At 52.0% G+C, this 69,017-nt stretch overlaps 2 protein-coding genes across 6 annotated transcripts in view; both read left to right on the plus strand.

Moving 5' to 3' along the window:
• The first annotated feature begins 4,913 nt into the window (after positions 1-4,913).
• On the plus strand, positions 4,914-37,531 carry CSNK1A1 (casein kinase 1 alpha 1). Of its 5 annotated transcripts, none has more exons than XM_041397400.1 (11): positions 4,914-5,419; positions 6,231-6,337; positions 17,033-17,159; positions 18,951-19,049; positions 21,436-21,519; positions 24,224-24,363; positions 27,445-27,523; positions 28,512-28,586; positions 29,919-30,025; positions 30,879-31,027; positions 36,018-37,531. In XM_041397400.1, the coding sequence occupies exons 1-11, from the start codon at positions 5,297-5,299 to the stop codon at positions 36,023-36,025; spliced, it is 1,098 nt and encodes a 365-aa protein (XP_041253334.1). In that variant the 5' UTR covers positions 4,914-5,296; the 3' UTR covers positions 36,026-37,531. The 5 variants fall into 5 exon arrangements, with proteins under 5 accessions (XP_041253334.1, XP_041253337.1, XP_041253336.1 ...); XM_041397403.1 differs by having other exon boundaries at positions 30,879-30,991; XM_041397402.1 differs by lacking the exon at positions 36,018-37,531 and having other exon boundaries at positions 30,879-31,032.
• Positions 37,532-68,490: 30,959 nt separating this feature from the next.
• The window catches only part of IL17B (interleukin 17B), a 3,073-nt gene continuing 2,546 nt past the window's right edge, over positions 68,491-69,017 (plus strand). Inside the window, exon 1 of the mRNA XM_041397840.1 lies at positions 68,491-68,511. Within this exon, the coding sequence (XP_041253774.1) occupies positions 68,491-68,511 (21 nt within the window). The remainder of the gene's footprint in view (positions 68,512-69,017) is intronic.

Below are 69,017 nucleotides of genomic sequence, written 5' to 3' on the forward strand. Positions count from 1 at the left end.
AGCGCTGGGGATGAAATCCCATCATTTGATGGCTGCTCACATCCCTGCTGAGGCAAAAAAGGCATCTCCTGTGCTGGCTGTAACTACAGGGGCTGACAACTTTCTGAGAGTTGCATGCAAACACTTAAAGCAGGCGCCCTTGCCAAAAATAATGGTGCCTCTTGCCTCGTGCCAGCACTGGCATTGAAGCTTTGCACTGAGATCCAGCCTGGCAAAGGCTGCCAGTGTCAGACTGTTCCGGAAAAACGGAGTTATTTTCAACCTGGAGCAGCTCCCTGGGCTGGCTCCCCACAGCCCTGTGCCAGTGCAGGGGAGGGAGCCACAGGAGGGCAGGGACAAGTGGCTCTGGCAGGGGTGGCCAGCAGCACCTCTCTGGGTGCCCTTGGCGTGGGTGGGTGTCAGGCAGGACACTGCCCGTGGAATGTGGAGGGACAGGATCCCTCCTGCCAGGCTGTAATGTCCTGGGGAGCCCCACGTCACCCTGCTCTGCAAGAGCCACCTGAGGGCTGGGAGGGGTTGGCAAAGCCAGCTGTCCTTGGGCAGGAGCGTCCGAAGGTGAGCTGCCTCACACCGGGGCCCAGAGCAAGGCTGGTTTGGTTCCTGCTGGCACAAGCTGCTCCTCTCCAGCCCTTTTCCCAAACACCATAAGCTCTGCTAAAAATAGCTGGGTGGAGGATGAGCTGAGGTCAGCTCCAAGCTGGAGGCAGGGGCTCAGGAGGGAGGGCAGAGGTCCCTGTGTGAGGGACACGCTGCTGGTGTGAGGTGTGGGCAGATGCCAGGCAAAGAGGGTGTCCAGAGCAGGACCTGCTGGGACTGCACACCTGGGACCAGATCTGACTGACACACAGCCCTCAGTCGTGCTGGAAGCTCACGTGCTCTCCTGGCAAAGAGCAAAGGAATTCTGAGGTGATTTTGGCAGCCCAGGACTTGGTGACACCCATTGGTGGTGTCTTGGTTTTGTTCCCACTTGGGTTTTGCTGACTTACAGGGAAAATGGGGTAAAATTGTCTTGGGTTTTCCATCTCTGTGAGACAATAAACACTTCAGAGAGCAGATCAGAGCTCGGGCTGAAGATGAGGGCTGTTCATCCTGGAGGCTTGGTTATGCAGAAGGACTTCTGGCCTGCCTTTTGGAAAGCAAAGAGAGAGGATTTATTCCTTTCACTCTCCCAAGTGATACAGATACAAAGATGTTTTCATTGTCTCAGTGGCCCTGAAAGATGTGAGGAAAAAAATGGACAGGAGGTTGGGAATTCATGGATTCTCCTGCTCTCTCCTGGTGTCTGCAGAGCTCCTTTCCAGGCAGTGGGAGATGTTCCTTCAGTTTTCCAGCTGACATCTCCTGTCTGTTGTTCTGCCATGTCACTGCCAAGCTGGGACAACCCTTGAACTATCCCCCTGGAGCTCCATCAGGGTCACCAGCCTGGCAGAACATTAACCCAGAGAAAGCACTGGAAGAAACCATTTGGAAAATTTTCTGTAGGTTTGAAGAGCTGAGCTGACCGTGGGGGCTCTGCTGACCTGCCAGAGCTGGGCACTGAGAGGATGAGTAGGAGGGAAAGAAGATGAAGAAGAGAGACCACCCTGTGTATGAGCAGCAGTGAAACCTGGGGTCAGCTCAGCCTGAAATTCTCCTTCTAATTGACATTTTCAGGGCTATTTAATTGGAATTTTAAATCCATTCTCTGGACATGGAGATATTCCCTGGACAAGGAGATATTCCCTGGACAAGGAGATGTCCCCTGGACAAGAAATTATCACCAGACACAGAGCTGTCCCCTGGACAAGGAGCTATCACCACACACAGAGCTGTCCCCAGGACACAGAGCTGTCCCCTGGACAAGGAGCTATCACCATCACACACAGAGCTGTCCCCAGGACACAGAGCTGTCCCCGGCAGGCAGGAGGTGGCAGCATTGCCTAGCCCAGCAGATCCTGCTCTCCTGCATACCCAGGCATGGGGTTCTCTCCTGGCCCAGGATCTCCAGACCTGTTTTTCCAGCTCCTCCAGGGATACGTGACTCAAGCCAAACGCCTCCCAGCTGCCCAGATCCCACTCAGAGCAACCATTAAACACAACCCCAAAGGGCGACAGAGGCACATCAGCCCCGAGCTGTCTGCAAATCACAGGGGGCACCTGAGGACACGGGGCTCTGCTTTCAGGAATGGCTGTGATGTTCAAAGATACCTCATTTGCCCTTGAAGCTCCAGCCCCCTGAAGGAGTGTGTGATGCATCCCAGATCCCCCACACGAGATCCACAATCCCTGTGAGTGACAAGAGTGTGGATATTCTTGCCTGCACAAATGCTCCCTGACAGAGCCGAGGTGGGAATGAGTTGGAGGCCAGCTCGTTCTCGGAGCATCGTTTTCCTTCTGGTGCATCTGGCTGATTTTGAGTCATTTGCATTTCAATTTTTTTCATCAGAGACGCAGAGAGAGCTGTAGTAAAACCTTGGATTTAAGCTCCCTGAAACACAAGGGGAACTTGGAGATGATATTTGCCATGCAGGGCACTGCTGAGTGCCAATCCTCCCTCTCCAATCCTCTCGGTCTCTCACTGTGGAGTCATCTGGAGCTCACTGAGTCCACCACAGGAAGAAACTCAGGAAAATCACAGATTTCCCTTCCTGCCTCACAGCCAGATGGACACAATCCAGGGCTCTTTTGCACTTGTGCAGGCAGAAAGTGTTTTTACCAAGCTAGAAAGCAACATGGTGAGTTCAAGAGCTTTTTCCATCGTATGGATGCTGTTCTTTGAGAGAACACCTCCACTTTCATATCCTACTGATATGTCCTAACCTGGACTTCTCAATCTCACTTTTCTCCAAAGCAGTCAGCTATTAAAAAAAAAAATCCATGCATAGACAGGTCTTAAAATCCATATTTTTATTATTTCCATGGCTTTGGGTGCACCAGGCAAGCTGGGAAGCCGTTTCTGCCTGCCTGCCTTCAAAGCAGACACCCTGAGTAGGCTTTCCTTCTACTTCCATGAGCTACATTACTGGAGGAGCTTTCTCTCTCCTGCAGACTGAATCATTTCCCAAATGTAGCCCTGCACGGCAGAAGACGCCGCTGTGACAGGGAGTGATGATGAGTCACCGGGAATTCACAGTTTGGTGTTCCTGCAGAGGGAAAACTCAGAGAGAGAGAGCGAGGGGGCAACGCAGGAGATGTCACTTGTGACAGACAGCAAGGAACAGCCCCTGGAGCACGAGCTGCTGGGTCACAGTGACCCTGGCCAGGAGAAAGCTGGCTGTAGGGGCCACGTGAAGGTGGAGACTGCAGGGACAAGGGATGTGGCTGTGATGGGGGTTCTGCTGGCAGTGTCCTTGTCAGGGTGTCACGGGCTGCTCCTGGCTCCTCACCTGGAGTGATCAGCCAGGAGCTGCACTGCCGTGCACGGCACAGGCCCAGGGTGAGGGCTGGGGGTGAGCTGAGGAGCAGGGAAGGGTGATGGAGAATGGTGTGAGGGGCTGAGGAGCATGGAAGGGTGATGGAGCACGGCGTGAGGGGCTGAGGGAGAGTTATGGAGCAGGGAAGGGTGATGGAGCATGGTGTGAGGGGCTGAGGGGCATGGAAGTGTGATGGGGTATGGTGTGAGGGGCTGAGGGAGAGTTATGGAGCAGGGAAGGGAGATGGAGTATGGTGTGAGGGGCTGAGGGGCATGGAAGGGTGATGGAGCATGGTGTGAGGGGCTGAGGGTGAGCTGAGGAGCAGGGAAGGGTGATGGAGCACGGCGTGAGGGGCTGAGGGGCAGGGAAGGGTGATGGAGCACGGTGTGAGGGGCTGAGGGGGAGTTATGGAGAAGGAAGGGTGATGGAGCATGGTGTGAGGGGCTGAGACTGCAGGAAAGGGAGATGGAGCATGGTGTGAGGGGCTGAGGGGGAGTTATGGAGCAAGGAAGGGTGATGGGGGACGGTGTGAGGGGCTGAGGCTGCAGGAAAGGGAGATGGAGCATGGTGTGAGGGGCTGAGGGGCATGGAAGGGTGATGGAGCACGGTGTGAGGGGCTGAGGGGGAGTTATGGAGCAGGGAAGGGTGATGGAGCACAGCGTGAGGGGCTGAGGGGCAGGGAAGGGTGATGGAGCACGGTGTGCATGCACAGGAACAGCTCAGCCCCAGGATTCCCCCACAGATACTGGGAAAAGAAGGTTGTGGATTTCAGAGAATCACAGATTTATTTGGGTTGGAAGGGACCTCTGGAGCTGGTCCCGGAACAGGGGGCACAGGGATGTATCCAGGTGGGTTTGGGATGTCTCCAGAGTGAGAGGCTCCACAGCAGCCCTGGGCATCAGTGCCAGGGCTTTGCCACAGTCATGGAAAGAATCTCAACATGCCAGAATGGTTCGGGCTCAAAAAGATCTCGCCCATCACCGAGTCCCACCTGTGACCAATCCCCACCTTGCAACCCAGACCAAAGCACTGAGTGCCCCATCCAGCCTTTCCTTAAACACCTCCATGGAACGAAGTTGTTGTGTATTTATTTATCCACGAACCAGCCCATTATCGTACACACAGGCTGGGGCCTGGGCTTTGAGAAGAGCCTGGCAACAGCACCACACGTGGGGTGGCATCTCAGTGCTGGCTGACCCAGCTCCAGCCCCTGTCCCTGTCGCGGACCCCCGGTGCCTCAGGGCTGTGTGGGACCGCGAACACCGCAAAGAAACCCCCAAACACCCCCCCCACCCGCTGCGGGCGCCTGCCCCTTTAAGAGCGAGTGAGGGCACGTCCGCTTTCCCCGCCCTCTTCCGCCCGGACTGCCGGAGTGGCTCTGTACGCATGCGTACTCCGGCAGAGCACCCAATCACCGCCCCCGGCTGGCGGGCGGGGCGCCGGTTGAAGACAGTGATTGGCGCAGTGTGGCGAAGGGGCGTGACTATCGCGGCAGCGCCCCGCCCCGCTCCCAGCGCGCCCCGCGCGGTGAAGAAGCGGCGGCCGCGCGCCGGGGGCATTTTGTGTCGGCGGCGGCGGCTCAGGCACAAGATGGCGGCGGCGGCCGAGTGAGCGGCCGGCGGCCGCCGCGACCCCGCGAGTCCCCCCCCTTTCCCCTCCCTGCTCTCACAAGCACCTCGGGGGCCGCTTCTCCTGTTTCTGGAGCGCGCCGAGAGCCGGGGAGCGGCGCAGAGCCGCGCAGGGGGGGGCGCCCGCCCGAGGGCCCCGGCTGGAGCTGAGCGCGGGGACCGTCCTTGGTTGCGCCGCTCTCGCCCCTCCAGCCCCTTTCCCCTCCTCGGGGGCGGCCGTAGAGCCCTCGTTATCCCGCCGAGCCGGCCGGGAGGGCCCGAGAGCCGCCCCTCGCCATGGCGAGCAGCAGCGGCTCCAAGGCCGAGTTCATTGTCGGAGGCAAATACAAGCTGGTGCGGAAGATCGGCTCGGGCTCCTTCGGGGACATCTATTTGGCCATCAACATCACCAACGGGGAGGTAAGGGCCGCTCGCAGTCCCCCCTCAGCTCCCCGGGGGCAGCCGGGCACCAGCCACCGCCGCTCCGAGCCCCACCTGCGCCCGGCTGTGCTCTCCGTGTCCCCGGGGTGGGCTTTTCCTTCCCCCGAGGGTCTTCCTTTCTTCCTCTTTCCCTTCTACGAGGGGCTTCGTTCTCCCTCTTTTCCCCGAGGGTTTTCATCCCCCTCTCCCCAGCGAGGGTCTTCCTCGGTGCCCCTTGCCACAGCAGAGCCTTGCGATCGCGGGTTCCCCCACCCAGCACTCGGGAGAGGAGAAAAGAGGCGAAAACCATTGTGGGAAAAGACATTTACACGTATTTGTGTTTTGTGAGTGGCCAAAGTCGTCCCTCGCCCGCCATTCATCTCCTCCTCTGCCTCGGCTGGGGAACACTTTGTATCTCGTTTCATCAACACTAATAGAAACAAAGAAGATCCCCCTGTTTTTCCAGCTTTTCCTTTGGGTTTTTTTTTTTTTTTTTTTCTTTTCTTCCTCCCCCTCACGGCTCTGAGCTGTAAAGAAGAAACACCCACGTATGTTCTTCCTCACTTAAGTGGTTCTGAAGACTCCACATCTCTAGCTCAAATGCATGACCCGGGATGGATATTGATGTACAAATCACCGCGATGTGGATTTTATCGGAAGACGCCACAAAATGCAGCACGTCGAGCTGGGAAATAAATAAATATATACCCGAAAGCGTTGGCATCGGGGGTGTGTGGGGGATGTGGAAGTGCTGTGCCCCTTAAAGCTCGGTGGACGCTCTGCCCTGACTCCTTGTTCCCTCTCACTGCAGGAAGTTGCTGTGAAGTTGGAGTCTCAGAAGGCTCGGCACCCCCAGCTGCTCTATGAAAGCAAACTGTACAAGATCCTGCAGGGAGGAGTTGGCATCCCACATATACGGTAGGACTCAGCCGTGTGTGCCAGGGGCCTTTCTGTGTGGCTGGCATGGCTTTTTTTGTCATGCTTATTACCGTATATTGGCAGTTGGTTTAGACTTCGTAGCGTGAGGCAGGGCGCTGCCATGGAAAGAAATGTATCCGTGCAGGATTGGGGGTGTTAAAGGGGGAAATGCTCCATTCCAAGCTCTCCAACTCGCTGGGTTCCTCTGGCAGGCCTGCTGGCTGTATGGAGAGCGAGACACCCAGCGAGAAATCCTCGTGGCCATTAGAACAAAGTGTGAGGAGGCTGTTTCTCCGAGAGCCAGAGAGTTGGGAGCCGGCCCTGGAAATGGCTGCTTTCTTTTGTTGCCTCTCTCTCTCTTTTTTTTTTTTTTTTTTTTTTTTTTTTTTCAACATGTCTTCCTGCTCCGCTCAGAAAATGGCGGCTGGACGTGATTAACCCTCCCCCTTCTCCTGGTGGGACAAGGGACGTGCTCGGGCTTGTGCCTTTTTCCTTTCATAGTTATGAGCCGCCAGCCTTGAGACTGCGGAGAACCTGGAGCAGGAATGAAATGGCAGCGGCTCCTTTCTGCTGCCCGCAACAGATGCGTCACCAGCCTTTCCGTGGGGATTAATCCCTCCCAGTTCCTCATTATGCGGCTCCTCGCTTCGTATTCCAACCGAAACTTTCGGCAGGGTTTCAGAATTTCCTGATCTGGCAGAAAATCGCTGGTGCAGGACCCCTGGGGGGGTTTTTCCTCCTGAGGTTATCGAGGTGTTACCCTGGGGTAGTACTAGCCCAGCTCCGGAATCTGGGAGTCAAAGAGTTACATGAAAGTTCACTTTTCTCCGGGGAGACTTTTTACAAGTTGTTCCTTTTTTTGAAACTTTGTTAATAATTGTTTTTCAAGTTAGTAATTTTTTTTTTTCCTTGACACAATGGCCTAGAGGATTTTTGTTCTTTAAGCTGCACAATCTATTTCAGTTTAAGTTCTGTGTCAAACCGTGGATTCCATTTAATTTAACCCTTCCAGACTTTGTACACGATGAATAGTGACATTTAGGGTCTGTTTTAAAGTTCTCACGATGATGTAGCCCAGATTCTGTATTAATTTGGACAAAGCCTAGTAGAAATCTGCATTTCTGAGGTTAATAGCTCCCTCCTCCTTCCCCCCAAACACAACTGGCTCTGATCCTGAATGTGAGCTGGAGGAGACAGTGTTGTCCTGGCCATCTGTCCTCATTCACTCCAGCCTTTTGCAGGGACACAATCAACATACCTGAATTAAATACTTGCAGCTTCAACAGAGTTGCTGGTGTGAAAACAGATGCAGTCTTTCTTTGAGAATACAGTTTCTTTCTTTTCTCAAATGTGGCTGCCTTTATTTCACAACTGAAAGAATAGGAATTGCATTTTGGAAAGCTTTCACGGTGTAGTTGCATGCTAAAACAGGGATAACTGGGAAAACAGCCAGAGCAAGCAGATATCAGGTGTTTCATCACAGAACTGGAAAAGCAGGCATTCTTGAACTACTTTTTTGAAAAGTAAATGGGTGAGTGGTGCTATAATGAGGCCAAGTTGCAAATTTTTGGCTTTTCCACTGAGATACTGTTTCATTTCTTGTATTTGGTTAAAATGCCCTGGGAAATACTGATACCTTGTATGCTGAGAAACTTGCCTCTAGCTTCAGCTACAGCTGTCCTCTGTATTTCCTATTCTTGTACCCCCTAAAAATAATACAAGGTCCAAAAAAATTGAGAATGGATAAATGGGGCAACGCTCACCAAAGTGATTCATAGACTCGTTGTGCTAAAGGCTGTCAGTCACTCCTTTCAGGTTCTCACAACGTTGATCTTTGTAGTGTTTTTCTAGAAAAGTGTCTTTTTGGAAATACTATTTTTCTTTTCAGAAGCAGCATTAATTGTAAATCTATTTTTATGTGCCAGATGCTCCTTGAGAGGTTTCTCTGGGCTGCTGGTGTTGGTTTGGTGATGCTTGAGAAAATCACTAAACCAGCATTCTTAGGTTTATTTTCTTTGAAGAGGAAGCTGAGTAGGGGAGCAGCACGGTTCTTGTGACAAATATTAAAATGTTCTGTGTTTAGCAGAAGTAGAATCCGTGGTGCTCTGACTCCAAGTCAATACTTAGGTCACTTTGCATGTGTCACTGATAATCCATTGCCACCATTGTGTTATAATAATATGCTGTCACATGGGAATAAGCTGTTCCTGGCTCAGTGTATTCACAAGTTGAAGGAAAGTCAATACATTTGGTAAAATTTCTGTAATGTGACACCTTTAAACAGCAGCAGCACAAGAATTTGATAGGAAAGGAAGGAATCGTGCCAAAATTTCCCCATTGCCATGCTTTATAAAACTCAGTCCACATCTTGGACACATCAGCATGAGAATTTGTGTTCCTCGTTTGGGAGTGATGGACTTTTCCTCTGTTTTTCACCTACTTAAGTGATGCACTGGCCAAGATCAACTTCCTGGCAGTTGCATGATGTGACTCTACCTCACTCAAGTGGTCTCTGCCGTGGTTCTGTGACTCACAGAGCTGAGATAATAAATGAGCTCTGGGTTGCTCCTGTTTCTAAAGCTGAGTTCTGCCTTTAGATGTGATTGCACCTTAGAATTGCCAGAACATGTGTCTGGAGTGTCACTGAAGTTGCCTAGAACCAAACAATTCTTTTTGCACCCTTTAAGGTTGATTTGAAGGACTTTGTCTCGTTGTAAGAAACTCATGAGCAAAATTCTGAGTTCTTGGGTTAAAAGTTTAATATTTCTGTGGGGTCAACAGTGAGCCTTCACCTGTCAAGTTTAACAAAGGGCATGATGCTTAATTCCACTGTAATAGAACATGTTTGTACAGAAAATAGAAAAAAAATGAGATTGGTGTGAATGAATTGGAAATTTTATTCTCTGAATGTTCTAAACCACTTTAGCTCTTTAAATTTGCTGCTTATTGTTTCCCAAAGAGCAGCAAAGTTTCTGAAATTAACCCTTAAATTTCACAAAACCTTCATTAATACTCAAAAAAGATATGTTTTATTCTTGATGTTCAAATTTTGCTTAATTATTAGTTTAATTTTTCCCAAAAACCAAGCTTAACTTTGTGACAGTCTGCTGTGCCCTTAGGACACCATGGCCAGGCCCCAGCATTCTGCTGGGCTTATTCTCATTGTTCTCCCTCATCAGCTGCCCTTTGCTTTTTTTCCTCTCTTTTTCAGTGACAAAGCATTTTGAGCTGTAATCTTGTTAACTGGGCACTGATCCTATTAGTTGGGGCTATCCACCTTTATTCCCCAATTCCTGGTGCTGCCTTGGAGGAATGCAGCACGGTGTGTTTGATTTTTGGGTGTTTGTCCACAGCACAACTCTGCTAAAGCTTTATTCACAAAACCAATGATTCAAATTACCTGGGACAGCAGCTCTTGATTTTTTTTGCCATTTATGGTGCTCATCAGCTATTGGTTGTATCCTTGATGAAGATCAGCTATTTGTAAATTAAAAACAAAAAGTTACTGACTTAGTGGTTTGTAAGTGGTTTTTTGTGGTTTTTTTTTTTTATTTGCAAAGTTCCCTTGCAAACTGAATAAGTCAGTCTCCACATTTCTGAGATTTTCAGTGCAGCACTTGTAAATATTTTGATGTTGAGAAATTCTCAATTGAGTTGAGTTTTCTGGAAAAAAATTATCTACAATATTTGTGCTTCTGGTTGATTGCTGCCATGTTGCTGACTAATTATTAACAACAGAATGTGGCCTTATACATCTTCATTAAATACTACTTGTGATGGAAAATTGTGGTCAAGGTTATCCAAGAGTTATCACAACCAAGTTTGCCTTAAGTTGAGTTTTCTGGAAAAAAAATTATCTACAATATTTGTGCTTCTGGTTGATTGCTGCCATGTTGCTGACTAATTATTAACAACAGAATGTGCCCTTACACATCTTCATTAAATACTACCTGTGATGGAAAAATGTGGTTAAGTTTATCCAAGAGTTATCACAACCAAGTTTGCCTTAAGCACTCAAAATGTTGATTTTTAGCAGTGCTTAAAAAGCTGTAAACACACCTCTCAAACACCTGCATTTTTAACTGTTTTTCAGTAACTTCCTGCAGCATAAAATCCCCAACCAACCACCAAAAAACCCAAACCACCATGAGGAAAATGTCCACTAACCCCAGTCCAGGAAAAACAAAAAGGTTCTATCAATATGTCCTACTATTAATTAACTTTGTTATTAGTTAGTCTGCATATTGAAGGGTAGAACCATCTGATGGGTAACTGGAAGCCTCTTTTTGTGCCTCTAAATAAAATGGAAGATACTATTTTAAATGTATACCTATGCTTCTTTTATTAAGAAAATAAATACATGTAAATAAAATTTATTTCCTGTTTTCCACCCATCTAAACTCTTGTATCAGTTGGTCTTTGTGGATTTTGTCAAGGCATCCAAGAGAGACCAAAGTTAGAATTTTCTTCTCTTTGCATTAACTCAGTTTTTGTAGTTTGAGGTCAGTGTTACTCCTGATTGAAACAAATGATCAGCAGACTGGAATAATACTAGAATATTCTCTTTCTCAGTGGTGTTTGCTGTCCCTGCTGTGGATTAATGGTTCACCTTCTCACTGAGCTGCAACTCCTGACTTTTGCAGGGGAAACTCAACTCCTGCCTTCCTCTCAGGTGTTACTGGAGCCCATGGCCCAGCTCAGCAGAACAGGGAGCTGCATGTTTGCAGGTCACACTGGGCAGATGAAGCCACCTCCTTGCTGGGGGGATGAGTTGTGCTGCCATCCTTCGTGGGTTGCTCTCAGAACTGTACAAAAAGTGATCCAGAATTTTATTTATAGAGTGGAGCCAGTTCCATAGCGTAGGGTGTTCATGGCTGTTTCTTTATTTAGTGCTTGGGTGGCCTAATTCATGCTCTCCATGGCAACTAACGTTAGGTGACATCTGCTAAATATTGCACTTCAGGATTTCAGTCATGCCATTTTATGTGAAGTTCATTTATATTACTCCTAGCTGGTTTGCAGTTAAGTGCTTTTCCAGTTTCAGGGGAGATAAAGCAGAAATATTAAATATGTGTCAATTTAGAAATGAATCTCTGATGGATTACCTTTCTCTTGTGTGTTGTTTCAGTGTGTGTAAGACTCAGTGGATTTTTACAGGCATAATTCACTTTCCAGTCTGTCTGCACTGTCATTATTTGTCAGGAGATGTCTGTGCTGAGAACATGGGAGCAGAAATGTCTGAATCAGTCAGGTGCAACATCACAACTTTCTAGGCCAGCAGGGCAGTGCTCATGATTGTGTTGTTGGACACAGCAACTTCTGTGCCTGAAGATAATGCTTGGGCCCACAGGCAGTCAACCACCAGTTCTTTTTTCCCTGATTTTTGTTAAAAGCCTTTTCCCATCCTCCTGTATCTATGAGGAATAATTACATAACTCCATAACTGCCTTGCTGAGCTGTTTGAGTCAATGACTGCAGAGGTCACAGCCCTCCTATTTTTCCTGATTGTGCCCTTGTTGGGATTTGGGTTTCCTTTCCTGAGCTGGTGACAGGGCTTGCAGCAGTGATCCCAATTCCCAGGTTCTGTGTGCAGCAGCTGCCCTTTTCCTGGTAGGATAACCTGCTATTTTTCAGGGATATCAGAGCTGTGTAATTACAGGGAGGTCAGTGTTTTCTCTTTAGTCTCATCATCTGACTAATGCCCAGTTCAGAGACTTTTGTGTGAGTGACTTAGGGCTGGCAGGGTTGGAATACAGTTCCAGAGTGTTCACCACATCAGTGCCATTTGGATTTCTGTGGGATGTCTGAATCCTTTGTCTGCATGAGGCTTTCCAGACTTGCATATTCCCCCTCATGTGCCTGCTGACTTGTCAAACTTACTAATTAGGTGATCTCAGGTAATTCTGTTAGCAAGTTCTTTCTAGCTTGCTTTTTCACCTTACATTTTTGTTCCAACAGCTTTTTAATCCACCTTGGTTCTTCTGACAATCTCCATTTCTGTCACAAGAGCTCTTTCACTTGTTGCTTGAAAATACAAGTGCTGAGAAACTTAATTACATAGGATTACACACACTAATCATAGTGTCACACACCATAATTTATGAAAGTGGCAAAAGTTTATGTAATGTCAAAGAAGTCAGAATCACCCTTTTTGTCATGGGGTACAAACGTTTCTGGAAGTGTAAAGGTTTGTGTTCAAATATTCAGTGTTGGAAGAATTGTCCTTCCCTGCAGTGAAGCACCAGGAAATGTTTTTTGTCTCACAAAATTACAGCCTCCTGGAGCTCTGTGTGTAATTCCAGGTTGCCAGAGCCCCTGTGGGAAGTCAGTGATGGAACTGACAGGAGCCTTTAGTGGAGGATGGGTTACCTGGCAAAGCAGGTGTTGATTGAGGAGAGCTTTTATTAAGTTGGAACAAAATGGTCTTGTTGTGGTTTGTCTGGTGGTGGGAACAGTTTTTTGTGACACTGAGCTTGTGTTCTGGTTTTTTGTATAAGCTGTAGGCAAAGTGAAGTGCCTTTATTGCCTCCATGTCTTCAGAATTCTGGGATTTGGGGTTTCTTTGCCAGTGCCTTGCAGCTGTCATTTACTAATTCAGTAATTTCCCCTTCATCTTGATCTGAACTTGTTTTTTTTGGTTTGTTTTTTTTTTTTATGTGAATCTTCTGAATCCTTTTATTTATTTCTCATACATTTTGGGTACTTGTGCTGGGTTTGTTACCTCGTTATAATTACTGTAATTGCCAGTGTAGTGAATGAAACTGCTGGTTATTGACTGGAGTTGTGTGAGTGACACAGTGCTGTGAAACTGGGCTGGAGTTTCCTGGCCTCTGTTAGCCCTTCACCCCTTCCTCTGCTATTTGCCTCGTTCTGTTTGACCCTTTCAAAGAAAGATGTGAAAAAATACTATTAATAACCAAATGAAATGTTTTCTCAGGTAAAACAAATAAAAAAATGCAAACAAAACCAACCAAGCTTTTAAAACACACTTCCTCAAACATTTCTTCTGTCCTTGACGTTATTTACAAATTACGCAGTTGCTGAAATAGAAATCATTGATTTTTTTTGAAAGGTGCAGCTCTGAAAAGGCAAAAGGATTTTAAGTTTGGGTAGAGCTGACTACAGTGTTTGCCACCAAGTACTAGATATGCATCAAGTCTTCATTTCCTTGTCTCAAGGTTAGTCAAGAGAATTTAAAACCCACCCATGTCAGTTCAAGTAAACATCCACCTGACATCATACCTGCTTTATTGTGTGTTATTTAGAAACTAAACACTTTCAAACTGCTGTGTGCTGTGACTTGGATGTTCCCACAGAGCTCAGATACTGAAATCCAAGATGTTAGAAAATTTCAGCTTTGTGTTTATGCTGGGGTTGTAGAGGAGGCTCTCAAACCACGTGATTTGGGAACCTGGTGACGTGTCCACTCTTGGTCTTTCACACAGACAAGTTTGTTTATGCTGGGGTTATAGAGGAGGCTCTCAAACCACATGATTTGGGAACGTGTCGTGTCCACTCTTGGTCTTTCACACAGACAAGTCACTGAAGTCAAATTCAGGTCACTGTGCTCAGCCTTTAACCATGCTCTGATAGAAAGCTTCATAAAAGAGGTTTACTGTATTCTGACTAATTTGAATAGTTTGATTATATAGCTTTAAACAGAGGGAAGGGAGAGTGATGAAGCATTTTCCTGCCTGGGAGCTTGAGCACACCTTGGAAGCTCAAGTAGGTTTGTGACATCTGTATCAGATGTTGTGTGACACTGCCTGTTCAAGGGTGCACTCGACTGTTCCTCATGGTTCTGTCCTGTTAATGTTTTGTGTAAGGATGTAAAGCACACTAGGAGTCAATCAGGAGAGGTTTTTCTGGTAAATCACCTTCTCTTCTGGAAATAATACATTGTATGTAACTAAATCAGAGTAATTACCCACCCAAAATGGCTCTCAAGTAGTTCAGTCTCTTGCTGCCACTTTTTCCTCCCCTCCACACCTCTCCCTGACTTAAGATGTGTTGCTTCATGAGGGAAAGGACTTCAGGTGTGCTGACAGAAGTCCATGGATCTCTCAGACGTGTGGGCACACTTGTATTCTGAGATGCCAGTGCCACCCAGTAGCTGCCCAGGGCTTTGTATGAATCATTCCCTCATATTAGTGGATAATTCCAAGTTTCCCTGCTGATGCATATAAGAACTTGTAAAGATCTCTTTTTGGGACACCAGCATTTCTATATCCTAACATCCAAGTTCTCCTAAGAAAAGCCAAGACTTCTAAAGTTCTTTCATTCACAGCTGCCAGTAGTAGCAGCTCCTACACCTTGAGTGGACACGATGTTGCTTTACTTCTTAATCACATTTTCCCTGGAAATGTTCCAAGGGAAATGAAAACTTACTTAGGAGTGTTAGCAAAGTAAATAAAACACTCTGATGATACCTTGGAAGAAGTTCCAGTTGCCAGCAGTGAAATGAATGGGTGTCACAGTCTTCAGTGAGGAATTACAGGCAGGTAAATGTGAAAATGAAATATTAAGAGGTTCTGCCTTAATATTTCTTTGTCTTGGAGGATTGAATTTGCTTTCCACCAGAGCAGAGTGGTCAGGAGATGAGAATTCTTGTTCATACATAGAAATAGGGCAAAGAGAGGTTGTGCAATCATCCTGAATTACTGCACTTACTCTGCACACAGATCCCTGTGGAGGAACGAAAAGGTTTTTAGAATGTACCTTCCAGGGTGGGCTTCCTTTGCATCAGCTTCACCTTGTCTGTGAGGCTGGGACTCAATTTTCTGAGCTCCACTGAAGGCTGATCTTTGATCTTTTTCCCTTCACTGCATCTCTTGGGCACTGAACCGTTGCTGTGCTGAACAATTACACTCAGCATCTCAATTAGAATTCCATCCCTTCAAGAAAATGGTACTTTATCTAGATCTTGATTTACTCCTAGAATTCTTACCCATTACTCTCTAGTTTTGTTTTTTTTTTTTCCTCGACAAACCTAAATTTCATAGGACAGAATACCTAGGAAGGTCATTTGCTCCAATTTTCATTACTTTAGGTGACCATAATGTTTCATTTTCACCTGTGACCCCTGGAGTTGTTAACAGAACTGTTCTGTTGACATTTCATTTGAATGATTGCTTTCAAAATATATATTTTCTGCATCCCATTTTGATGCAGAGAATGAATAAAGGTCTTAGACTGATGTGTAAAACAGGGAGTGTGAGCCACAGCTCATATACAGCTTTAATCAGATTTAAAACCATGCAGGAATGAAGGGCAAGGTTTCTCCTAGGATCCAGACAGTGGGAAGGTACAGGCCAGTAGTTCCTGAAACAAATCCAAATATAGAATCTTTTCTCTCTGGCTTTGTAAACATTTTGTTTTACTATCCCAGCTAAGCTAAGCTTGGAATCCTGTGAGTACCTAGGAATTTGTTGACTTTATCAGTGGTAACTTTTCCAGACAGCCATGCATTGGTGTGCTGGAGTCATTGCCTAAAGTGGAAATACAGTGTCTGTATAGATATTTAAGCCCCAACTGCTACTTTAGCTGAATCTTGAGTTATTTTTTTTTATCTGCATGCTCTTCTTACGAGGCACATCCTTGGGGTTCCTTGTCTATGCCACTGTTGTTGGGAAATTGAGGGAAATTCTCCCTGGACTGCTGGCAGTAGGTCCTTGATGGAAGGACCAGGAGCTTAGAAAAGGCAGAATTGCAGCCTTCTGATCAAACAGGCACCCTGTCAGCTTCAAAGCAGTTTTTCACACACAGCTGTCACTTCAGTGTGGTTATCTGGGACGTGCAGAAGGGCTGGAGAGGAGAATATTGCAGCCCTGTCTTTCAGGGGTGCAGATTGACAGCTGAGATGTGCAGGAGTCCAGGGGGTGACTCCAGGCCTGCTCAGAGCTTAGGTGGGGAGATGCCACCCCCAGCTGCAGATGCAGTAAAGCAGGGCTGTGGTGGAATTGTTAAACATGGATTGGAAAGGAAAACATCCATGGAAGGACTTCTGCTTGTCCTCACAGCATTGTTAGCCTTTATTTTTGTCCAAAATGGATGTATTAGGCACTTAAAGGTTACTATCACAATGTAGCTGTAATTAATATTTTGTTATGTTTCTACTTCTGCTTTTCTGACACCTAAGTGCTGCTTTCTCTCTGACGTTAAAAGCCTGATAAACAGCCTTTATATTTGACTTAATTGGATAAAACTTGATTGGCATTTTTAAAATCGAGAAAGAAATTAAAAAGTATGTGAGTGAACTGCTTTGGTCTGGTGGAGAGATGTCAGACCTGAAAACAAAACCTAAGGCGTGTCAAGATGGTTTTGTGAAGAGAAGTGATGCAGGAACAATGAGAGTAAGGTGTCCTGCAGAGGAATTTCAGTCCAGGTGTTGTACACACCTCTCAGTGTAAGGGCACTGCTGCTTTGGCTGCATTTTCATTCTGGTGTTTGGTATTTTGGTTGTTGGAGTGGAGTAGTGTTTTCTCTTCAGGGAAGATTGCCAACTTGTGTGTTCTGGTTTGTGCTCAGACTTTTGTTTCCAGTAAAATAAGATATTAGCAGCATTAATTTCTTATTAGCTTTCAAGATGGAACATTAGTCAGCAACGTGCCCTTGCAGCTGAGAGCACTGAGGGTACCCTGGACTGCATCAGGATTCCTGCTAATAAATAATGCTGGATCATTTCCTTTCTTGCAGGTGGTATGGTCAAGAAAAGGACTACAATGTTCTAGTCATGGATCTTCTGGGGCCCAGCCTGGAAGACCTCTTCAACTTCTGTTCTCGCAGGTTTACCATGAAAACAGTACTTATGCTAGCAGACCAGGTATGTGCTCACCTGGGTGGGAGCAGCTTCAGAGCCCTGGGGGGTTCCTGCAGAGTGGGTTAAATTATGGATGAAGTGTTTCATGCACTAAGTGAACACTTGACCTAAATGAGGGCAAAGTAATGGTGGTTTCTGTGTGCTCTGCACCGAGTGGGAGGGCACTGCAGCTGCCAGCTTCTTTGTGCTGCTGCTTTAAGGGCAACTTCATTAAAATATTCAGACTAATTTGGGTGGATTCACTGCACTGTCACCACAGGGGCTGAAACAGTTTCCAGTTGTGGGTGATCTGATTCAGTGGGAGCTGTGGTAACAACATGCAAGTCTGTCCCTGTGCTCTCACACCCTCCTGTAGCCTCTAGTGATGCCTCAGGTTTTAGCTTTTATACTTTTCAGATTCTGTGCTGCCTTAGTGTGTAGTTCTGAGCTTCGTATTAGGGGATGGTGAGCTTTCTTCACAGAGTAGGGGACAAAACAATTCCTTCTCTAGCTGGGGACCAAGGACAGATGATCCAAGGCATCACTAGGACCAGACAGTGAGCTAATAATAAATAAGTGCCTTGCTTGTTTGGTCCTCACAGGCAGTTCTTAAAGCTGTTAGTGGAGATGCCACTCTACCTCCAGCATAATCAAGGCCTCTAAAACTCTCTGAAGTCTTTTTTTATAGCAGTTGGTGTTTTTCCAACTTGGTCATGAGAATACAGCATTTGAAATGAGCAGCCATATTTATTTCTTGCTGCTTAATAAATGGCTTGATTGTGCTTCCTTCAGCTCCTTGAAAAGCACTGAGGGTTTTTCAAGTTGGATTTTTCAATGGTAGTTGAAATTTCATCTAATATTGCGTAACAGATATCAGTACCAAGTTGTCACTTAGCCAGATGCTCGTAGAATCCCAGGCTCTTGGCCAAGGAAGCTCAAGGCATTTGTCTGGAGACAAGGTCAGCTGTCCCTGTTCTCAGCTGCCCTGGGAGGGTGATGTGCTTGCTTTAGAGAGCCATTTGCCTGCTCACTTAGCCAGAGTCTGGGTGTGACAGCATCTCCAGGGAGTCCACAGGGGGTTTGTGCAGTATTCCTTAGGATGTTGAGCATGAATTGGCTGTCAGCTGGGAAACAGGCAGAAATGGGGGATAGCAGTGCTCAGAAGTGGCTTTTAGGGCACAGTCCAGCAAACAGCTGGCAGGGGTGTGATGTAACAACTCAAGGCTGCAGGAGGAGTGTTTGAGGAGCTGCAGAGCTGTGCCACGTAAGCATGGGCTGTGATCTCACCCACAGGAAATGGGTTGGCCCTGTATGATGACACACATGTGCCAGAGTTTCTCCATGTCTCCAGATATTCTGGGATCAGGGTAGCCCAGCTATGGCAGGATGGGCCACCATCAGGTTGTGGCTTGCTCCATGAAAACTGTTACCTGAAAAGTGATGTTTGATGAATGAGTAACAAGATGAATGAGTAACTAGGACAGGGGGAGGGAATGAGCTTTAAAATTGGCTTGTGGTAGCTATAAAAGCTTTGAAATAATGAAAAAAATTACTTTTTAATAGGATGCTGTAGTTAGAAACATGAACTTCAATATCTGGGAATTATTTGGGTATTTAATCTGCCAGTTTCTGATCAAAATTGTGGAATTTTAACATAAAAAAAGATAGCATTTTAAAAAATTGGTTTTCATTAAGCAAATGCATAAACTGAAGTTGCAGAGGAAGATAACACTAAAAATTAATGTTTTCATTGAAGGTTTCATGAAATGTCTTGCTCTTTTTGAAATCTTACATGTTGCTGGTTTTTTTTTACAGATGATCAGTAGAATTGAATATGTGCACACAAAGAATTTTATACACAGAGACATTAAACCAGATAACTTCCTAATGGGTATTGGGCGTCACTGTAATAAGGTTAGTCCAAAGCTCTTTGTTTCCAAGCTGCAGAGGGAATGCCTGTGTGATTTGATTCCAGCTGCACAACTTTTGTAAAATCCATTGCTAAACCTGCCATTTTGGATGCTAAACCACAGTTCTTGGGTGTGAGAACTTGGTTTTCTTGGTGTCCACTTGTAAATGCTGTGGGTCTCTGACCCGCCCTGGGAGATGCACTTGATTGCAAGATGATTTCTGGACTTGCAACAAAGTTATAAACTAACCCCAGAGAATACTTGACTACTTCTCTCAAGATGTCTGTTGTCATAGCATTTTATTCCTCTATGATAAAGTCAAATCTTACCTTTGGCTTTGGGGCTGACCTCCTAGGATGAAAACAATTTGTGCAACGTGGGAGCTCCTGACCTACCAGTCAGCAGGGCATTAAACCTTGCAGTGGCAGACTGGAAAAGTCTCTTCAACCATCAGAATTGTGGATAAGACCAAGAGCCAACATGCAGATGCCTTTATAAATAAAAGAAATGATGCAGTTATGTTGATGGAAAACTGTTAAGCTGTAGAATACCTGCTGTGCAACAAAAATTTTGTCTCAGTTTACTTTGTGGGGGGAAAAAAGCTGAGGGTGGGTGGGGGGTGGGCTGAGGTTGTTACACTTTTTGGGATGGGTAAACATAGTCAGAAGTGCATGTTTGCTGCCTGAAAGGCAACTTTTTCATTTTATTTTTAGTTTTCTTGAGTGAAATATGCTTAATCCTGCAATTTGTATGTCGAGCTCGGGCAGACAGGCAGCATTGGCAATGCATTAAGCATGCTACTGATTAGAAATTAACTTCAGGACAAATGTACGTGATCAAGCTGTTTATTGGAAGCAAGATTCCCACTTATCTTCTCTAGATGCCATCCCAGGATGTCTCATCTGGTTAGGCACTACCAGTAATCAAAATGTTTACCTTTGTTTGCCTGTATGAATGCCAACTTCAGGGCCATGAGCATTAGAAGGGGAAAACTTGGATAATGTGAGATAATAGCTCTTGTCTGAAGAGGTGCAATGCACTGAGTGTTTAGAGACAACCATTGTTGGAAAAGCTTGTAATTCCAGCTGAAAGGCAGTCTTTATGTAATCCTGTTGCTGTTAAACTTTGTTTGTTCCCAAGTTTCATACTTTCACTCTGTACAGCTCTATTTTTCTCTGCTGTGTTGAGCAGTTTAGGCTCCTTAATTCTCTGGCATGACTCAAAGTAGAACTTGAAAACTTTTATTTTGGTTTTTTCCTAGTTTTAGTTTCTGATTTCCAATTGTTCTTTTTGGGCCATTTTTCTGTACTTTTGCACAGTCATGCTAGGTTGGCATTGCTGCACTCCAGTTCATCTTGGTGTGGATTAATGGCCTAGAAATTGCTGCTCTGCTTACTTTAGAGAAGGAACACATTAGGTTTGCATCAGCTGAAATCAAAGACAAAGTTGCCTACAAACCATTTGATTTTTTCCCCTTTGGGGAGCCATGCAATGATATGGTGGTAAAGCACTGTGGGCATGGGCTTCACTTAATGTTTCAGGGGGTTAGGGAGTTAGATCCTGACCCAAGTGCAAGTGAATAGTTTTACATGAGCAAAATATGGAATGGGTTCCTTCAGTTTGGAATCCAGTGCTTTGTCTAGAAAATATTTGCCACCATACAATATTTAATGTTTCTTTTTGTAACCAAGTTTAGTTTTGGGGTTTTTAGAGATGACTCTACACAGTTCAAAGAAAATCAGCCACAAAGACTAGAACAGCATGGTAATCTTGTTCCAGTAGCTTCCTGTCAGTTATATTAAAAAAAAAAATTAAATTGATTGATTTTTTTTCCCCAAATTTTAATTTGGTGATTGGGAGAAATTTTGCTCCCACCTTAAAAAGATGAATTTCCAGCTCTGCTAGAAATAAGCCCTGCATGCTTATGAAAGTAAACTTTAAGGTGACTAAATGCCTTCTACCTCTTCCTTACTGAAGATTTACTTTTTCTAAATATCTTATGGGGGAAGGGCAGTTTATGGAACCAAAGGCTGCTTTTGTAAGCAAAAACTTGAATTTCCTTTTTTAATAGAGCCAAATGTCACCATTGCTATCCCTGGTTAAGGCAGTGCCATTTTGGAGCGGCTCACAGTTGAAATTTACCTTGTCCCATCTGTCAAATTTTCTCCTTGGTACAAAAAAAAAATAATACTATAAATAATCAAAATATGACTCAAAAAAAAGATGAAAAGATAGAGTTTTTTTGAAAAGTACAGTGCTTGGTGGAAGAAGGATGGCATTTGGCTACCCTGTTCTTTCTCGAACGCCTTGGTGTTGCCTGTCTGCGCCGGCCAATGTTGCAATGTAAGCAAGACTGTTTGATGCACTGCCACCCTCTATTGTTTGTTCAGTGTTTAGAATCTCCAGTGGGGAAGAGGAAAAGAAGCATGACTGTTAGTACTTCTCAGGACCCATCTTTCTCAGGATTAAACCAGGTCTGAACTGTCTCCTATTCCAACCTCAATCCCAAATTCATGTGCTTTATTTTTGTTTTGGTTATTTTTTTTTTTCTTTCGTTTGGTTTATTTTTTGTTTTTTATTTTGTTTTTCTGGAGAATGTAGACCTTGCAAAAGCACCTCTTATGTTGGCATTATTCAGACATACTTGGCAAACATGTAACATTACTAAGATGTTTCCCTGTGGCGCTTGTTTAAATTGTGGAATTATTTCTAAACTTTGGTAGGGCTAAATGTACGTGCTTGATTTCAGGTGCAGGTTTTATTTGTGGTCTTTCCAACTCAAAATGCAATCTCCTAAAAATGTGGTGAAGGATAGACATGAAATAGCAGGGCTCCTGCTTGCCTTGCTGAAGGTTTTCTGCAGTTCCTATGGATGCATGTGGAGAAGTTCTGTTACCACTTCAGCCAGACTCCTCCCCATGCAGCTTCCTTTCAAAATCACCCCAAATGTGTAATGAAGACTTAATATTTTCATCCATTTTGCTTAAAAACTGAGATTACTCCAACAAGCTGTGTCTTGGAGAAGCAGGAGTTTATCTTGTAGTGTCTAATGTCACATTTCTGACTCTTGAAGAGAAGATGAATTGCAGAGAGAGGAAGACATTTGCCAGCTGGTAGCAAGACAGCTGGAAATTGCTGAATATGAATCACTGCTCAGGAGCTTGGCCATTGGTCCATAGCTTTCCACAGTAGTCTCCGTGGATTAAATCCCAGGCAGATTCCTGCTGTACACAAGCTGACAGGCTTCTGTTGTCTGCTTCTGAAACTTTCTTATCAGAGGCACAGACTTTGATCTACTTCTCTAGTTGCTCTTGGCAAAAATCGTGCCCTACTTCTCCAGTTTCCTGCTGATAGTGCAACAAACAGAATGAAGGTGGTGTGAGGTTATCTGGGAACTGGCACTGGGACGTTCTGTGCTCATCCAAATTGGGCTGTGTCTCCCAGCTTCATTCTTTCCAGGAGGGGCTCACTCCTTTGCCTTCGACCCGTCCGCAGGGGAATACAGACTGATCCTGAGCTAGGGAGCAGAGCAAACTTCCCCAGGGAAGCTGTTGCTGTGAAATAGTAGCCAGTTACAGGTCTGTGTTGTGGACCAAATCAGAAAATGAGGGATTGCATTCGAGCTCAGGCTTTGCTTCTGGGAAAGTCACAGCAGAGCAATCACGTAAAGCTTTATACTCTCTGCTTTGGGATTCAATAGCAAATATTTCCAGGCATGTCAGGTGATTTTCTGGTAGCTAGGGAACACATCCATGCTCACTGAGTAGCACTGTAGTGGGTGCAGCACAGCCAAGACCCACACTTTGCTGAGCTGTCTGAGCAGAGGAGTTGATTTAAAAACTTGGGTTTATGTCCCTTGCTCCAGGCATTCTGGGCTTTCAGGATGGCTTTGACCTGAGCAGCAAATGTGGCACTGCAGTGCCTTGTGTTTGCATGTAAATCATGGCAAGACTTCAACCCCAGGTTTTCTGCTCTGACACCAGTTTAAGAGGATTTTAGCTTTGCTTTTTCCTGTCTAGGCAACTGTAGTTGGTAAATCTTCTTGAAACAGAATTCTGAGCCGTAGTCTGCTCTGCAATTCAGAAACTTTCAGTATCTTGGATACTTCACACAGAGTTGAACTTCCCAGTTCACAGCACTTCCAGTGTGCCCCCTCATTTCAGCCTTGGATGTATCTTAGTCTCCAGTTTGCTTTTAAAGATGTGTCTTCAGTTCTGGAGTCAGCTTTAAAGTGATACTGAGTTGGTTTTTACTGAGACTTTATCAAACTTTAAGTGTCTTCTTTCCATCACGTTCTGCCCCCACCCAAATTACTTTTGCAGCACTGATCAGTCTGTAGGGATTGTAGTCCTTGATCCTATAGCATTAATCCAGTGCTGGAATCAGGATTTGTAGCTTGAAGTCTGAGTGCTGAAATTTGAAAGGTTCTTTATGTACTTCTTTCTGCCTCAGCTTTTTTTGCCTAGTCCTGAAATCTTGCCCAAGAAAGTACAGCCTGGATGACCCTTTGTAGGTGGGCTGGCTGGCAGCACACTGATTACCACACACTAATTACCACACACTCAGGTTGCTAAATACCAAACCATTGGGCAAGCTTGGTTATTAGAAACCCAAATTGGATCCATTCCTTGGCTCCAGCTTCCTGGCTGTGTTAAGACCAGCGAGTTTGTCCTGCTGCTGTGGCAGTGTTCTGGGAGCCTTAAAATGAGCCAATGTCTTGTTTGCTGGGGAAGGTTTTGCCCTTGTGCTCTGCAGAATGGCCACTTTCTTTGGGACAGGAGGTTGCAGGATGTGCTTTGTGCATTGAGCTGCCATTAACTCCATCTGTGTGTCAGTGGGGTCTGGGATGTGCTTTCACACATCTTCCTCCCTCAGCTGTGCACTGCAGTCATCAGACTTACAGCAGTGATAGAAAATAGTGGTAGAACAAAGCTCCAGAGGCTGAGTAGCACCATCTAATCCATTGCAGGGGATTGAGAAAAGGCTTGAACTAATTCACCATTGAGTTTTTAACTGACTAGTTAAAGCTGGTTGCGCCTCCGCACTGTTACTTTGCTTCTTTTAACTGTAGGCTGTTACATTGTCTGGGTGTCTTAAAACATAGCTAATGCCTACTGAAAGAAGTTGGGAATTTGGGGTTTTGGATAGGAATCTAACCTATTTTCATTTCTCTTGAAGTTATTCCTTATTGACTTTGGTTTGGCCAAAAAGTACCGGGACAACAGGACAAGGCAACACATACCATACAGAGAAGACAAAAATCTCACTGGCACAGCTCGATATGCCAGCATCAATGCACACCTTGGCATTGAGCAGAGGTGAGTGCAACGTTCTGGAGGGTGCAGGGTGGTCTTTGGAAGCTTCTGAAGAGTCTGAGCTCGTTTTGTATGAATAGTGTATCCATCTCTTTGCAAGTGTTCTTCCTTTTGGCTGCCTGTGCAAGGATGGGGGGAAATCCAAGCACCTAATTTGCTTCTTGAAGAGACTGCGTGTCTTGCAGACATCAGGTGGATGTTCTGCATGTTATTTTGGCTTTTTAAAGGCTAAGCCATGCTTTGATGTGGGTGTGTCAGAGGCCCTTCACACATAAAATGGTGCACTTTGCTGATGTGTTGGTACCTGTTGGCACCACTGCTGACTGGCTTGAGAGGCCTTTCTGTAAGCAGAAGGGGTGTTCTAAAGCCTGTTTTCCCACTCTCTTCAACTTAGTAAACCATTATTTCTCCTTTTGCCTGCAAGCAAGACTTAAATACCTCCAGTCACAGTGTATTTTAGTTTCATGTCTGTGGGTATGTACACATGTGTGTGGATATATTTATACATTCGAGCTTTGCTTAATCAACAAACACATTTTTATCTTCTGGATCAAAGGCATTTTTTCCTACAGAATCCTAGCATTTTCTAGTGGAGAGAGCACTTCAAGTTGTTTGGAAGTGTTTAGGTACTTATAGGGTATTAAGGAATGCCTCTTTTCCTTACATCTGTGCCTAAAAATTGTGCTGGATAACTGAAGAGTGTGGCTTTACCTCTCCTGGGTAGTTAAAGCTTCCAGGATTGCCTGTGCCTCTGACCTTTGTGTTAATAACCAAGATGAGAATGACAGAATTTCTCGTGGTCAGCTTCAACAGAACATGTAACCCACAAATGGTGCTTTTAAATGCTCCATGTTTCCTTTTTTACTTTAATTTCCTTAAGGTTCCTTCAGGGTATTTTATTGTCTGTCAGTGCCATTATTTAAGCCAGCTTGGCATGTGGCTCAGGGAGATAATGACAGGTGTCACTTCTGAAATAAATGCATTTCACAGATCCCAAGCAGTTCTAGTAAGGGAATATTTGTGCTTGCACCTGAGAGTGAAGGAGGGATGTGCAAAGGATGTTGCTTTTGAATTTAGTTGGACACCAAAAATTGAATTTAGTTGGATTTTACACCACATCTGCTGGTAATGGGAATTCTGATATAATTAGAAATGTAGGTTGATGCTTGCTAAAAGCTGCTAAACTGTCTAGGTCAAGCCAGCAGTGAGGCAAAGAAGTAATGCATTCCTGTAATCAAGAGAAACCAGTTCTGGAGCTTATGGCAGAATATTTCAGCCTCTAGTCCTGTACTTTTAACTGTTACAGAACATGTTTTCCTACAGGTAATGACAGCTGTGCTCAAGGAGCTGTTTGCAATGGTATTTATTTTAATAATGGAGAGGATTGTCCTGTTTTCCAAATCCTGAAAACTGCTTTTATCAATATATTGTAATAATGTACCCACTGCAGATTTACAGATTTACTTGTTTCCTACTACGAGATCATTGCATTAAACATTAAAACAATGAGCTGGGTGGGGGATGGATACTCTTAATCCCTTTATTGCTTCTGAATTTACCACTGCCTTCTCAGAAAACATAATTTTATGTCATGGCCCTGTACAGGTTCACTGAATGCTGCTGGTGATTAAAATCTGCAGTTCTAATGGAATTAGCAAGTTTTGCAGGCTGGAATTTGTGGGCTCAGTATCATTTTTCAGCCCTTTGTCTGTGGTTTCATGTTGCAGCTGAGATGATCTGAGGGGAGGGAACCAATCCCCTCTTCCCTGGGCACAGCAGAGCTTTTCTGGCCTTGTGCTCAAAGCTTTATGGAGCCAAGCTGATTTTCCCCTGGGATAGCTTTTCCTTTGTTCTCCAAAGGGTCACAGAGCTGGCCCATGAGTGAGGGGGTGCCAGGCTGTTCTGGTTCTATTGGCTGGGCTAGAAAACAAAACATCACCAACTTCTTTCTTCTCCTACCAAGATAGATCAGGTTAGAGCCTGTTCCCTCCTCTGGGGAGCTGTTTTCCCCTCACCTTTGTATGCAATCCTGTTTGCTATACCACTGTCAGCCTTTTGATCCTTGTTGGGGTAGGAGGTGTAGAGTCTGTCCTGCCACCCTTTAAATCCTTCTTTGGGTGAGAGAGCAGCAGCAAAACCCAACAGATTTTCCCTATAAGGGAGCAGGGAGGAGAAAAAGAAGTTATTTTTCTGCCTTATATTAAATAGATGTCAGCTGCAGAGAGGGACAGTCAGAGGAAAAATCTGATTTTACCACAGCTGGGAAGAGGCAACTTTGCCAAGAGGAAAAAAAAATCCTGGAGTGTGTTTTCCACTCGAGTGAGCTGTGCTGCTCTTGGTGCTCAGGAAAGCTGTGAGCAAAGCACAGTGGAGTTCATGTGGCCAGAGTGGGGATGTGGAACATGTGCAGGACAGAAAGCATTTGAAGCCTTTTGCCTGAGAGTTTGTGCAAGTTCTCAGCTGGATCATTTTGGAGTTCTCCAGCTGCCTTGGAACAGACTTTGGTGGGAAGAAGGCAGAGGCAACTCTCAGATTGATTCATGCACATTCATAAATATTGCTGCCTTTTGAAATCAGAGGCAGCTCAGGGGTTTGGACAGAAGGCAAGGAAGAAAGGAGCAATGCCCCTTAGGGACCAGGTGGTCAGGATTGATCCCAGACTGAGCTGAGGTTCAGGGAAAAATGTGACTGACAAGATGTTACAGCCTTATTGACCTCATTAACCTCATTCTCTCTTACAATGCATTCCATGGTTCCTACAGGAAAATCCTCAGTTTCTACCCAAGCTACTTGAGAAGGCAGGAAAGACATTTCATGGTTGGTTTTTTTAGTTGTTTGTTTGTTTTTTTTCATTTTCCAAAGGTTTTGTTTCCCAAATCAGTGTAACTGCAGGTGGAAGCTTAGAACACACAATAACTACAGAATATTCCTTGCTAAAAAATGAATAGGATCTCTTCCTATTTTAGGATTTTCTTAGGGTTTTTGCCTGAATTATTTTTTGAATTTAAATTTTTGAACGCCGGTACTGTGGAATAAAGTGAGAAATGCCAGAATTTGTAATTCCTTGTGTTTTTCCTCCTGCAGTCGTCGGGATGACATGGAGTCTCTAGGCTATGTATTGATGTACTTTAACAGAACCAGTCTGCCTTGGCAAGGATTAAAGGTAGGTTATGATGCTTTTTTTTCCATCCCCCACCCTTTTAATATTTTTTTTTTCATGTTTGGGTAGCATGCTTCTGCCTGTCAGGTGGGTTTATATAATGTTTAGCCTCAGTTGTACAAAGCAGCTTTTCCCAAAGCTTGATATTTATAGACTGTGGATTCTGCCTCTTACGCAGCAGGCAAAATGTGCATTGTTGGACTGTCTTAAAATTTATGCTAAACAATAGCTGACATCATCTTTGCCAGTTATTGTCCTGTTGCAGGCTGAGGCCCCTTTGGGAAATAAAAAATAACATTGTTAGTGGCTTTTTGAATTGCTGGAGAGAGCATGGAAATAATCTCTTGCCTGGCAAGTTCAGCCTCAGTGGTATCTTCAGTCCAGGTTATGGCACAACTGAATAATTATTAACTGCAGCAGGCTTGTTCAGGATTTCCATGTATGGGAGCCAGCTACAAATGTGGCAGACATTTCTTATTTCACTTATTTAGACTCCAGTGATTGGTTTCATGTTTTAATTGTTTTTCTTTCTCCGTGTGAGAGTTGTGTAATTCCAATGGCGTTGCAGCTGCACGGTTTCTAAAAAGGCAGCAGCTTGTGGGCCACTGGAACTGCTCAGCTGCAAATGAATGTAAAGGCTGAAGCACCAGGCAGCCCTGAGTGGGGCACTGAGTGGGAATTAATACAACTTTGGCAAATGGAGCTGCAAGTCTGCTGTGGTTAATGGACAAAAGCAGCAGCTAGAACTACACGAGCTGTGCCATGTGATGGAAGCATTAGACTGCGACAAATGGTATTAAACTGTGGCCAAATCTTAATACCAGATTGACCTTCATTCTCTTTGCAATAAGTGTGTGGGACTTGGAGATTTCACATAAAATACTTCTAGTTGACCAAAGGATTTTTGTAATTTTTTTTTTTTTGCTGCTGCTGTCCTTGTTAATCCAGTGTTGCACAATATCTCTTATATTGTGACCTACATGTTCCACAGGCTGCAACAAAGAAGCAAAAGTATGAAAAGATTAGTGAAAAGAAAATGTCCACTCCTGTTGAGGTTTTGTGTAAGGTAAGAGTTTCCAAATGATGTCATACTGTGAAATGGAAATTCTTTTCTTGTTTGGTTTGTTGTTTGTTGGTTTTTTTCCCCTAAACTTGAGCCAATATATTAAATAGCCTCACATGGCATTTGCTGCTGAATAATACTGCTTTGGCAGGCACTGGGTGCCTTGTGTTTGGCCACCCAGCAAGATTGGAAATGTGTGTACAGGGCAGCATTTGCTGCTGCTCCTTGGCAAAGTTCATGCCACCATCACTCAGGTCTTGCTGACTGTTGGCTGTGCAAGCTCCCAGCTCTCTTAGGCGAGGCTTGTTCAGTTCTTCAACGTTTACAGTGCAAGTTTGACATCAGAAGTAAATAAGTAACCAAGGTGGAGCTGTCTGGCTCGCCCACATCCACTTTCTGCCTCTCCAGGAGGGTTCATACTGTCTGCCCTAACTCAAGTAGTGCCTGTAGTGGAACTGGATGCAAGTGATCTTTGTTTTTCCAAGGTTTTCCTCTGAGTCTTAAGATTCCTCTTGCACTGTGGCATCCAAGTGCTTCTTAACAAAGATCCTTGAGAACACAGCAGGGCTTGTGGCCCTCAGACAGCAGCACCAAGGATTGCACTTTCTAGTCCTGCACATCTCTATCCCCAGAGTCTCACAGCATCTCCCAAGCTGTTGAACTGTTCATGGAATGGTTTGGGTTGGAAGGGACCTTAAAAATCATCCAGTTCCAACCCCCTGCTGGGGACAGGGACACCCTCCAAGAGTGCAGGTTGCTCCATCCAGTGTGGCCTTGAACTCCCAGGGATGTTACACCCTGTGATTTTGTACAGCACTGTTCTGTGTGCTATTACCTGTTACAGGCAGGCTTTAATACAGCATGAAATGTTTAAAAATGTAAAGCAGAAAATCTTTGAACAAGGTTTTCATAATTTAAGTTTTCACACTTAATGCTTATTAACTGACCTTGTCTCTACTATGTTCAAGCAGATTATCAAGGAAACTGGTGAATCTCTTACCAGATAATTATCATTATTTTAGAGAGTTAATAAGAACAAGGTTTAATTAGGATGAACAGTGTGCTTTATAAATAAGTTAAATGTTGAAGGTTCTGGTAGCAGAGAGCTTGTGATTGCAAACCACCCATAAGGTAACAGATCTGGGGAAGGAGTGTGTACTGAGCAAACCCACATGCTGAACTCCAGAACACATTAACAACGAGGGGCAAAGTGGAATTAATTCCTGCATCTTCAAGCAGTTTTCCTCTGCTGTTAGAGACAGCTGTACATCTTTTTGCCTTTGTTGGGAGGTTTTTGCTGTGAGCCATGGCTTGATTAACACTGTTGATTCACAGGGGTTCCCTGCAGAATTTGCCATGTATCTGAACTACTGTCGTGGCCTGCGCTTTGAAGAGGCACCAGATTACATGTACCTGAGGCAATTGTTCCGTATTCTTTTCAGGTCAGTCTCCAAGTGGAAAAGCACAGAAACTTCTCAGGGATCCAGTTGGGAACTGCTCTGTGGGACTGGCACTGCAGAGGGCAGCTCCTGTGTGTGTGGTGTAGGGAGTTCTTCTGGGAGTCCCTTTCATTTCAGAGCTTCAAAAGCTGTTTAAAGGACCTGAAAATTATTGTTCAATGTTAAACATAAAGGGAAAAGATTCTCTTGTTTTTGCATTGTGTGATGTGACCACAGGGTTGAGCCCATACTTCAGGTTCTCCTGGAAGTACCATAAGAAATTGACCCCTTGGTGGAAGTCTTTGAAGCTTTTTATGTTTGGAAATCAGTGCTGGGCCCAGCAGTAGTTCCCAGGAGAGAAATTTCAGTGGAGGAGAATAGTGCTGCTTCATTGAACTCGTTAGAGCAACTGGAACATAAATTCCACCTTGTGCAGTGAACAGCATCTGTCAAAAGAAGGGCTGGTACTGATCTCTTGAGTCTCCCCCCAGGTTTCTGGAATCCAAAGAATTCCTATTCAATGATGTACAATACTGCAGTCTTTCCTTGAAATTATATCTGTATTTAAAAGGAAAAAAAAAGCTCAGAAGCTCAGTGCAGACTTTGAGTGAGCTGGGCTGGGAGGAAGTGCTGCTTCCACAAGTGCACACCTTTGTGTAAGCAATGAGTAAACGCTGCTGGCTGGCATTTGGGCTTGCTGCAAGAATCCCTTTAAGTTAGTAATACTTAGCATTTCTATACCATCCATAATCTCTAAAGCAGCTTAGGGAAGGAGCTATCCCCTAGTTGTGGGATTTCAGGCAGGGCTGGGTGTTGGCTCGGATGTGTTACAGCAGAACGTTTCCCTCTCTTGCAGGACCTTGAACCACCAGTACGACTACACATTCGACTGGACAATGTTAAAGCAGAAAGCAGCACAGCAGGCAGCCTCTTCCAGTGGGCAGGGGCAGCAGGCCCAAACCCCCACAGGCAAGCAAACTGACAAATCCAAGAGTAACATGAAAGGTTAGTAGCCAAGAACCAAGTGACGTTACAGGAAAAACAAAATTTCCACGAATTTGGACAACGGCGGCAATTCCAAGTGTTAGATCAAGGAGGTGGTTTAAAAACTACATTTGGCTCTTAAATTCAAAAGCAAAACCAAAAGACGTCCTTGGAGAATTTGACTACTAACTTTATACCAAAATGTCCTTGTTATTCATATCATTTCTTCTGGGGATGTTGGGTCATTTTTAACCACTGCATCTTTTGCTCCCGCATTAACCACTTTCCAAAAACAAGAAACTGACTTGGTGTTGGGAATGTGACATTTTTATTTATTTTGATTTATATATATACATATATATTCCTTATATATGTATAAATATATAATGCAATCCAAAATCCTAGACCTAACACTTTTTAAGGGATAATTCTCATTGACTAGGCAAGGATCTAGAGACTTTGGGTTCTGCTCTGTGGCAGCTGGTACAGTGCTGTGGGTTTGCTTCTGTTCTGTATGCCTCAAACACTGGGAACAGAAAATTGTGACTGCTCTGGCTTCCTCCAGTGGGTTTACATTGAGACATTTGGTCCAGACTTCAAGGAAGGGACCAGTGAGCTCAAAATGCCTTGTCTAAATCAAGCAGTAACCCCAAACTGCTGTGGATTGCCAACTCACAATTTTCTGAAGTATCTGGGTGCTCTGGGGTGGGGCTTCAGGTTTCCTGATGATTTTTTTTGATGTTTCTAGGTTATGGTTTCAAAGGGAAATGTTGTGACATGTTCAAATGTAATTGTGTAATAACTGAGTTCTGAAAAGACACATCAATTTTTTTCCACATGGTTTAGAAGCTTTTAAAATACTTTTTTTTTTTCTTTTTATGATGCAAATGTGCTGGTGTGAGTCTGGTAAGTCCCTAGGATGAAACTGCCACATCTGTGAGCCAGTCTTGCCATGAAACCAATTCCTGCAGCTGAGCTGTGGATAAAATTGAAACTAATGAGATTGTGTGACTAAGAATAGAGAAGCAAGGTTTAAATTCTGTACTGAGGCATTGCTGCTCTTCAGTACCTCTTGTGTGTCAATTTTATAGGTATAAAATTACATCCTTGCTAACATGACAATCCTGGAAATCAAAGAAATGCAAAAGTGTTTACAATAAACTTAAACATTGTTCTTCACATAGTGTGGGAGCATTCAAACCTTACCAGGTAGGTCTTTAGTCAAAATAGCTATCAGAAAAACACATTTTGTTCAGAATAAATGAAGCATTAAAACACCTGCTGCTTTTCCCAAGATTGAAGTGGTTCTTGAAAAAAAAAAATATAAAAATTCAGAGATGCCATTCAGTGTCAGATTTTTGGCATAGAATGGCTGGATCTGACAGGCTGGAAACCAGTTCCTGCAGCTGCCACACCAGTGCAGACTGGGTGATTAAGCACCTGGGCTTGGATTGCTTCCTGAAATAGAGAAACTCTGACTGAAGTTCAGAACCCAGCCCAATTTGGGGTGTGGAGAGGTTGGCTGTTTGAGCAGGAGAAGATAATTTGAGCAACAATGCACATTCCTCACAACAGCTCATGCTCAAAGGGAGGGCTTTGCAGGAGGTGGTGATCTCTAAGTGGAACCTGCCCTGAAAATCGGGTTGTGAGCTGGTGAAGCACAGTTTTGCTGAAGTGTTCTGAGGTTTGACGTGCTGCTCTCCTGGCTCAGACAGTCTCTGCCCAAATGCTGTGTGTGAAGAAAGAAAAGGTCATTAAAGTGATTATCTGCCTGCACCTTGAAGTGATGCTTCAGTGCCAGAGAGCAGAGCTGAGCTCACGGCCAGGGATGAGCAGGGGAGCTTTGCCATGGAGCCTGAGACCATTCCTATTCACTGATTTGCATTCCTCATCACACTGTCCTTTGGGAGAGACCCCTTGCTACAGCTAAGATGAATTTCTTGGGGTTTTAGCACAATTTCATTGGGTTTTTTGGGGAATGACTCTCCCCTCCCCATCACCAAGAAAAGTGTGTGACCTTGGGATCGATCAAGCTGTAATGTCAGCACGGCATTAAAGCAGTGCTTGGCAAACATCTGAAGGCTTCAGAGGCTTCATCTCTTCACCAAAGTAAAGATTTCCAGAGTCCTAAAATGTGTTTTTGTGGGGAATTCTGCCAGTTAATGAAGGTTTTTTTTGAACCCAGCTAAGCTGAAGGAGGGGGGAGACAGTGTGGCTTAGATGCTCTGTCACATTGGAGAGGATGAAATACCTGCTTATTTTTTCTGGAGTTCAGTTAAATTCTTTTATAGTTATTGTAGCAAAGCCTGTGTGGAAGTGGCTGAAAAGGCTTCCTCTGGTAACCCTATCCATTGAACAGGAGTCCTGCAAATAGCAGTGTACAGGTGCAGTTATTTGCAAAGTGCTGTTGGAGATGTGCATCTGGGCAGGGTGGGCCAGGGAAGGACAGACTCAGATTGTTTGTCCAGTGTGCTCATTTACAGATACTCCTGCCTTCCTTAACTCAGATCCATGCTAAATCATCAATAAATCCCAGAGTTTATCCAGGCTAAATATTCTGCTTAGTTCCAGAATAACCTGTTCTGTCCATGGCCTTTTTTCTCTTCAGTTTTTTTCCCCCCTGCCCCTCTCTGGAACTGTGTGCAGTGTCTTTTGTAACAGCCAGATCAGCTGGTTTGGAACTTGGAGAGGTGAACTGTTCCAGCAGACAGAGCTCTGCTGACTCGGGGAAGTTGGGCTGCCTCTCTTTTGCCAGTGCAGCAGTTGTTCAGGTGTGATTTGTAACTGTGCTTACACTCAGCTTCCCTCAGTCATAAAAGTGACTCAAGCAGTCAATCTGCAGGATAAAGTCTACCCAGTTCCATTTGGGAGAGGTGTTTTTAACTCCTGGCAGTGGAGATTCTGTGAGGCTGTCAGCAGGTCCATTAATATTTGCTGGATGCCCGTGGTGGTGTCAGAATTACTCAGAACAGACTGAGACTTCTCTGCTTGAGAATTAGAATTACTGACACCTGAATCCTTCTCACTTGCTTGTCTGGAGAAATGGAGAACACACAAAGTCTGAGCATTTCAAACTGAGGAGGTTTTTAGGGAATTACACTGCAGTTGCTGCTTCCCTGTCAATCAGACCTTCAGCCGTGGTAATAAAAAAACAATTTGAGGATCACAGAGATTTTCAGAGGTTTGGGTAACACCTCAGAGGGACAAGGAGTGATGGTTTGGCCCTGTGTGAAGATCTGTGCAAGAGATGCCACCATGAGCTCTCCAGCAGGTTCCTCATGCCAGCAGTGCTCCCTGTGCTCTCCATCTCATCTGACAGCTGTGCTTGGGCTGTGTCTTTACAGGACTTTCAAGGGACATTTTAAGTTGAATCCAGCTCTCTGCTGCTCTCTGTAGCTGGACATTCTCCTGCCCATATTACCTTGGGTTTGAGGAGCTCTAAGAGCAGCAGATCGTTTGGTAGGATGTCCTTTGTCCTCAGGTTCAGGCTCCCATTTCTTGTGAAATACTCAGACTTCTGAAGCAATGAGTTGATCTATTTCTTTCCACACTCTCCTTTGTTGACTTTGTTTTGGCTGCTTTGATGGAGAAAGTGGTTCAAAAGATGAATCAGTGTTCTCTGCTGATCACACTAAATGGAAAAACAGCATAATTTTTGGTTGTGTGCATCAAGTAGGGATTAGGGAACTCTGGAGTCACTGAGCTTTCTGTGGGAATTTGCACTCAAGTGGAAATGGCTGTCTTGATTCTGGTGCAGGATTTTTTTTTTTTTAATATGACCAGTGCTGGATAAAGAGAATTATCCCTCAGTGCATTAACACTGGGTTTGAAAGAAGTTATTGAACCTCTTTGAAATGACCTGTAGCCAATGCAGGATTTTTTATTTTTAATTTTTTTTAATATGACCAGTGCTGGATAAAGAGAATTGTCCCTCAGTGCATTAACACTGGGTTTGAAAGAAGTTATTGAACCTCTTTGAAATGACCTGTAGCCAGTCCTGGAAGAGTTAAGCCCTTTTCTGGGCACTCTCCAGATACATTTTGGACAGAATGTCAGACTAGTAAGACTTGTTTGCACTTGCTTCTCTCTGGATGACAGCACAAGCTATAGCTGAGGTCAGCTCTGTCTGTATTTCACTGAGAAGAGATTTCTGTTGCAAAAACTCAGAGCTGTTGCTGTGATGAACTCACCATGGGCAGAACCATCCTGTCTGGAGAGCATCCAGAACGGAAACTCGCTTGGCAAGGCCATCTTTGGTTGAGGCTGCTGTCCCCTGTGTGCAGCACAGCCCCGCCACCTGAGTCACCAGAAAGGAGCAGGGAGGGAGGACTGCCTTAGCCTGCAGTCTTGGAGATCCGTGTGTGTTCTGTACTCTCCCTGTTCCTAATGTCATTTGGAATTCCGAACGCTGAAAGAATTGCCGTGTGTGCACCGCCTCCCCTGTCACGTGAGGTGACACTTGTCCTTCCGAAGGCTGAGCTGTGCTGCTTCCCCGGTGGGTGTCCCAGGGCTGTGTGCTGCTGTGGCTTTGTGGTGCCAGCAGTTACTGGAAGGTGAGTGATCCCTGCCTGGCCGTGTGACACCGCCGTGCCGCGTCTCTGCAGAGCACCCTGCAGTCAGATGACAGCTTGACATTCAGGGATATAAACATGAGCCACTGCAGACAAGTAGAAAACAATCCTATGAAATTACATCCTGTTTCCTAGTGGCAATAACACAGCTTGTTTTCGAAGTGCTGGGCTGGATTCCTGCTGGAGGAATGTGGCATCCAGCTGGTGCATTGAGCTGTTTCCCAGCGCAGCTCTAGGTGAGAGTGAGAGCTGTGTGAGCTCCAGAGCTGTGGCAAATGCTGGGTGCCTTTGGAAACGGACACCAGGAGCTCTGCAATTCCCAGATGGAGCAGCATTTTGCCCTTTGAATGACCATAACTGCTGTTTAATTTTCCTCCCGTGAACGCTGTTGCTCGTTTCCGTGCCGTATCAGTAAGTTTGCCCTTGTGTTTGTCTTGCAGGTTTCTGAGCATGACGAGGATGGGACAAAGCAGAGCAGATCGGAGCAGGACTTGTCACTCCCCAAATCCTAGAAATTTTAGTTGATACACTTGCCAGTGGCTGTGGGCAACCATTTCCTTGGTGTAAAGAACTTAATATCAGTATAAACTGGCTCTGGGCAGTGTCAGTGATGCTGCACTTTGAGTTGTAGCAGCTGTAATTGTGAATATTACTGAGATAGTGAAACATGGTGTCCAGTTTTCTATTGCATTTTTTTCAAGTGGAAAAGTTAACTAATGGTTGACACACAAGTGGAGAAAATTGTGCATATGCCAATTTTTGTTACCTTTTTACTTTGAACTACACTGCTTATGAGATCTCATTGTTTTGGAAGAATGGCATGAACAGTCTTCGGCAACAGTTGTGATAATTGTAAATGCTCACAATTGTGCACTCTTTTCTGGTTATTCCTCCCTGGGTTTTGAAAGTTGTACACTTAAAACATTCTTAAAGTTGTTGGCTTCTATGTGCAACATACCAAGCCAGCTGACATGGTAGTAACCAAAGATTCCAGTTTTTAAGCATATGAAAGACTCTGCCTGCTTACCTGTGCTAGAAATAACAGCATCTAAAGTGAAGACTTAAGAGAAACTTAGCGACTACTAGATAATCTTTAGGACTCTGCATTAACTCTATAATGTTCTTGGTATAAAAGGAAAAACAGCATATTTGTCACGAAATTTAGTTAACATCTTACAACTGAACCTGTATGTAAGTTGCTTAGATAAATGTAATCACTGTAAACATCTATATGATCTGGGATTTTGTTTTTATTTTGAAGCGGGAGCTTTTTTGTTTACAAGTTCATTAAAAACTAAAAACTGTTTCTGTAAGGAAATGAGATTTTTTTAATTTGCCTTGTTAATTCAGTTTAAGAAATTTACATTACCCTGTTTTTAAACCAAGTTTAAGGCCATTTGTTAAGCAAAAGAAGTCATATTTCTTTCTAAATCATTTTAGATTTAGTGTTGTAACTCTTCCTCATTTTGTTTTTAAATAAATTTTGTATTTTTTCCTTGAGGGGGAAGGGGCAGTCTTGCATTTTTATAACCTGTTGTTTGAGACCAGCCCTCCATAATAAGATTGGAATTTTTAAAAATGAAATGGCATCTTTTGCAGACCCAGGATTGGCAGCCTCCGAGCATTGCCATGTCCTGCCTCGGCTGGACTGACTTGTGCTTGCTGCTTTGGAGAAAAATATTGGAATGGTTGGAAAAAAATTGGATGGTTTGAAACCAAGGCATTTTCTTTCAAGTTCTTGTGAAGTGGATATGAGCAGATTTCCTCTTGTTCTTGGGGGCAGCCTCGCACCATGCAGAGTTCACATTGGTTACTGCCCCAGGCTGTCTTCCTTCTCACTCCTATTCTAGCCCAGCTGAAAGAAAGAAATACTTTTATTGCTGGTAATTCTTTAACAGTGTAATTTATTCCTTTATAGCATGTCAGAATAAATTAAAAAAAAAATGTCTGAAAATGCTGCCAGATGCCTATTGTGTAAATGTTGTCTGTATGTTTGCTTTTTAAACAGTTTTCATGCATGGAGCAGAGTTCCTGCTCACAGTTCTTTTTTATTTTTTTTTTTTTTTTTTTTCTGTTGGAAAAGATCTTTCTTTCCTTTTGAAAACCATTTCTTCAGGATCATAAGACACTGTGCACTCCTGGAATGGTGGTGATGTGGATCAAGGCTCCCCTGTACTCTGTCCAAGAAGGATCTGCCCTGAGATGTTAAACTTGAGGTGGAGAACACTGTGTGCTAACAATAATAAATAATAAACGCTGGGCTAGATAATCAGGGAGGCTGCTGGGCTTCAGAGATAGCAGAGCACTCAGCAGGCTCTGCTGCCTGCCAGCTGCAAGAAGAAATGGAGCTCATCCTCCTGGCCAGGATGGTTTTCCAAACTCCTGAGTATTGCCCCATCCAAATAAGGATGGTTTTCAAGCAATGCCTCCTATGAAAACCAGTCTGTTTGTAAGAACTGGTATCTAGAGCACTGTGACATGTCCTTATCCGTGATTTCTGCTGTCTAGGCAACGTGTCTGACAACACACGTTGGCAGGAGGGGAAGAAGCATCAATGAAATGCCTTCTTGGCAGCTGTTCTTGGAGAGGCTGCTCGGAATTGTTGTGGCACCGCTTTTCATGCTCTGACATGAGATATTTGCTGAAAAGTTGGAGAAAATAATTTGGTTTCAGGAGAATAAATTATTTTCTCTGTCAGTTAAATTTGCTCATGACTTTGAGGGGGGGTTTGGAAACAGAGCTGCTCTTGATGAGCTCTGCAGGGGAGAGTAAATACATTTAGGGTGTCAAAATGCATTGGTTTGTAGTTTGGGGAGCTGCAAGTGCTGTGGAGGAGCCTGGAGCTCAGTCAGCCTTGCAGATATGTGGGAACAGAGTTTATTTCTGCACAGCAGCCTGGGCCAAGTGTTTTGCATCAACAGATGTGCTGGCCAGGGCACGAGATGCCCCCCTTCCTTGAACAGGCACCCAGCACCCCTTTGCTGTGTGTTCTCCTGGGTTTCTAACAAAGACTTCAGCCTGGAGGATGAAAACTCTGGATCCTGACTTCTGCTTGCGCCTCTGCAAACGTTTTTGTGTGGAGAGAGATTGACCTGCCGAGCCCAAACTTCTGCAAGCAGCTCCAGGCCCTCGACCAGGAATCATCATTTGGACAAGAGGCTGTAAAGCTCAAGGTCTGCAGCCTCGTGCTCCCTGGAAAGTGCCAGAATTCGGGTAATGACATTAGGCTGTGACAACAGCTCCTTAGTCATCTCACTAAGCTGCGTCCAGGGTTTCAAAGCAATTTATTAACCTCCTTAGAACGACTCTGAGAGGCTTCCTGAGGCCACCTTCTAAAGGATTGCTTAATTGGGAGCACGGAGTGCTCATGTGCAGAGTACTGCTTCATTATTTTTAACCTATTTAAGCCATTCCTTGTTAGAAGCAGTTGAGAGCCTTTTTCTCTTCTCCTGTAAAGGCTCTGAAGAGAGACAGCTCTGGCTCCCAGTCACTGCCAGCGTCACTCCTTGGCTGCTCCTCTGCGTGGTGTTGGTAACAAGTGACAAACACAACCCCTGGCTGTGTTAAAAACACTTGATGTGTCTGCTAGGTCTGGAGCCTGTCCAGCATGTGCCACACTCTTTTTTTGTTGTTGTTTTCTATGCAGTTCTGTCTCTCTGGGGGTTATTTTTCAAGCTCAAGCGTTGCCTCGCTGTTGCAGTGTTGTGCATGTTCTCACTTGGCTTTTTCAGGTGTATTTTGTTGGGAGCCTGTCCCTGCTTTGTGCTGGGGTTTTCCTGAGCTGAGGTGCTTCAGTCCAGCCCCACTTCTCCAACCAGGAGCTTGGCTTGGCCACCTCCCTGCAGTCCCTCCCATGTGGAATTTTTCTGCCATCCCAAGTTGACTTTTTGCGCGAGGCTTTAATTTCTCTTGACAGCGTTCTCCAATTTAGAAGATTTGTTGCTTAGCCAGCTCCATCAGCCCCATCTGCTCCTGCCTTAATTGCAGTGAAATCATCATGATTTCATATCAGCTTGATGTCATAACACACGTCGGTGAGCACGGCAGGCTGCAGACAGACAGGAGAGCGGGCAGGGAGGAAGAGCTGCCTGCGCCAGCACTGATGACACAGAGGAAATGCCCTCCCTCCTAATAGGGCCTGAGAGGAAGGACTGCATCCCTGGCTGTTCTCCTGTGGAAATGGCTCTTTAATGTGATCCTTGTTAGCCAGGGCTCAGCAGGAACGGGGGAGGGTGGGAGGAATGGAGACTGCCTCATGCTGGGGCACAGCTGCATTGATGAACCCTCCCAAACACACCCAGGACCCCAAGTCCCTCTCTTTGAACTACCACAGTGAGCTCAGCTGCTCTAAAGGTGTCAAATCCATTCCTCTGAGATGCTGATGTGACTTTTTACATCATGTGAGACGTTCTTCCATGTGACTGTCGGTAGTGCTGGGTTTCGGTAGCTGGAAATGCGTAGGAGCCAGGGAATATTCTCACAGCAGGCTCGGGTTGTTTGGGTTTGCAGGTATTTTGTGTTCATAAATTACTGAAGGTTGACACAGCTCTTTTCTCAAGGAAAAGCTTGGGGTTTGGTATCAGGGACTGCTCCTGGAAGTAGCTGAGCATGCTCAGCCCTCCCTGTTCTGCCTTTTGTTCCTGTTGATAATGTGGGTTGTTTTTTGTAAACACAGCTGATTAACTGCATTTCTTTCCCCCTCGGAGTTTGTAGTTTGGCATCGACGTGCCAGGCTGGAGGAGAAGCTCTTCCAGAGCTGTGTGTGCACTTCTCGTGTCCCAGGAACTCCAAGGCTCTGCTGCTCCCTGTCCCCACCCTCGGAATGACACCAAGCCTCGAGCTGTTTTGCAGGTGGCAGACTTTGAACTTCTTTTGAATGGAAGCAATTTGAGCTGGTCGGGAGCCCTTGAAGGAGCGTGCATGTTGTCCTACAGGGTGGACTGGCTTGTGAGCTTCCCTGCTGCTCTGAGTCCCTGCGTGCATTGTGCATTCAGACCTTCACTTTACAGCCCCGTAAATGCCCAAGGCAGGAGCCTGACTTGGCAAAATCCTGTGCCTGGCAAGGTGGGGCAGGGAATTGGTGTGACTCAGCTTGGTGGGACTCCATGAGCCACCAGAGCAGGGCCACGAGGATCAGATCCTCCTGTCCCTTCCTCATGGCTGGGGTGAGTCCCGCGTGTTCTGTGGCCAGAGCAGTGCCCTGGGACTTTTCCAAATGAGACCACGGTGTGTTTAGCTGGGAATCTCCAGGGCTGGGCCCTGGGCAGAGCTTGCCCTGATGTGTCTGGTTCTCCTGAGCTGCTGCACTTCCTTCTCCTGGGGTTTGAACTGCTGCTCAGCACTGTGGAGGAATTAAAGATTCTTGAGCCCGTCTCTGGTGACTGCAGGGATTTCACAAATGCAAGTGGGCACAGCGGGGGCCAGGACCAGCCTGAGGCTGGCAGCTGTCTCTGCTGTTGAGCAGCCAGACCAAGCTGGGTGGCCTCTGCTGATGGCATCTGCCACATCCTCATCTGGTGGGAGCCGTGGGCAGGGCTTTGCCCAGATGGGGCACAGAGGAGCAGGGATTGTTCTCCTGCCTTGGCAGCTACGGGCAGGCAGTGGGGGAGGAGAGCAGAGAGGTAAAGCCACAAACTGGTGCAAGTCCTTTGAGCTGAGAAAAATCACTTAGGCAGCAAATAGAATCATTCTCATGCGCCGACAGCTTCCCCCAGGCACAGCCCTGCCTCGTGCTGAGCTCTGGCTTCCTCCTCCTCCTCCTCCTCCTCCTCCTCCTCTCAGGCTGGAGTTGGGCCAGGGCTGTTTGTGCCACTGGGTCGGGGTCGGGCAGAGCCTGGAGCAGCTCCAGGAGGGTGGGCACGGTGGGTGGGGGCATTAATGCCCCTTCAGGGCTGGCATTCATGGTGAGAGCCAGAAATCCCTGCTGACACAGCCTGGAAGCACCTGCCTTCCTTCCCAGCCCCCTTTCTTTGGGGAGGAAGGTGAGGAGCAGCCTGTGGTCATTCTTTTCTTCCCAGCCCCCTTTCTTTGGGGAGGAAGGTGAGGAGCAGGCTGTGGCCATTCTTTTCTTCCCAGCCCAATTTCTTTGGGGAGGACCATTCCCTCTTTGGGCTGCCCAGGAGGTGTTTGCTGCTGGTTTTTATTGAGTGGCTCTGTGCTGTTTGTCCTGGGGAGCTGGTCGGGGGTGGGGGGGGGGTTGCTAGCCCTGCCAGAGCTGCATCCCTGGGAAGGTGGAGCTGTGCTGACGCCGTTCCCAGCCGGCCTGAAGCTGCTCACAAATCCCATAAACTGATTATGGGTGTTAAGTCCCTGCTCAGTGACCTTTCTCCCTCTCACTGACAGCTTTTAACGTCGTGCCCCTCCCCGGGGTGCTGGCGGGGGGTTCGGGGACAGCAGGGTGGGTACGAGGCTGCCTCGCGTGCCAGCTCTGCCAGGCACCTCCCAGGAGAGGCAGCCCTGCCTTGGCAGCTTGATGCTGATTGCAAGTGATTTGTTTTTACTTCCCAACATGCAAACAGCTCGTGGGGCCCGAGCTGGCTCTGCTCAGCCTTCCCCAGTGAAAAGCTGCTGCTGGGGCTGCCAGCCAGCTGTGCCCACTGCTGTGGTGTCTCCCGAAATCCCAGCTCCTGGCAGGGCAGGGCAGGGCAGGGCAGGATCCCGTGGTGGATGGGATGGTGGCCCTGGACAGACTGGCTCAGCTGTGGCTGGCAGCTCTGCCTGGGCTGGCTGTTCCCAGGAGCTGATCCTGTGTGACAGGGAGCACCTGGGCATCCCTGGGGCACGGGGTGTGTGTTCATGTGTGTGTCCGTGTGTGTCTGTGTGTTTCCCTGTGTTCCCATGTATTTCCCTGTGTTTCCCTGTTTCCATGTGTTTCCATGTGTGTCCATGTGTTTCCATGTATTTCCATGTATTTGCATGCGTTTCCTTGTGTTTCCATGTATTCCCCTGTTTTTCCATGTGTCCATGTGTGTTTCCCTGTCTATGTGTGTTTTCCCTGTGTGTCCCTGTGTTTCCATGTATTCCCCTGTATTTCCATGTGTGTCCATGTGTGTTTCCCTGTCTATGTGTGTTTTCCCTGTGTGTCCATGTATATTTCCCTGTATTTCCCTGTATTTCCATCAGCCCTGCTGTGTGTCCATGTGTATTTCCCTGTATTCCCCTGTGTTTATGGCCTTCCTGTATTTCCATGTGTCCATGTGTGTTTCCCTTTATGTCCATGTATATTTCCCTGTGTTTCCCTATGTTTCCATGTGTATTTCCCTGTTTCCCTATATTTCCATGTGTATTTCCCTGTTTCCCTGTTTCTCTGTTTTTCCATGTATTTCCCTGTTTCCATGTGTTTCCCTGTTTTTCCATGTATTTCCCTGTATTTCCCTATTTCCCTGTATTCCCCTGTGTTTCCCTATATGTCCATGTGTATTTCCCTGTATTTCCCTATGTTTCCATATGTATTTCCCTGTTTCCATGTGTTTCCCTGTGTTTCCATGTGTATTTCCCTGTGTTTCTGGCCCTCCCGGGGTGGGGAGCAGGGGGAGGAACAGCTGCTCCCACACAAGCCCCATCCCAGTGCCAAGATCATGCAGGCACCTGCCTGTCCCTGGAGCCTCCCCCGTGTCCCATGTCCCTTTTTCCTGGGGCATTCTCCTTTGTGTCCCCTTGGGAAGCACCTGGGAGCTGCCCTGTCCCTGTCCCCTGGTGAGGGCGAGCCTGGCACCCCCTGCCCTGCTGATCTCAGGTGTGAAAGCAGAGCCAGCACCGTCCTGTGCCCCTCTCCTGTGCTCAGCAGCTCGCTGGGTGACTGATAAACACAGCAAAGGCAGTGCCAGGGGGGCTGGGTGCCCTTCACCCTGCCTGGCACCGGGGCACAGCTGTGCCCAGCACAGCTCAGGTGGCACCCAGGTCCCAGAGTGTTTGGGACACTCTGTGTGCCCCCTGCCCAGCCCAAGGGGCTGTGGTGGGTCAGGGTGGCTTCTTTCTGACCCCAGCTTTCATTTTGGCCACTGCTGAGGCTCCTGGGGCTGCCCAGAGGGTCCCAGAGCTGCAGCATCCCTGTGGCCACGGTGGCCCCCAAACACCCCGTGCCTGCAGCTTCCTTCCACCCTCCAGGAAGAAATGTAAATGCAGGATATTTGAGCAAGCAGGGCACAAAAAGCCTGTCTGGCTGTTCCTCAGCCTCTCCCGAGGCCTGCCTGTGAGGACCTGCTGTGTGTGGGGAGCACTGGGACTGTCACCCCAGCGCTGGCCGGGTCTCTGGCAGGTTCTGGGAGAGGAAAGCAGCTCTGGGAGCAATCCCGCTGCTGGAAATAACTTGCCAGCTGCTGATGTTTGTTAACGTGGCCAGGCTGAGCTCCTGCAGGAATGTGAGATGTGAGGTGCTCCCGGATCAGTGTCGCAAGGGCAGCTCTGTGGGACGGGAAGGAATCCCAAACGCCAGGATACACTTTCCAGGAAAGAAGTGTTTATGCCCAAATCCCAAATGTCTGGAAGGTCAGGGCAGCCTCCTCTGTGCCTCTATGGCTGCTTTTATTTTTGCTGTGGTAACAGAGCTGGGGTTGGAGCCTTTCTGGGAGCTGAAGGCTGACCCAGCCCCACAGCAGCTCTCCCACAGCTGCCCTGGAGCTCACTGCTGGGCACTGGGGCTGTGCCCTGCCCTGGGCACCTGATGTCTGCTCTGGAGAGGGTTCAGAAGTGCTGGCAAAGGCCTGAGCTCGGTCCCAGCTGCACCCTGCTCCCCCTGCCCTGCCTGGGTGCTGTCCTTGGTGTGGGGGAGCAGCAGGGAGCCCCCTGTGTGGGGACACTGCTGTGGAGGTGGCACTGCAGCTGGTGACAGCTCTGCCAGCCTGTGGGCAGCATGCCCAGGGGATGGGAAAGCTGGGATAGCTCATCTTGACCCTGCAGCTGTGTGCCAGCCTCTCTGGGAAAAGCCCTGACTGTGCTGAACCTCAGTGTGGATGATCTCAAGGTGATCACAAAACACCTCAAGGTCACCCCAGGCCCGTGATAGCTCCTGGAGCGTGCCCCAAGCAGGGCAGCTGCTCAGGAACCTGCTACAGCTTTTTAACCCCATGAAAAAGGTCCTCTGCTGGGCTTTGAGTGCAGAGGGGGGTTGGAGGGGCAGCTGTGCCAGGCTGGAGTGGTGCTGGAGCTGCTGAAGGAGCCAGGAGGGCTCTGGCAGCACGGGCAGAGCGTGGCAGGACCAGGCCAGGGCTGGCATCCTCCTGGAGTGTGCCAGCTGAGCTGAGGGCCTGCCTGCAGCACCTGTGGCTGCAATTTGGGGTGCCCTGCACATCAGTTTCAATGGAAATGTTTCACATCTGGATAGCACAGCTCAGCCTGGCCGCCCTCTCCCACCCATCCAGCTCCTGCGTCCCCAAACAGCAGCGAACACCTCAAGGTCACCCCAGGCCCGTGATAGCTCCTGGAGCGTGCCCCAAGCAGGGCAGCTGCTCAGGAACCTGCTACAGCTTTTTAACCCCATGAAAAAGGTCCTCTGCTGGGCTTTGAGTGCAGAGGGGGGTTGGAGGGGCAGCTGTGCCAGGCTGGAGTGGTGCTGGAGCTGCTGAAGGAGCCAGGAGGGCTCTGGCAGCACGGGCAGAGCGTGGCAGGACCAGGCCAGGGCTGGCATCCTCCTGGAGTGTGCCAGCTGAGCTGAGGGCCTGCCTGCAGCACCTGTGGCTGCAATTTGAGGTGCCCTGCACATCAGTTTCAAGTGAAGCACTGGAAATGTTTCACATCTGGATAGCACAGCTCAGCCTGGCCGCCCTCTCCCACCCATCCAGCTCCTGCGTCCCCAAACAGCAGCGAGGAGGGAACAAGCTGCTCCTTCCATCAGCTCCCATCAGGAGGAGCGTGATAAATGCCCAGCAGCTCGTGTGGCTCTGCAGATAGCAGGAGCACGGGGGTGCTGCTGCCGGGGAGCGGAGCGCGGCGTGCCAGCGCTTCGGGCTCGCGCCGTGCCAGCTGTGCCAGCCCTGCAGGGCCCTGCAGCTGCAGCGTCAGCTCTGCCGGGCTGGGCTGGCACGGGCAGCGTTCCCAGGCTCACCAGGGAGCTGCCAGCCCTGGAGGAGAGCTCATGCCAGCGCTTCAGGCTCGCGCCGTGCCAGCTGTGCCAGCTGTGCCAGCCCTGCAGGGCCCTGCAGCTGCAGCGTCAGCTCTGCCGGGCTGGGCTGGCACGGGCAGTGTTCCCAGGCTCGCCAGGGAGCTGCCAGCCCTGGAGGAGAGCTCTGGGGGCACAGATCTGCCTCTGACTCGCCCGGCCTGGCAGATAAGCGCTGCTGCTCCCGGCGCTCCCCAGGCACGGCCAACGCCTTCTCCACCGTCAGCAGGATTCATGGGGAACAGCTTGCTCTGCCTGCTCTGCCTGCTCACCCTGCCCAGGGTCCCTGCTGCTCTGCTGCCCCTGGGAGCCCTGGCAGGAGTGGGGCTGGGGCACCCCACCGCTGCTGGCACAGCCTGTGCCTCTCTCCTGCTGCCTCCGCCTGTCCCCGAGTCCCTGGGCTGGATGGAAATGTCCCCTGGCTGCAAATGTCCCCTGGCTGCTGGGCTCAGCAAGCAAAGAGCAGAGTGAAGTTCTTTCCAGGTCCTGGCAGGAGCGGGGCTGGGGCACCCCACACAGCCTGTGCCTCTCTCCTGCTGCCTCCGCCTGTCCCCGAGTCCCTGGGCTGGATGGAAATGTCCCCTGGCTGCAAATGTCCCCTGGTTGGAAATGTCCCCTGGCTGCAAATGTCCCCTGGCTGCTGGGCTCAGCAAGCAAAGAGCAGAGTGAAGTTCTTTCCAGGCTGGGCTCCTCTTCCCCAGCAATAAAAAACTTCCAGGGCAGTTCTGGAAATGCTCTGCACCGGCTGCTCCGTCCCCAGTGACTCTGGAGCCGCAGGGCTCGGGCTGCTTTGTGCCACCCCCGAGCAGCCAGTTCCAGCTCCTTCATCCCACTTAGCCCAGATTTTCTTCTAAATAGGTCACTCGTTAATTGAGGGCAAGTACAAAGTTGCTCTGTTTCTCCTTGTTCTCCGGGGCTGGACAGACCCACTTCAGGAGCTGCCAGACCTGGGCAGGCCCGGCTGCCGAAACGCTGCGGGAGCTGTGCAGGGCAGGCTGGGGCTGCCTCTGCCTCTCCGGGGCCGTGTGAAAGCCCAGCCCTGCCTTGTCTGCAGGAGGAGAGGCCGCTGAAAGGCTGCCGTGTGGCTGCTGGGAGGCAGGGAGCAGCCCTGGCCCGGCAGGATGGGGTTTTACCCTCCGTGTGGAGGGGAGCAGGCCCAGCGTGTGTTCCTGCCCTCAGGAAATGCCGGGCTGGCTGCTGCTGCTGGCACCAGGCTGCTGGGGACAGGGACTGAGCTGTGCTGTCGTGTCCCTGCTGGAAGGGGATCCCACAGGGCCCGTCCCTGCTCTGGGGCTGGCATTGTTCAGCCTGGCCTGCTGGTTTCCCTGCAGAGCAGGATGGAGGGAGGACAGCAGCGGGGACAGAGTCCAGCCGGGAGCTCAGCACAGCTCCTGTCCCTCAGGCTCTGCTGAGGAGTGGCACTGGGCCCTGCAGGAGCGTGCTCCTTGATGACAGAGTGACAAAACTATCTTTTGTCACCCCAAAAAGGAAAGAAGCCCAGAAGTTTCTCTCAACGATTAGGTGAAAAGCCACCTCATAGGACTTTAGGGACTTCACCAAAAATTTAAGAGCAGCTAATTGGACAGAAGCCAAAAAGTTTGGCGTGTACAATCAGGTAGAAAAAGAAGAGAACAAAGGAACTGGGGGCTTTTGTGAGGTGTTTTTACCAGGAGCAGACCTCTGCACCGGGATCAGGTTTTTCTGTTTGTTATTTTACATTTTATTAAACCTTTTTGTATCTAACACTGCAGCAGAAGTCATCCTGCTTAATTTATGCCCCCCAAACAGCAGCTGAGCTATCCTTGGGTGTATTATATTTCTTTTGAGAGCTAATGAGACCTGGCTCCAAAAAGGAAAATATAACAGGGTCCCACCCCTTGGTCATGGCACTGCCCTGCTCTGGGTGGTCCTGGCTGGTTTTCCCTGCCCAGGAGCTCGTCCCCAGCCCCGGCTGGGGTTGGTGCAGCCTCAGAACCCGCTGGAAGGGCTTGGGCAGCTCCCCCGGGGCACGAGGAGATAAGGCTGGAGCCAGGCCCGTGGAGCTGTGCCTTGAGTCAATATTGGCAGCTGGCAGCCCGTGGGCACTGCGGGCAGGGCAGCAGGGCCCTCAGCTGTGCCCTGAGCTGTGCTGGGCTCTGCTCCCAAGGCCCAGCCCCAGCAGGACCCAAACCCGTCCCCATGGCGGGCACAGGGGCTGAGGGAAGGAGGGGACACGCTGGGAAAGTGCCCTGTGCTGCCCTGGGCACCTTCTGCTGCCCTGGGCATCTTCTGCTGCCCTGGCTGTGGGAGGGAGCAGGGCCAGGCGAGGTTTGGGGCTGGGAGCTGCTGCTGAGGGCTTTGGGAGCGGGGTGAGCGGGCAGGGCTGTGCCTGTGGGCACGGGCTGGGCACAGCTCTGGGCACAACTCTGGCCACAGCTCTGAGCTCAGCTCTGGGCACAGCTCTGGGCTCAGCTCTGGGCTCAGCTCTGAGCTCTGGGCACAGTTCTGGGCACAGCTGTGGGCACCCTGGGGCTGTGCTGGTGGCTCCCAGTGCCTCCCCAGTGCTAGGTATGTGCTGGCAGTGCCCAAGCCACCTCCATGTGTCAGCCAGGCCCTGGCAGCCAGGTTTGGCAGAAGGTTTGGCACCAGGCTGGGCGCTGGGGTGTTGGGGCACGCCAGGCAGGCCTGGCCAGCCGGGCTGGGACACGGCCTGCCTGCTGCTGACTCAGCAGGGCGGGGGCTGCCCCACAGCTCTGAGCTCAGCTCTGGGCACAGCTCTGGGCTCAGCTCTGGGCACAGCTCTGGGGCACCCTGGGGCTGTGCTGGTGCCTCCCCAGTGCTGGGTATGTGCTGGCAGTGCCCAAACCACCTCCCTGTGTCAGCCAGGCTCTGGCAGCCAGGTTTGGCAGCAGGTTTGGCACCAGGCTGGGCGCTGGGGTGTTGGGGCACGCCGGGCAGGCCTGGCCAGCCGGGCTGGGACACGGCCTGCCCGCTGCTGACTCAGCAGGGCGGGGGCTGCCAGCCAGGCTGGGTGCCTGCGGGTGCTGGGCAGGCTGAGCCCCTGGGCAGGGACAGCCCTGGGGCTGCCACCCCCCTCCCTGCTCCAGGGCTCCTGGGGGCCACGGCTGCCCCCTTCCCTTCCCATCCCACCCATGGATCCCATGGACCATCCCATCCCATCCCATCCCATCCCATCCCATCCCATCCCATCCCATCCCTCCCATCCCATCCCTCTGGAGCAGCAGGAGCAGCTCATCCCTGCAGGGCTGTCTGAGGGGCATCTCCCGGGCTGGGTCCCTGGGGTGCTGTGGGACCCCAAGGCCTGGAGCCCACCCTGCTGGGATGGAGCTGCTCCGGCCCCATTCCCGTGTTTCCAGCACTGCTCAGGGAGCTGGGGCTGCTCAGGGAGCTGGGGCTGCTCTCAGAAGCCAGGGCTGCGTGTGATGGCCCCTGGAGGGGAGCAGGGAGGAGCAGGGACCCTCGGGAACGCCCTGGGGATGCAGATGGGCCCTGGGGTGGGTGTGAGTGTGTGTGAGTGTGTGTAAAACCCATGTTTGCAAAAAGCCCCAGCCCAGGAGCCTTTCCCCACCATCCCATCCCATCCCATCCCATCCCATCCCATCCCATCCCATCCCTCCCATCCCATCCCTCTGGAGCAGCAGGAGCAGCTCATCCCTGCAGGGCTGTCTGAGGGGCATCTCCCGGGCTGGGTCCCTGGGGTGCTCTGGGACCCCAAGGTCTGGAGCCCACCCTGCTGGGATGGAGCTGCCTCGGCCCCATTCCCGTGTTTCCAGCACTCCTCAGGGAGTTGGGGCTGCTCTCAGAAGCCAGGGCTGCGTGTGATGGCCCCTGGAGGGGAGCAGGGAGGAGCAGGGACCCTCGGGAACGCCCTGGGGATGCAGATGGGCCCTGGGGTGGGTGTGAGTGTGTGTGAGTGTGTGTAAAACCCATGTTTGCAAAAAGCCCCAGCCCAGGAGCCTTTCCCCAGCCCCGGGGTGCCCTGCCCCTGGGCAGGGGCTGACCTGGGGTGCTCAAACCACTCTGGGGCCCAGCGCTGTGCCACCCACAGTGCCAGGCATGCCGGGCACTTGGGACTGGCACCTGGGCACGGCCAGGCCATCCTTGGAGCTGGCAGAAAGGGAAGGATCTGCCCTGCTGCAGGTGACACATGTGGGTGCCAGTGCCATCCAAAGCTGTCACACCAGCCTGAAATGACTGAAAATGCCCTGTGGGCATGGCAGGGGGCACTGCCAGCCCCCCTGAGCCCGGGGCCAGTGCAGGACACGCTCAGGGATTATTTTTAAGCCGATTTCTGCCGCCCGTTGACGAAGTGCTGAGGTACTGGGGGTCACAGGGGCAGCTGGCACTGCCCTCCTGGGGCAGGGGGAGGTTTTGCCCTTCCCCAATCCCTTTGGGTTTGCCAAACACCGCCCTGAGGGCCTCTAGGGGTGAGGGGAGCCATCCTCTGCCCTGGCACCCAGCCCCTCCTGCCCATCTCCACCTGGGCATCCCCAGGGACAAAGCTCCCTGCAGGCGCAGGGATGGCTGTGGGCTCTCAGGGACGATTTTCTAAGAGATAAAATTTGGAGGGATGCGGCCAACAGGAGATGGAGGGAAGGTGAGAAGCACAAGGAGGCAGCCCTGGGGACAGAGGAGGATTTATGGCCACCAAATTCCTGCAAAACTGGGGGTGGCTTGAGAGCACCGAAGGGCTTCAGGCACAGCAGCACCCACCACCCCTTTATTAAAATCCCCTTATTTCCCTGCAGAGCCTGCCAGGGAGGCATTGCCTGAGCGTGGGGCCAGCCCTGAACTCTTGGAAGGGGCAAAACTGCCCAAAAAAGGGAGCGTGGCAGCTCGGCCTCCCCTCCCTGTGCTTTGCAGAGAGCAGGGAACGGTGCAGCTCATCCTGCCGGGAGCAGGGAGGGGAAGATGGAGCAGGGAAGCCCTGCTCTGGCACTGTCCCCTCCTCCTGCGTGCCCGGGGCGCTGCCAGCGGTGCTGCTGCTCCCAGGTGCTGCCTGTTTTGCCGGCTGAGTCAGGACAACTCCCTGCCCTTCCCTTCCCTTCTCTTCCCAGCTGGGAGGGTGAGCTGTGCTGGCAGGCTCAGCATTCCCCAGGGACTCTGTGCCAGCAGCGGGGAAACTGAGGCAGGCAGGTGCCAGGGTGGCATCTCGCCCAGGGCATCCTCACCCGCAGCATCGCGGGGTGGAGCAGAGCCCTGGCTGGGTTGCTCCGGAGGCAGGAGAGCTGCGTGTGCCTCAGTTTCCCTGGCAGGTGGCTGGCTCAGCACTCCTGAGCCGTGGGTAATCCCGGTGCTTGGAGCTGGGGATGCATCTGGAAAATTCCACGGGAGCCTTGGCTGGGAGCTGGAGCCCAGCCCTGCTTGGGTGACTGAACCAGACTGGAGCATCCCCCCAGAGCCTGGGCCAGCTGCTTCACAAAGCTCTGGCAATCAGGAATTCTCCAAACAAAGAGCTTTTTCTGGTTAAAAATTACTGATATTGTCCAAACCTAAATCTCTCTCAGGACAGGGTAAACCTTGATGAACTTTCGGGGGTGGGAAAGAAAGAAAGAAACCATCCAAGCTCTCTGAGCTGGCATTTCCTGAAGTAAGTGCCACATTTTTTTTAATTTGGGCGTGTGAGAGCCGTGGCTTTCCCTCCTGCCCTGACATGTCCTGCAAGCCCCTAACAACCAAAATCCAAACAAATGCTTGGGAAGTGTTGGAACAGAGTGGCTGGAGCCATGGCAAACCCACAGTGCTGTCACGGGGAGGAGCAGGGCTGGATTTCAGCTTTCCATTTTTTTGTAATTTCCACTTTTCCTTCTCGTGTGGGGCAGGAAGGACCTTCCCCATCGCTGCCTTCCCTTGGCTGGCTTTGGGGTGTTCTCCTGGGGTTCTCCTTGCCCATCCCAGGCACCCCAAACCTTGCTGTGTGCCCAGTCCATCTCCCCAAATGAGTTTCCAGGTCCTGCATGGGGCGTGTGGGGGGGTCCTGGCCCCATGTCACTGTCCCCCCAGACAGCTCTGCTGCTGGCCTGGGGACAGGGGGACAGCTCTGCTGCTGCCAGGGCTGGGGAACCTCTGTGGGGCAGCCCGGGGGGCTCCGTGCTGGGAACTGGGGAGTGTGGGATGGATGGGATGGGATGGGCAGGGAAGGGCAGGGCTGGCCCTGCCTGCTCCCATCGAGCCACCAGTGCCACCTGCCGGCCTGCCCAGCCTGTACCTGCACCCGCACCTGCCTGCTGGGCCCGGGCAGGCTCAGGGTGGGCACAGCAGGAATTTCCCCATGGAAAGGGTGCTCAGGCACTGGAACTGCCCAGAGAGGGTTGGAGTGCCCCTCCCTGGAGTGTCCAAGGAGGGCTGGAGGTGGCACTCGGTGCTCTGGGCTGGGGACAGGGTGGGGATGGGGCAGAGGTTGGACTCGATGGGCTGGGAGGGCTTTTCCAAGCGAGATGGTTCTGGGATTCTTCTGTCTCCGGGTGCAGGCAGGGCTGGGTGCCAGCAGGGATCAATGCAGGGTGCCTGGGGGGCTGCAGGGAGATCCCCCAGCCCATGCCCAGGCAGCTGCTGCCTGCGGTGCCCCCAGTGCCCCACAGGGTCACACATCAGTGTCCCTTCTCGGCAGGGCTGGGAATGGGGGGACACGGTGGGGACAGCAGCCCCCAGGGCTGTGCCACACAGGTGGTTCCTGTCCCTGGGCATCCCCAGGTGCCACACAGTGCTGGCACCACCCCTTGGCTCCCACCCTGCTCCCACCCCAAAGGATTGGCCAGGACAGTCACTGGGGAGATGACACCTTTATTGACCCTGGGTGCCCAGGCAGGGCAGGAGCACTGCGAGGCCACCTGCCCATGAGCCACATCTGCTGGCAGTGGGTGGTGACCCACGGGGACATCCATCCATCCATCCATCCATCCATCCATCCATCCATCCACCCATCACCCCCCGTGGGGGATCTCCAGGGGCTCCCCTCCCCTCCCCTGTACCTCCATTCCTGGCTCTTCTGCCGGCTGTGGCTCCCTGGGGATGGGCTGCCGAGCCGTGGCCCCAAGAACAGTATTTCCAGGAATCCCCAACCTAGTGCCGAAGGGATTCCTGGGAAAACTGGACCCTGAGGACACGGCAACCCAGGCTCCGTGCCAGCCCTGCGTCCTCGCCGCTGTCCAGGCTCCGTGTGTGGCTGGTGGGGGAGCCACCACCGTGTCCCTGCTGTGCCCCCACCCCTCCCATCCCTGTGGGACCCCTCCCACTTGTGCCCAGCGCCGGGCTGGGGGTCCTGAGCAGACACAGTGGTCCTGTGCTGCAAGGAAAGCCTCCCCACCCTCCTATCCCTCCTTGCTCTCTGCTGGGAGCTTTGGGATGAGCCCTTTTCCTGCAGCCAGGGCCCAGCTTTCCTTGTGTCACTTGTCCCCGTAGCTGGGGGTCCCCAGGGCGTGCCGTTCCTCCCTTCCCGAGCTACAGTGCTTCATCTCAGACTCCCAATTGACCAGAGATGCAGCACTGCACCTTGGGCTGGGAGACATGGACGTGTCCGTGCTCCCCTTGCTGTGTGGCGTGGCTGGGGACACGGGTGCAGGCAAAGAGCTGTCCCCAGCCTCCAGAGCCGTGTGCCCCTGTCCCCAGCATGGTGACATGACAGGCCTGGGCTGGGTAGCTCAGCCTGGCCCCAGCTCTGCAGGGACAGACAGGGATAGGGACAGGATGGGGATGGGGGGGCTGCCTCTAAATCCCAAATGTGTCTCCGCAGGGAGCTGGTGCAGAGCTGGGCAAGAGGGGGAGGCTGATGGGGGTGAGCAGGATGGTGTGGGGCTGGGGGTGCCACACAGCACATCCCTCCCTGCCCCTTCCCCAGCCTGGCGATGAGCAGTGTGTGAAAGCTCCTGCTGTCCCTCCCACCCTTGTCCTTGTCCCCGTCCCCAGGAGAGGCAGCAGCTGGCCAGCACCTCGGCTTCCCAAGCTCAAACCTTGGCCTGATCCATTCCCAGGCTGGCAGACCTTCCCATGGGCAGGAACCGTGGGACAGAAGCTCCGTGGATCTCCTCCCTTGGGTCTGGACAGGCTTCAGCCCACCTGGCCTGGGGAGCGAAGATCCGGGGGGAAGCAGGAGGAGAGGGAGGATGGAGGGAGCGGCCGAGCCCAAAAATATCTTTCCCAGGCGAACACTAACATCCTGAGCAGGGCTGAACCTGATAAACAGACCATCCATCACAGCCCCAGCAGCCCCAGCAGCCTGATGAGAAGCAGATGCTGCATCTCTGCCGTGAGCCCCTGCATCCGGCCCGGCCCCCGGCCACGAGCACCCAGCTGGGAGCCGGGGCAGGAACCACCCCGTGCCCTGGGCTGGGCTCCCCCACTGCTGCCCCTTCTTCTCTGGGGGGAAAGAGTGGGGAGAAAAGCCCTGTGGAGCCCCAAGATTGCAGCATCCATTGCTGAGGAACGAGGGTTTGGAGCAGCCTTGGCCAGCACGAGTTGTGTCTGTATCAGCCACGGCCCTGAGCCCTGGCCAAGTGTGACAAGAGGCACGGGGACCCAAAGCAGGGGAGGTGCTGCAGGGACCCTCCTGCCTTTGCAGAGCCTCTGCCTGGCCCCTGCACGTCCCCAGGAAGGAGCTGCTGTGCGTTCTGCAGGAGGGATGTGTGGCACTGCAGTGTGCCCTGGGACCAGCCCCTGGGATCCATCCCCTGGGATCCATCCTCTGGGATCCATCCCCTAGTGTGGCTGGCAGGCGAGAGGAGCCCATGGCTGTCCCTGCCTGTGCTCAGGAAAGAGCCCGTGGTGGCGGCTGTGTGGCAGCATGGTGGCACATCAGCTCTGCCATCTCTCGTGGTGGCCATCTCGGGGGCTGTGCCATCCTCTCGTGTGTTCAGCAGCTTCAAAACCCCAGGGACAGCCTCGGCTGAGCCTGTAAAACACAGAGCATGGGAGTCAGCAGAGTGTGGAGCCACCAGCTCTTGGGTCTGTCCTGGGCAGCTGCTGTGGGGCTCCTTTGGGTGCTCAGCACCCCTGGGCCCGAGGACAGCAATGCCAACAGCTCTGTGCACACAACAAACCCTTCAACAGTCACTCAAAATCCTCCTTTTGCTGCTCAAAGCCCTGTGTGCCCAAAGCCCACAAGGTGTGGGACACGTCTCCTCTCAAAATCCTCCTTTTGCTGCTCAAAGCTCTGTGTGCCCAAAGCCCAGAGGTGTGGGACACGTCTCCTCTCCTGGGAGGTCCCCCAGGTGTGTGGGAGCCCTGCTGGGCCTGGGGATGGCCCTGTCCTCCCCTGCCACCATCCCCTGGTGGGAAGAGACAGGACAGAGCCTTGTCTGCCCCGTGCTGCGGGGCTGGGAGAGCTCAGCTGCCGTCCCCGGGGAGGTGCTGGGGGGGAGAAACGCCGAGAAAGGCTGGAGGAATGCACATCCCGCCGGGATGGAGGCAAAACATCTGCACAGCTCCCCCAGCCTGCCCCAGAGAGGCTCTCAGGGCAGACAGACACCCCAGTCCTCCCTTCAGTGTCCCCAAAATGTGACAAAACCCCAGCACTGCGGGGCCTGCCCTGTCCCCCTTGATTCCACTCGCGGTTTTCTCCCAAATTCCCAAGGGAAGACGACTGCCAGCAGCACGCCACTGCTCCCCACGCTCACACTGCTGCTGGGCACCTCCGTGTGGGGGACACCAGTGTCCCCTGAGCCAGGAGGGACACAGCCCAGGCTGCTCGTCTCGCTCGTCGCCACACGGACTCGGAAGGATCCGGAATGACAAATGGCTGGATCGTGGTGATGCCAGCACTGGGGATCCACCAGCCACTGCCACATCCCCGTGTCCAGGGTGGCCAGAGGGTGCCCAGGGCATGGCCAGGACAGTCCCCTGGCACCTTCCATGGCCACAGCAGCTCTGCTGGCACTGCCCATGCCCCGACCCTCCGCTCACCTCCAGCCTCGCCTGTCCCAAGCCGTGTCCCTGCGTGTCCCTGCGTGTCCCCTGCTGCTGCTGGTGATGCCCGAGGAGGAGGAGGAGTGGGCGAGTGCTCCGAGAGCTCCGTGGCCACCCCGAGCTGCTCCCGGCGGCGCTGGGCTGAGTCACAGCTCGGCCCTCCCCGTGGTTACAACACAGCGCCCTTTCCCCTCTCCAGGCAGGCCTCCGCTGCAGGAAATGTCCTTTTTTAATAGCACTTGGGATTTGTTCCTCCTTGAAATTCCCCAGCCCTGCGAGGCCAGGCTGGGGCTCCTCAGGGACGCCTGAGCCCCCGGGTCAGGGGGGTTCTGCTGTGAGCAGCTCCCTGCTCTTGGGAGGGTGGAGGGCACTGGGTGATGCTCAACCCCATTCAGGCTCCCCTTCCCCTCCTCCTGGCCCCCAAAATCCTGATCTCCACCAGCCATCCAACCCCATCCCTCCCCCAGACAAGCTTTAATCTATCAGCTTCCCAAACAGCCCTGATGCCACCACCAGGCAAAATAAATCCTGCCACAGGAACCCAGATCTTAAAAAGTCCATATGCAGCTGGTAGAAAAGACAAGCAAACAGCCCAATGGTTTAATATAACTATGAAATGTTGAGGTTGTCTTGATGAAAACTCTGTTCTGTCTGACTCAACTAATGCAGATATTGTCACTTGGGACCAGAGGGGATGCCCCTTCCCCTCTTCCTGGTCCCCAAAATCCTGAATCCCACCAGCCATCCAACCCCATCCCTGCCCCAGACAAGCTTCCCAAACAGCCCTGATGCCACCACCAGGCAAAATAAATCCTGCCCAAGAACGCTCTCTGATGCCCCTCGTGGGTGCTGAGCACTGGGATCATGTAGGAGAGCATGTCCTTGCTGGAAGGACTCACTCAACTCCAGAAATTTAAGGGGCTGACCCCAGGGCAGCTGCTGCTGCCTGTTGGGTGCCTGCAGGCAGGGATCACACAGGATGCTGCACCCTGGCACTCTGCAGCACGAGCTGGTGGCAGGACAGCCCCGATGCTCCTTCCCACAGGGGCCTGCCAGCTCTGCCAGCATCTCCATCCCGTCCCCCACAGACCACGGTGGCCCCTGTGGAGGAGAGGTGCCTCCCCTCTCCCTTCCTCCCTCCCTCCCTCGCCAGCACTGGTATTAAATCAAAGGTTTATGAGAAAATGGAGGGGCCAGGGGAGATCCTAATCTGGTCACAGGCTGATTAACCCCGAGTTCAGGCTGAGGTCCTGATGCTCAGCTATAAATAGCTCTGCCTTCCCTTTCCCATCCTCCTGCCGGGGCTGCGTGCCTGCCCTTTTATGGTCAAAAAGGCAGATTTGGAGCCCGAGCAGCCCCCATCTCCCCCCATCTCCCTTGCTGGGGACGAGCCAAGGGGGCCCAGGGGGATGCTGCTCTGGCTCACTGGGTTTTGCTGGGATGAATTATAGTGCCAAGAACAAAGGAGCAGGTTTGGGGGGCTGCGAGCAGGGGATGGGTGCAGAGGGGAGAGAGCATCTGCTTTGTGGGGCCAGAGCAGGGGAGAAATCACCTAATTTGGTGTCTCTGCAGAACTGGGATCCTGCACACGCTGCTCTGCTGCTGGTGGCATGGCATGGCATGGCTGGAGGGAGCCCAGGGACCAACGAGGCCTCTGCCACCTTTCTGTTTGTCACCTCAGGGAAGGGCACTGTCCCCACTGTCCCTGCCTGGCCACCGTGCCCGGTTCTGCCGTGCAGAACCCACTAGTGTCAGTGCTGTGGTGAGGGGCTGAAACCCTCCAGCTGCAGATCCTGGCCTGGGGGTGAGGAGTCTCCAGAAGGAGGAGCAGCAGAACAGGGACTCGTGGCTGGAAGAAGCCATGGAAGTTGCAGAGGAGCCCCGGACACAGGAGCCTGGTCACTGCCATTCCCACAGCCTCAGCTCTTCCTCGCTGCTGCCGGCCCTTGGATCACCCCATCCCCATCACCCCTGGCTGCTTTCCTCCCCCGGAGCTGCTCCCCATCCCCAGCCCAGCCCTGGAAGGTGTTTTGGGGCACGGGGATGGCACTGGGGCCGGGGCTGGCCCTGGGGCACACGGAGCGTGGGAGCCCAGCCCGGCAGCAGCGTCCCCACTTTGTTTACACGTCACATTCCCGGCCTGCAGGAAGTGGTGCAGGGGTGAAGTCCCAGAGGGGACAGGCCAGCACGTCACCGGCCTCCAGCCCGCTCTGGGAAGGGCTGGTGGGAACCCAGAGCACGGCAGGGAGAGCTCCCCGTGGACGCTGTTCCCAAGCAGTGCCGGGAGGCTGCTCCAGCATCCTCCTGACCCCCGGGCTCTGCTCCTCACCCCACTCTTGCAGGGGTCCTGATGGGACACCTGGCATGGTGGGCACGCAGGAGCTTCCCAGAACCTGGAGCTGGAGCTGCCTCCTCGGGCAGAGGCACAGCCATGGCGTGCTCCTTGAGCTGCCACAACTTTGGCTGCTTCTCCGAGTTATATCACCTTATCTCTGCAGGTTTTAATTCACATCCCTCCCACAGGCTCCCAGCTTGCCCAGCCATCTAAATAATACAATGCAGTAAAATAAAATGCCCTAAGTGGATCCAATTCCCTGAACTCTGGAGATGAGATGTGGAAAAAGAGGAGAACAAAAGTTGCACCAGGATTGGTGTAACAGGCATTGCTCCCCTGCAGAGTCTCCAGCAGGAATTGTGGGGCTGGAGGTGGGGAAGAATCAAAATGAAATTTAAAAAATAAGGTTGAAAAGGGAGAGGGAAATAAGCAAAGGACAAATCTGCAATGAGGGATTTCAGTTAAAAAGGCCAAGCCTGGAGAGAGACACTGTCCCAAGCACCAGTGGCCACCGAGCTGGTCCCACAGCGAGACCAGGGTGACCTGCTGGCCATGGAGCATCTGCCACACGTGTGGCACACCAGACCCCACAGCCCCTTCCCCAGCAACCCTGGCTGCTGCCATCCCCTGTGCAAAGGGAGCTGCTCATCTTGGCAGAGTCCAGCCCAGGGAGAGACAGTGCTGCCACCAAGGCAGGGCTGTCCCTGCAGCGTGGGGACACCCGCTCAGGGCCAAGACAACAGCACCAGCCAGCCCCCACGGATCCTGCTGGCCAGGGTGGGAAGCCTCCAGCACTGCCAGCACATCCCAGTCCCTGCCACCACACCCTGGCACTGGCACAGCCCATCCCAGCTCAGACCCAGGCAGGCCTGAGCACGCTGAGATCCATGGGGCAGGTGGCACTGGTGCCACCCTGCAGGGCTGGCAGAGCCCTGGGCAGCCCCCCTCCTGACATCCCCTGCAGCTCCAGCGCTGCACACTGCAGGTTTCAGTCAGGGTAGGACAGGGAAGATGCTACTGCTCAGAAGCTCCTGCCTGGATGTGACACCTCAAGCAGAGTTTGGGCAGGGTGACACATCTGTCACCTCCCCAGCTGGCAGCCACGCACGCTGTGCACACAATGGGGACGCAGGGCTGGCCCATGGGCCTGCCAGCCCTCCAGAGCCCCCTCCCCACAGACAGCATGGCCATCCCCAGCCTGTCCACAAAGCAGCTGCAGCCCAGGCACTGCCCCTGCATGGGGTCTGTCTCCAGCCCCTGCCCTCAGCTCCATGACCATGCCAGCCTGTCCCTGCTGTCCCTGCCCTCAGCCAGAGACATGGGGTACCCCAAGGGCTGGGGGAGCACCAGCACCTCCCATCCAGTGCCCCTTTTTGGGGCCACTACAGGAGGAGGAGACCCTACTCCCCTGTGCCCTCCCAGTGCCTGGTTGGCGGTGCTGCTGGGCACACACTGCCCCAGTTCCCCCAGCATCCCCAGAGCAGGCAGGCAGCACATTCCCAACAGCCAGGTACGGAGACAGGGCTGGGATGAGCTCTGTGAGCACACACAGTCCCAGGCAGGCAGAGGGGTTTGGGGTTCAGGAGCAGCGAGCACCCCCAGCACCACTGGCCTTCAGCCCCAGGACGTGACCTGGGCTTCACCCACCCTGGCTGGAGCCCTCGCTGGGCAGATCTGCTGCCATCGCCTGCTCTGCGCTCCCAGCCAAGCTCAGGGCATGGTGAAACAGCCTCAGAGCTCAGATTTCAGCCTCTGGCCTCATTGCTGAGCTGTGCTGCCTCTGCCCTGCACAGGATCAGGTGCTGGGGCTGCCCTGGGGACAGCCGGGTCCCCAGCCTGGCACAGCCCCTGCACTGCCCTACCTGTGCCACACCACTGCCCAGCACCTGCATGGCATGGCACAGCACCCACCATGGCCAGAGCTGTCACTGACCAGGAGACAGCAGTGCCATAACCAGAGCTGTCACTGACCAGGAGACAGCAGTGCCATAACCAGAGCTGTCACTGATCAGGAACCAGCAGTGCCATAACCAGAGCTGTCACTGATGACAAGGCAGCAGTGCCACCATCACCAGAGCTGTCACTGACCAGGAGACAGCAGTGCCATAACCAGAGCTGTCACTGACCAGGAGACAGCAGTGCCATAACCAGAGCTGTCACTGATCAGGAACCAGCAGTGCCACGGCCAGAGCTGTCACCTACCAGAAGACAGACAGCAGTGTCACAGCCAGAGCTGTCACTGGCCAGGAACCAGCGGTGCCACGGGCTGAGGGAGAAGCTCATCCCAGCCCTGCTCTCCAGGAGCCACTGCAGGATGATCCACCAGGCACCGAGCACTGGCTGTTCCCACTCAGCCCCAGGAGAGGGGCAGGATTCCAGGGAAGAGCAAAGGCAGGTTGTGGGAAATGGATTTGTAGAAAATACCTGGGTGCTGCAGAGGAACAAGCCTTGGAAAAGCCTGATCAGGGATAGGGGTAGTTCTTGGACAGGAAAGGAGAGCAAGAGAGAAAAAAGGCTCTTAATCATCTGCAGGCTCTCTCTTGACAAGCGTGGAGGGAAATGCCACTCTATCCAGCAGCCACCCAGAGCTGCAGCCTGTCTAGACACAGCCTTTCCCAAATTCCTGCTGATAACTGCTTGGGAAATCTGTGGCGGAGGCATCTGCCTGTGTTTGTTGGGAGTTGACTTCTCTCCCACCGGCTGGCAGTGAAGAGGCCATTCCATTGTCCTTTGGAGGGCTCCCTGGATGGTGCCTGGGGTCTGGGGAGCCAGGCTGGGCACAGGCAGGATACCCTGTGCCAGGAACATTGCCATGGTGATGGGAACACAGCTCATGTGCCACCAGTGGCTCCCCAGCCCCACGTGCAGCATGCCAGTGCCAGGATGCTGTAACATCCCCAGGGGCAGCCAGCAACCGAGAGAAACCCTTGAGGAACAGCAGAGTGGGGACAGACTGGGACCGTGATGGCCACAGCTGCAGTGCCCTGGTCACTGTCACTGTCCCATTGCAGAGGGACACAGAGCCTTACAGGACCTGTACCCCCGGGGATGGCACCGTGCCCTGGCTGGACCCGCTGTCCTTGTACTGGACCCAAATAACACCTGGCAGTTGTCCCTGCAGAGGAAGGAGCAGGAGGACATGGCACCTTGGAGCCACCGGGCACAGTGTCCCCAGGTGACACTAGGAGGGGACAGCCACTGCCAGTGCTTTGGGAGCAGACCAAGAGCACAGAGCCAGCCCTAAAGCCCACAAAGGCAGCCCTGAGGGACGAGGCACCACCCGGGGAGCCTTTGCAAGGCCATCAGCCCTGCTGGCCACCACCTGCTGCCCTCCCTGTGCCCTCCCCTGCATCAGGACAGGGCTCAGCTGCTGACCCCCACAGGGTCACACGTTGTGCAGCCACCACTGCAGCTCCAGGACATTGAGGATGCAGCCACCATTCCCCAGGAGAGCAATGGAGCCAGGGAAGTCCCCCTGGCTGGGAAAATGCAGCTGGGGCCATTCCCAGAGGGGAATAGAAAGAGGCAGGGCACAGGCTGGATGGCCCTGGGGTCGCAAAAGCCATGGGCAGCAGGATGCTCCCAAAACCGTGGGCAGCAGGATGCTCACAAAAGCCTTGGGCAGCAGGATGCTCCCAAAAGCCTTGGGCAGCAGGGTGCTCCCAAAAGCCCAGGGCAGCGGCCCCGGGGTCGCAAAAGGCTTGGGCAGCAGGGTGCTCCCAAAACCGTGGGCAGCAGGATGCTCCCAAAACCGTGGGCAGCAGGATGCTCCCAAAACCGTGGGCAGCAGGATGCTCCCAAAACCGTGGGCAGCAGGATGCTCCCAAAACCGTGGGCAGCAGGATGCTCCCAAAACCGTGGGCAGCAGGATGCTCCCAAAACCGTGGGCAGCAGGATGCTCCCAAAACCGTGGGCAGCAGGATGCTCCCAAAACCGTGGGCAGCAGGATGCTCCCAAAACCGTGGGCAGCAGGATGCTCCCAAAGCCATGGGCAGCAGCAGGGTGCTCCCAAAAGCCCAGGGCAGCAGCAGGGTGCTCCCAGTCGGTGTGAGTGTGCTGGGAACAGTGGCTCCAACACCCTGCGAGCCTCGGGCTCTGAGCCCCAGCTCCATTCCCTCCCCAGCTCGTTTTCCCAAAAGTGGCAGCAGCACAGGAGCCAAGCAGGGTTCCATGTCCCTGCTCTGTGAGGAGCCCACCTGCCCGGGCTCACCTCTGGCTTCCTGGATTTTCCATCCCAGACATCCACAGAGCATGCAGCAATTCCTCCTCCAGCCCTGGAGAGTCCATCCCCACATCTGAAAAGCTGGGTGAACTGCAGCAAGCCCAACACCAGGACGGAGCTAGAGGGACAGATTTTGGGGAACCCCTTTGCCCAGGATCTCCTGACTCTGAGGAGGCTTCGGCCACTCCTTGCCAGCTCAATGCCCAGCAGATTTCCCTGCTGGTGGCTGTGCTCCACTCACCTCGCGGGGTGCAGCCCAGCTCCCCAGAGCTGCTGCTGAGTGCGCTGGGCTGGGCTGCACGAGGGGATGCTGAGGAGTTGTGTTTTCAGACAGCTCCCATAGCGCCAGGCAGCCCACGCCAACCTCCCCATCCCTTCTGCCCACACACCCACCCGTGCCCCCTCCCGCTCCCTCCATCCACAGCACCTACCTGCGAGCCCACAGCTGCCCCGGGCACCGCGGGGACACGGCCACGTGCTGCCACCTCCTCGTGGCACATTACACCCCGCCACTGGCACCCCGGCCTCGCAGGCCGGGCCTTTTTGAAGCGGCCGGCATGGGAGCCCTGGGTGCAAAACTCCTCGCAGGCTCCTCAGAAGCTGGAAAAACCTTTTTCTTTTTACCTTATATGAGCTGGCGGGGGAGGCCAGGCCGCGGCGGGCAGCGCTGTCAGGGCCGCCGTGGGGATCCATTGGCTGGGGGGCCTCACGTGGGCCCCGCGCCGCCGCCAGGCCCAGTGTTGCTTTTACCCCCTAAGGAAGGGCCGCTTGACAATTTTCATATTTCTTCTAAATTTGGAGATTTCAGACAATGCTGGGAGGCTTGGCTCGGGCTGCCAGAGGCCCATGTGGAAGTCATTAAGGCGGAGAGGGGGAGCGGAGGGAAGGAGGGCTGGGGGAAGCGAGGGGGAGGAGAGCGGCCAGGGCTGCGCCTGGGAACCGGGGCCATCCCGGCCGGAGAAAGTTGTTTGGAATAACTCATAACTCACTTCCTCCCGGCGTGGTGCACGGGGGACACGCATCCCACGGCCGTGGGGAGGGGGAGCAGCGGGGCTGGGTGGCCGTGGGGAGCCGGGGCAGCACGGAGGCCAGCGGAGGAAGCGGAGATGCTCTCCAGCCCGGCTGGAGCGGTCCCTTGACTGCCATGGCTTTGAAAAGCTCCATCTGGCCTGGGAAAAAAGGCCTTACGGCAGCCCTGGGGCTCTGCTGGGAGTGCAGGGTGAGGTCCCTGCCTGTCCCCAGGGCTGGGACACCCGTGGGGTGGTGGTGGCGAGGCTGGGGCTGTGGGGCTGCTGCACGGGGGCCTTTCCCAGTTCCAGGGGTGTGGGATCTCCATCACCGGGCCCGGCCCCTCCTGGCCCCATGTGGACCTGAGTGAGTCCATGTATGGCCTCCAGCCAGCACCAGGGCCCCACAATGAGCAGCAGTTGGCAGCTGGGGCGGGGAGCAGCCGGCATTGAGCGCCTTCATCCCCTGCTCCATCAGCCCCCGGCAGGGCAAGGATGGGGTTTGTCCCTGCTCTGGGCACTGCTGCTCTGCTGGGTGACACAGGCAGTGAATCCAGCACAGAGCTCAGCTCTGGAGCAGCAGGAACAACCTCTGCTGCATGAAATTACTGAGGGAGAGCCAGGGAGGCACCGCCAGCTTCAACTCTGGTTTCCCAAGGTGATGACGTTCCCTGAGGGGAGCACAGAGCTGGGTTCTGGGCTCTGGGCTCTCGTGTCCATCAGAACGTCCTGGCTGTGGGAAGGAGGCTGATGCTGAGCCATGCACAGGCACTGTGGTTGCTACAACCTGGATGGGGACAAATGTGGAGTAGGAGTCTGGCAGGGCAGGACTTCCACCAGAAACACATCCCAGAGAGGGCTCCTACCATCCTCAGACCCCTGAGCCGGTTGGGACAGCCCCAAAGCCAGGGCCAAGGCCCCTGTGCCATCATGCCAGGCTTTGCACAGGGATGGTGTGGAGTGCTTGGCATCCCTGAGGCTCTCCCTGGACTTAGCACCACCTCAGCACCAGAGCCAGTCCTGCAGGAGCTGAACATCCCCTCAGCACTTCAGGAACATCCCTCATCCCGGAGGGAGCTGCCCTGCCAGCTGCAGGAAGGGAGAAGCAGGGAACCAGCCTGCGCTGGACCAGGCACCAGGAAGCTGCAGGGAGAGCAGGGATGGGAGCAGCAGTGCCTGAATCTGCCAGCAGCATGCCCAGACCTGGCAGGGAGAGGCACCTGGTGGCCTCCGAGGAGCCAGAGCCACCTGGAGGTACCTGGAATATGAAACACTTCCCAAGGGCTTCTTGGGAAAAAAAAAAAACAAAAACCAAACAATTCTTTAGCATTGCCCACCCATGCTCTCTGCTTCCAGGAGCCCAAGGGCTGGAAAAGGCCAGAGGGCAAGCACAGGGGACACGGAGGGAGCAGGGCATGGGGCCAGGCTGGATGAGGTGACCCGTGGCCAGGTCCTGCCTCAGTGGTCCCTGCCTGGAGGAGCCCGTGGTTCTGTCCCCCTCTGTCCGATGGGGACCTGAGGCTGCCCCGCACAGAGCTCCCGGAGGGGCTCACCAGGACCAGGGTCTGTCCGTGCCGGGCACTCCCACCAGCCCCTCCTGCCCTCCCCAGAGCCACCATCGGGAACCAGACACGGGCAGACCGGGGCAGCCCCCGGCCCCGCAGCGGGCGCGGTGCCGGGCAGCGACGGAAGGAAGCGGCTGTTTCCAGCGCGGGGAGCGCCAGAACAGGCTTTTTCCATCAGGTGCTCTGTCTCCAGCAGCAGGAGGCAAAAGAAAACAAAAGGCAGGAGAGGAGCGGGACAGGAGGAACCTGCGCGTCTGGATCGTGTAAGCGGCGACGTGCAGTAAACGCGGGCGGGTGATGGATGTGCCGGAGGGGCCGCGCAGGATGCGCCCGACGCGCATCTCCCCCTCCCCGCCCGCCCGGCGCTGCCGGCAGCCGCTGGCCCGACGCCTCCGCTCCCCCCGGAGCCTCCTGTCCGGAGTGCTGCTGTCCCCCCAGCCCCGGAGGAGAGCCCGGCTCAGCTCTGCCTCCCGACGCCCAAATCTGGCTGTTTATGGGATGCAAAGGGCGTGATTTACAGGCAGCCCCGAGCATCGCCCAGCTGCCCGCGCGGGGAGCTGGATTAGGGCTGTATAAATAATATTTTGCAGCGATGCAGGGTCCGGGCCAGCGAGACCTCGGGCTGCCAGCACGAGCACCCCTCCTGCCCGTGGCACCCGGGCACCACGGTGGGGAAATGCCCCTTCCCTCCCTCGAGAACACCCCTCCTGCCAGGATGGGGGCTTTTGGGACAGTGGGGGCACAGATGAGGAGGGGTCTTTGCCCCACAACAGCTGCTGGGGGGAGAGCACCCATCCTGCTCGATGCCAGCAACAAATTCCTGGCCTCCCTGTCCAGCCGTGCCTGCCTCTGTGTTTATGCAATGGCAGGAGCCGGCAGAATGAAGCACTTTTTGTTTTTCCCTTTTTTGAGAATGGGGAGTTTTAATTCCCACCAAACAATGTTCTTTTTCCAGCAAGCTTAAAATAAGCTTTTTTGGCTCGGGCGTCTCTGGAGCCGTTGTGCAAATAAGGATGTGAGCTCCGTGCTCTGGCGGGGCCAGCACTACCTGCCAGGGGGGTTTTGGGGGGACATGGGAGGCCCCCGGACCTGACCCTCCTCCCTCCACAGCACAGGGCTGGCTCTGGCCAGGACAGCTCGCTGGAGCTTTCCTTTGATGAGTGGAAAATGTTGCTCACACAGAGATAGGGATGAGGCCGTGCTGGAGCCTCCTGCCAGACCCGCCTGTCTGGCTGGGCTGGGTGTGAGCTCAGGTGTGCACAAACCCCACGAGGAGCTGCCTTCTGGAGCAGCCTGGTGCCCGGAGAAGTGGCCATGCCCTGCAGAGTGGCACCAGCAGCGTCGCTGCCCGTTGCCCAGTGCAGATGGAGGGGACTGCAGCCCCCACCCCAGCAGCTCCCACCCCTACAGGGACATTCCTGCTTGTGGGAAACTGCACAAAGCTATTTTCTGCCAGCGTGGAGCTGTGGCCTGACTTGCCCCCATTCCCTTACCTGCAGTCCCCGTGGTGTGCTCTGCCACATGATCCCTGCCCAGCACATCCCTGCTGCCAGGGAGCGTGGCACGACACGGATGCCCTGCATCTCTTGGCCTCTTGGGTGGGTTCCATGAGGCTTGTCTGGCAAATAAACACCTGGGTTTACTCAGGGCAGGTGGAGCTTATCTTCACACCCTCTCCTGCCCCATTTGGATCCCCATTCCCCATCTCCAGGCCTCGCTCTCCACCCAAATTCCCCATGGCATTGTGGCAAAGTGGTGACAGCAGCAGAGATGAGCACGTACCAAACCTGAGAGCACCTCTCCTCTCCCCTCCGGGTAACCCCCGCCCAGGAGAGCCCTGGGGGGTTCCAGCACTCCAACCCCAGCACACCCAGCTCCCTCAGGGATGGCACTGCAGCCGGGATGGGCACACGGAGCCCCCCAGCCCTCCCATCCCAGCCTGGAGGCAGAGCTGGCCGTGTCCCAGCCTCCCCATCCCAGCCCCTTCCCTGGGGCGAGGCCGGTGGGGAAAAGCCTCCCGCGCCCGCCCCCGCCTCCCCCAGCTTATCAAATTTGGCCATGTCTGAAAAGGCCTGGTTTCCTTTTCACCAAAAAAGATCAAAACTGGGTAATTGGCTGCCGGCACAGATGCCTCTGCGCCTCTCTCATGTGTAAACAGCATTGCCGAGCGCTGACACAACGCAGCGGCCGCGGCACACGCAGGCGCCCGGGGCTGCCACCGGCCCTGCCGGGGCTGCCAGAACAGGGGTGAAGCCGCTGGGTGCAGGCATGGCTTGGCTCTGCACCCCAAAAAATGCTGGTGGCCAAAGGCCGGGTGCTGCCGTACGCCTGAAGCACAGGCAGGTGGTTGCAGGGCTCCTCTGGCAGGTCCTGAGGTGACAAACGGGACACTGTGCTCAGGTGTCAGCCAAGGGGACAGCAGAGCCTCTGAAGCGCTGTGCTGGGGCTGTCCTTGGGGAGGTTAACGCGGGCTGGGGCGGGGGAGCTGCCAGGCTGGTCCCTGCTGCATCCCAGGGCTGCCAGGAGGAGGGGGACAGCGTGAGCTGGGGGTGCAGACACCTTTACCCTACTTATGGGGTTTTCTACAGACACAGTTCATGTACTGGGAAAAGGAGGTGGAAATTTCCCTCTGCCCTACAAAGCTCAAGGGCCTTGAGATCCCTGGGGATGCGCAGTGAGGGGGGAGAAGGAGGAAAACATCCAAAGGAGCAGGGCAGAGCCTGCTGCCCGGGAGCGTGGGGAACAGCGGCGGCATCCGGGGCTGCAGGGGAGGAGACAGGGATGCGCGGAGGGGCGGAGGGATGCGGGGAGGGATGGAGGGAGGGATGGAGGGGCGGAGGGATGCAGGGAGGAATGGAGGGAGGGATGGAGAGGCGGAGGGATGGACGGAGGGATGGAGAGGAGGAGGGATGCAGACGGGAAGGACTGGGAGCGGTTGGGTGGCGGACAGCACCATCGCGTGGCTCTTGACCGCACGGACAGCGACAGAGCAGGGGTGCAATGCCAGCCCTTGTTCCCTGGACGGGGAATTACAGTCAGCACCCCCGTGCCTCAGTTTCCCCGACCGCAGCACCCTGCACCGCGGTGCCTGGCCCCGGAAAGCCAGGGCATCACCCAGCACACCCAGACCCGCAGACCCACGGCCAGCTGTGGGCACAGCTGCTGTGTCCCCATGGCAGGAGCTGGAGCACAGCAGAAGGGGAAGGGTTTGGGGACAGACAGACCAGGGATGCAGGGAGTGATGGCTGCCATCATCTCACTGCTGAGCAGAAGGGTCTGGGGGCTCCTGGGGACGTCAGAGCTGCTGCTGGGGGTGGCTCACAGATGACAGCGGGCTCTCAGCCCCAGGTTACCTGCTCACCTTGCTGCCAGCACGGGACACAGCCACCCTGCTCCTGCTGTGAGCCCCTGCTCTGCCAGCCCAGCAGCCGCATTCCTCCGGCCCTGTGAGGGCTGTGACCATGCTGGTGACACCAAGAGAGCCCAAACGCCCTCCCAGGAGCATGTTATTGCCAGGAGAGCCCCTCAGGGCTGCCTGGTCCAGAGGGGACAAGCCACTGACCGCAGTCGCCACCACCAGCAGAGCCAGCGCCTGGGGCGGTGACGGGTGGCCGAGTCCCAGACCACGCTGGCCCCCTGCCCTGGCTGCTCCGAGGCTCCCTGGCACCCTGGGGACCGGACACACCTCTGGCAGGGCACAGCTGGGGGCTGGGGCTTTCCCTTTTTAGCTGCCCGGCTTGCAGGGACCGGCCACAGTGCAGGACAGCGGCCGGCACCCCTCCACGGCCATGGAGCGGGCTCCAAACCTGGTAGGTGCCTCCCCGGCAGCTCAGGGCTTGCTCCTCGTTTTCCTTCTCTAACAGAATTATTTGCATGCTTGTTTACCTGGGGTTGTTTGCTTGGAGGTGCCCGCTGTGGCCTGCCAGGGCCATCGCCCCCGTGGCCAGCAGGGTGAGGATGCAGCAGCCGGGGAGAGCAGAGCCACGCCAGCCCGGCCCGAGAACAGCCCTGGCCGAGCCTCCCTGCCCCGGGGCACTGCACAGCCACGGGCAGGGTGTGGGGCTGCCTGGGCCACTGCAGGGACACGAATAGCAGCGAGCAGGACTACAGAAAGCAACTTTGTTCCCTGCTGGGCAGCCTGCCGGGTGCCAGCACACGGCTGCACAGCCCGGCGAGGCCGGAGGGAGAAGGGAAGGAAAAAAAGCATCTTTTCTCTCTCACCGTCCTCAGAGCACAGAGGGAGGGAGAGGAGGGTTTGGATAAAGATCTCATTCTTGACTGTCTCATCTCTGTAAGGCTCCTTTTAAATCAGAGG

This window comes from Onychostruthus taczanowskii, unplaced genomic scaffold, assembly GCF_017590055.1.
Source record: "Onychostruthus taczanowskii isolate IOZ18803 unplaced genomic scaffold, ASM1759005v1 scaffold14, whole genome shotgun sequence".
Classification (NCBI taxonomy): Eukaryota; Metazoa; Chordata; class Aves; order Passeriformes; family Passeridae; genus Onychostruthus; species Onychostruthus taczanowskii.

What these genes read in the sequence shown, in the direction of transcription:
- CSNK1A1 (XM_041397400.1), top strand. Translation starts at nt 5,297, where the DNA reads ATGGCGAGCAGCAGCGGCTCCAAGGCCGAGTTCATTGTCGGAGGCAAA. An exon ending in GTTGGCATCCCACATATACG is followed by an intron (nt 6,338 to 17,032) that starts GTAGGACTCAGC and finishes CCTTTCTTGCAG; the next exon opens with GTGGTATGGTCAAGAAAAGG. An exon ending in TTGTTCCGTATTCTTTTCAG is followed by an intron (nt 30,026 to 30,878) that starts GTCAGTCTCCAA and finishes CCTCTCTTGCAG; the next exon opens with GACCTTGAACCACCAGTACG.